This window comes from Peromyscus leucopus, chromosome 2, assembly GCF_004664715.2.
Source record: "Peromyscus leucopus breed LL Stock chromosome 2, UCI_PerLeu_2.1, whole genome shotgun sequence".
Lineage (NCBI taxonomy): Eukaryota > Metazoa > Chordata > Mammalia > Rodentia > Cricetidae > Peromyscus > Peromyscus leucopus.
Genome location: NC_051064.1, coordinates 136559052 through 136626214, shown reverse-complemented (window position 1 = coordinate 136626214; position 67163 = coordinate 136559052). Strand labels below are relative to the sequence as shown.

The following is a 67163-nucleotide window of genomic DNA, read 5'->3' as shown; positions in this document are numbered from 1 at the left end:
AACAATGTTTCCATCCAAGGTAAGATGTGGTGATTAATCTTGATTGTTCACTTGATTGGATTCAGACTCACTATAATGGCTGGATAAGAATGGCCCCCATAGGCTCATCTATTTGAATGCTTAGTCACCAGGGAGTGGAACTCTTTGATAGGATTAGAAGGTTTAGGAGGTATGGTCTTGTTGGAGGAAGTGTGTCACTGGAGTGGGCTTTGAGCTTTCAAAAACCCATGCCAGGCCCAGACTCTGACTCTGTCTCTGTCTCTCTGTGTCTCTGTCTCTCTGTGTCTCTGTCTCTCTCTCTGCTTGTGGATCAGGATGTAGCTCTCAGCTACTTTTCCAGTGCCATGCTCGCTATCATGATGATAATGAACTAACCCTCTGAAACTGTAAACCAGCCCCCAATTAAATGCTTTCTTTGATAAAAGCTGCCTTGGTCTTGGTGTCTCTTCACAATAGCGATAGACAGTGATTGGTCTATAGCTCACCGTGGAAACAAGACTCTGGACACATTTGTGAGGGAGTGTCTAGATTAATTGAGTTGGGAAGATCCGCTCTAAGTTTGGGCAGTACCATTTTGCAGTTTGGGGGTCCCACTGAGTGAAAAAAACGGAAAGTGAGCTGTTCCAGACTGTGGATACAATGTAACCAGTCACCCACACTCTTACCACCATGCCTTCCCTGCCATGATGGACTACACCCTCAAACCGAGAGCCACAGTAAGTACTTCCTTCCTTAGGTGGCTTTTGTTGGGTCTGTGGTTTGAGCCATGAGTAAAGTAACGGATACACAAAACAAACACAGACTTTGCAATATCAATGGTGGAAACATCATGTCCTGGTAAAGATTCGCTGAGCACTCTGAAATGAGAAACAGCACAGATAACCCACAGACAGCACCAGCCTGGTAAAACTCATCCCACCATCAACAGAGATGAAGCCTTGAAGGGTATGAAAACATGAATGGAACCATCTCTGGGTGGCAGTGGATTTAGAAGCCATTTTATTTTCTTCCTGTGGCATAACGGCATTTTCTAAGATTATTATTGGAGTGCATTAGTTATTTTCCTGTTGCTGTGATAAACACCATGACCAGAAGCAACTTACAAAAGAAAGAGTTTATTTTTGTTCACAGTTTATGGTGGTTTGGAAAAAAAATGGCCCCCAAAGGGAGTTGCTCTAATAGGAGGTGCAGCCTTGTTAGAGTGAAGAAGTCATCCCCTCTTACAACAGGACTGACCCTAACAGTGCTAGTTGGTTTTTTTCCCCCCCAGGGACCAGTCTGCTAAGATCTCTGCCCCATATTACCCCACCATCCTGTATTGTCTCATGTCTGGCTTCAACCAGACCCTCAGGAAGTACGTCCAGTCTGGTAGCCAATCAGGTCCCACCTGGCCACAAGCAGGAACTGTTCTTGCTATTTTCAGTCAAAACCCTGACAGAGCAGACAGACCCCAGACACTACGACCTCTTGCTGACCAGATGTCATGAGCCAATCACAAAATGATATTCCTGGACCAGTAAGGGTCTCTACACAATCACTTCAAAGTACACTTGACCACAGCTGGAATTCCCCTAGCTGTGCTTAAAAGGAGCCCGAGAGCTTCTCCCGGGGTCACCATCTTGTTACATCGCTGACCCCTGCACACTGGAATTTTTGCTTTCAAGAAATAAATGCTCTTGCTGATTGCAGATGTGAATGGTGGTCTTTTGTGGGATGACTCTCGGACCCTAACAGGAGTAGGCATGGTCTTGTTGGAGGGAGTGTGTCACTGTGGAGGCAGGCTTTGAGGTCTTGTATATCCATCCTCAAGCTACACCCAGTGAAACAGGTTACTTCCTGTTACCTGTGAGTCAAGTCTTGATCCACAAGGAAAGAGAGAGAGAGAGTCTGGGCCTGGCATGGGTTTTTGAAAGCCCAAAGCCTGCCTCTCAGCTCCTTCTCCAACACCATGTCTACCTGCACGTCACCATGTTGCATCATGATTATAATAACTAAACCTCTGAAACTGTAAGCCACCCCAATTAAATGTTCTCTTTTATAAGAGTTGCTGTGGTCATGGTGTCTCTTCACAGCAATAAAACCCTAGCTATGACACAGTTCCAGAGGTATAAGAGTCCATCACAGTGGGGAGGCACAGCACAAGCAGCAGGAACAGGAGCAGGAAGCTGAGGACTCACATCTTGACTGTGAACATGAAACAGAGAGAGCAAACTGGAAGTATGATTAGGCTATGAACTCTTTTTTGGGGGGGCGGGGGTAAGGGTTGAGACAGGGTTTCTCTGTGTAGCCCTTGCTGTCCTGGAACTCACTCTGTAGACCAGGCTGGTCTCGAACTCACAAGATCTACCTGAGGTTAAGAACTTTTAGAGCCCACCCCCAGTGATGTACTTCTTCCAGTAAGGCCACACCGCTTAAACCCCGCCCCCCACCTAATAGTGCCGCCAATTGGGGAACAAGTGTTCAAATGAGCCTGTGGGGGGCATTTCTCACTCAGATCACTACAAGGGGCCATATTAACTTCTGCAAGGAAAAGACAAGGCTGCTAGACAAACAAATAGTGAAGATGGGCTTTTGCCGTGCTGAGCCCTTCCTGGAATGCTATTTCCTCTTCCTTGGCCAAATTCTCACTTCTTCAAAGCCACCTGGGATTGTTTCTCCTCCCAAAATGTGCATGTGATTGGCAATTCCAGCTCATAACAATCTCCAAAAAACCCGTTCAGAGAGATTGCTCAGTGGTTAAAAGCTTTGTTGCCTTTACAGAAGACCTGGACCCACATGATGGCTCATGGAACCATGACCACAGCACCTCTTATAAAGGAGAACATTTAATTGGGGTAGCTTACAGTTTCAGAAGTTTAGCTATTATAATCATGGTGCAACATGGTGGCGTGCAGGTAGACATGGTGTTGGAGAAGGAACTGAGAGGCAGGCTTTGGGCTTTCAAAAACCCATGCCAGGCTCAGTCTCTCTCTCTCTCACTGAAGTTACAGAGGAATCTGATGCCCTCTTCTGGTCTCTGCTGGAACTGCAGGCACATGGTGCACATACATACATAGCAGGTAAAACACCCACACACATAAAATAAATCTTTGAAAAATCCTCCCAGAACTGTAGTCTACCCATACTTGGCATAGTCCAGTGTAACTCGCCAATGTGGTATAGTCATGATTGAAGAAAGATGCCTGGGTTGGGGTGGCGGAAAGATACAAGAACCATTTATAAACATTTGGAGCCTGCTGCCTGCAGGAGAACCTGGACCCTTTCTGCATGACGAGTTTTAGAGAGGAAGTGAAGGTGTTGAGGGGAGACGTGCTCTCTCACTGATGGAGCTAGCTCTCCCTACCAAACCAGTGTAGGTTGTGCTGGCGAGTGTGGTAAACATCTCTCCCTGTAGAGTGTAAAGTGAGGTTTGGCCTGATATGAGGTCCCTGGATTTCTGGGTGTCTAGAAGCAGGTAGCTCTGTAATTCCTGGTGAGGAAGTGTTCTGAGAGCAATGAACACCCTTTGGCTGAATTCTAGGGGGGCAGTTGTCTAGCTAACATCAGCTAGCAGGGCTGTGTAGCATCAGTTTCTCCTCGCTGATTCCAGCTCAGGCCATGAGGAGAAGGTCTTGTTTTGTGTCTGATGTCTCCGTCACTCCTTCCTTTAGCTTACCTCTGGGCTTTGGCCTAGAACATCCTTCCCATCCCTTTTCCCTTGTTCGTTGTTCAAATTTTCCTCCCGGAAAGCTACACTGTGTGAACTTCCTGTCTGCTGTAAATTAAGTGCCGTAGCCTGAGCCCAGTGAGCATGCCACTGTTTTCTGTTCCCTTAGTGCTGACTTGGAGTCAAGACCTGAAACGTGCTGTCCTGCACACCTTTGCATGTGCTTTGCTGACACACAGAGCAGATACTGGGTTATATCTGTTGGTTGACTGAATGTGCCAGGGGAGCTGGCCCATGGCTGGTCCCCTTTGAAACGGGACCCCTAAGCTATAGAAGAAGCTGATTATAGAGATGGCAGGTCCTTATCATCCCAGTACTTGGGAGGCTGAGGTAACAGGAGAGCTTGAATTTGAAGCCAGTTTGGACTATCTAGTAAGTTCCAAGACAGACGGGCCTATATAATAAAACCGTGTTTCAAAAACAAAACAAGAAAGAGAAAACATTTAAAAATATGTCATAAAAGTAGAAATACTCAGAAATATGAATTGTTTCTATCCCTTCTCTTAGCTCCCAGAGACATCAGAACTTCCTCTTCTGAAACAAGACATGAGAAGGAGTAGGATGTTTGTGGTGGTCTCTGTGGGTAGCATTACTGAGCCCGGGGCACTCCAAGAGAGGAGGAATAGGCACAAAGCTTGGTGCTCTGCTGTGGGATGGTCTGTATGTCAAACTACTTTGATTGGTCAATAAATAAAATACTGATTGGCCAGTGGCTAGGCAGAAAGTATAGACAGGACTAACAGAGAGGAGAAAAGAAAGAACAGGAAGGCGGAGGGAGTCACTGCCAGCCACCGCCATGACAAGCAGCATGTGAAGATGCCGGTAAGCCACGAGCCACGTGGCAAGGTATAGATTTATGGAAATGGATTAATTTAAGATATAAGAACAGTTAGCAAGAAGCCTGCCACGGCCATACAGTTTGTAAGCAATATAAGTCTCTGTGTTTACTTGGTTGGGTCTGAGCGGCTGTGGAACTGGCGGGTGACAGAGATTTGTCCTGACTGTGGGCAGGGCAGGAAAACTCTAGCTACAGTGCTCTTCCTGGGGGCATCCAGAAGCCATCGATTCGGACTTATGCTTATCTGAGCACAAGTCTGGGCTGCACGCATCACGAGCATCCAAATAAACATCCCATCTTAGAAGCCTGGGGCTGGTTCCTGCACCTCCCTCTAGGTGACCAGTGCAGGCCTCAGTGTCTCCATTTGTGGGGAAGGCTTGGTCCAGAAGCCTTAGGGGCTTGAATAGCAACGTTTCAATGGTGCTTTGGGGTCAGGAACCACTTGAGGACCTGGAATTCTTTTCTTGACTGCTGTCACTCATTCTGTCTGTCTGTCTCTCTGTCTGTCTCTCTTTGTCTCTGTCTCTCTGTCTCTGTCTCTCTCTCTCTCACTCACACACAGGATTTTTTAAAAAGTTAAAACATAAAAACATTAGCCCGCCCATGTCTCATGCTGTGATTGGAGGGAACAGCGCTATGGATGGGTAATGTGCACATGGATGCAGTTGCCCATGGCGACAGACCCGGTTCCAGCCCTGGCTCTCCCTCTTCTCTCTGTGTGTAGGTTACTACTCCCTTCCACTCACATGTCTCAGTACAACCCGTTAAGGAGGCTCCCCACTCCTCAGCGGTTATGCTGTTGCCTTGGGGCAGTTTCTGAGAAGGCAGGCTCATGTAGCGCATTCCTTCTTGCCCTGGCTAGTTTTATGTCAACTTGACACAAACTAGAGTCACCTGAAAGGAGGGAACCTCAATTGAGAAAATGCATAAAATCCAGCTGTAAGACATTTTTTTAATTAGTGATTGATGGGGCAGGGCCCAGCCCATTGTGAGTGGTGTCTTCTCTGGGCTGGTGGTCCTGGATTCTATAAGAAAACAGACTGAGGAAGCCATGGGGACCAAGCCAGCAAGCAGCTCTCCTCCATGGCCTCTGCATCAGCTCCTGCCTCCGGGTTCCTGCCCTGTTTGGGTTCCTGTCCTGACTTCCCTCAGTGATGGACTGTGACCTGGAAGTGTAAGTCAAATAAACCCTTCCCTCCCAAGTTGCTTTGGTCATGGTGTTTCATCACAGCAACAGTAATCCTAACCAGGTTACCCCATTACAAAATGAGGAACCAAGAGCATGGTGATATACGTTCACTCAGGAGGTCAAGTTGGTAGGTTTCTGAGGCCAAGTTCAGGGCAACATTCATACCAAGTGCTGCTGATCAGGCCTCCAGTGGGCTCATTACTTAGGACCCAGCTTCTTCAATTTTTCCCACTTATGACCCTTTTCCTCCTGAGAAATCTTTACATAACCCTGAGTATAGACATACATAAAATAACAAATTAAATGTTTACTGATAGAAAATCACAGACATTTTTAAAGCAGTTCTTTGTATGCAGACCTTTTGTTAGTATACAAAGGCAAATTTGCATACTAATGAGGTGAATGTGTTTGCTTATTTTTATAGAAATAATTAAACCTTGGCCGAGTGTTTGCTACTGCAGGGCCCAGGGCACCTTCAAGGTTTGTCAGGGTTGATTATAATTTTATAGTCATCAATGCTGAGAACGTAGCCTTTCATAAACACATACGACAAAATGGCGACCATTTTTTAGGGTCATCTGAGGAAGTTTTGGAAATTGTGTCCTAATCCCAAGACAAAAGCTCTTTAACCTTTTTTTTTTTTTTATGATTTTTTTTTAAACGAAGCTCAAGCCAGCAATTCAAACACTAATCTTAAAAACGCTGCAGTCTGGGGCTGGAGAGATAGTTCAGTGCTGAAGAGCGCTTGCTGCTCTTGCAGAGGACCTGAGTTCAGGTCCCAACACTCATGCTGGGCAGCTCACAACTGCCTAGAACTCTGACTCCCGGGGATCCAACGTACTTTTCTGCCTCTGTGGGCACCTGCACTTACATGCACATCTCCACCCCTACAGATTACATATAAGAAAAATCAAATCAAATAAATCTCAATATCAAGTATTCCAACACACTATAACCCAGAGATGTGCTGATTTCATACCCGCTGAGGAATGATGATAGAAAAATATTGAAAGTCTTTGTTTCTCATAATTAAGCCAGGGCTGGAGAGATGGCTCAGTGGTTAAGAGCACTGGCTGCTCTTACAGAAGACCCGGGTTCAGTTCCCAGCAACCATGTGAAGGCTCACAACCATCTTTAACTCCAGTCACAGGTAGTCAGATGCCTTCCTGGCCTCTGTGGGCTCTGCATGCATGTGGTACGAAGACATACGTCAGGCACTTCTACACATAAAATAAAAATATATGATGTCACAATTAAGCCATTATCTTTCTATAAGAGGAGAAACTAGTGCCCAGTAAGAACCCTGCTCTATGGGGCCAGCGAGAAGGTTCAGGCAGGAGAAGGCACTCACCATCAAGCTTGACAGCCTAAGTTCCAGTCCTGGACCCATGTGGTGGAAGGAGAGAGCCGACTCCCTCAAATTGTCCTTTGACCCCCACACTTCTGTCACAGCTGCACAAATAAATATAACTAAAAAATAAACCCCACACTCTGTAACTTATATCTGACCTGATGTGGTTCAGGTAGTGACCCTGGCATCGTGCGGCATGACAGCATGCGTGGTGCCAGGTGCCGAGGCAGCGACACACGCAGCACAGGTGAACATTGCTGGAAACACCCCACAGTTTAAGATGCTGAAATATAGAAGAGGGGGGACTTGGCCTAAGGTTCAGAGGTGGGAATGTGGGACCCCAGAGCCCTGTGGGAATTTGGCTTCCCAGAGAAACTGAGGCTGGAATATTATCAGATGATACTCAGGGAGGCCACCCCCATCTGCTGACGATTTTATGCCCCAGGACAGGGCTGACCCATGCTTCCCTCCTCTAGAGTTCACGTAAAGCGGTGAGGGGAAAACAGATAGACACTCCTGACTCTGCACTTTATGCAAACTGCTCTTCACACTTGGAGTGCCTGTCAAGTCATGTTCAGGAGCCTGCTTCCTGGGCTGGACCGGGTCCCAAAGTGTCCTTGTGCAGTGACTCACAGGGCTGACTCACTTAGATATAGACAGAACTGTGGCTCTGTGTTCTTTAAAGCCGATGAGATCACTTTGTACACTCGAGAATGAACCCAGGGAAGATGGCAGTGGAGTCATCGATGGGGCCACAGGTCAGACAGGCAATGCAATGTTACAGGTCACTGTCTGGGAACCGAGGTCCTGACTTGTCTGGTGCCACCCCCACCTCTGCTGTGATCACTGAGCAGTACTGACAGCCCCCACCCCAACCCCGCTGCCCAGAGCAGCTGTGTGTGACAAAGGTCGCTCACCTATATGAAGCAGGACTTGGGGATCTCTGTCTGTCTCACATGTTGGTCAGCCCCAGATAAATGGCTTCCCACTCAGTCACCTATTCACTTACTTTGGCATGCGTGTGTGGTGTGTGTGTCTGTATGCCCATTTACATGCGTTCACTTGTATGTGCGTACGAGTGAAGGCCTGAAGTTGACATCAGATGCCATCCTCCATCTCTTTATTGAATCAGTGTCTCTCATTCAGCACGGAGTTCACTGACTCAGTGTCGCTGGCCAGCTTACCCAGGGAAACCTCCATCTCCACCTCCTGAGTGCAGAGGGGCCTCCAGGTCTGCCTGGCTTCTAATGTGGGTGCTGGGACCCACACTCTGGTCCTCATGCTACTGTGGCAAGTGCCTTATCCACTGAGCCCTCTCCCCACCCCCCTCAGTTTGCAAGAATCCTTTGCATGTATGTTCACTAGTCTGGAAGTCAGTCTGGAGTCGCGTTTCTTTCTTGTCAACAAAATGAATGAGCAAGTTAACAACCTGAAAGAAAAAGTCAGCAAGAAAATTGAGATCTGGGGTGAAAATAGAAATGAGTCAAATAATAATAAACCAGTGGGAAGCGTCACCAATAAACTGGGTGAAGCAGAAGGGAAATGTCAGGGTTGGTGGTGTTGACTTTCCTGGGAGCTGGATGGGCTACGTCTGTGTACAGTATCCTCTTCCGTCGTTTTTAGCCAGGAAACACTTGAATCACTCACCTGACACTCGACCTAGTTCAGTAGATCATCTGCTGTGGAGCGAGGAGCTCCTGGGGGAGCCCAGCTGTCTTGCATTTCCTCAGGCTTGTGTTTCTGCATTGGGAGTTTGCGTCAGATGCTTTGGATAGCCCGGTTTGGGGGAGGATCTCATCGAGTCTCTCTTCTCCGAGGCTCAATCCCCAGCATCTCTTGGCAAGGAGAAAACTGTCGAAGATCAGCAGCATTGCCAAGCCGTGAGAACCACAGAAACAGGCTTAAAGCTGGCGACAGCCCACCAGTGACATCACCAGTGCCTGTGGGAAACTGCAGAGTCAAAGGTCAGCGGGGGTTAGCACAGGTGAGGTCAATGTGGAGGCAGGGGATGGAGAGAAAGAGGAGACAAAGGGTTAAATGAACCCGAGGAGAGAGGAGAAGGCATTTGCAGGAAAGGGCAGAGGGGGCGAGGTTGGAAACAGTAGGAGAAAAGGGAGGAGACAAGAAGATCGTTCAGTAAGTGAGGATGTTCAAAATAAAAATTAGGTAAGTACAAGAAGGGGCATAAAAATAATAGCTAAAACATTAAAAGGAGCAACAAGGGCTGGAGAGACGGCTCCGTGGTTCAGAATGCTTACTGCTCTTGTGGAGGGCCTGAGTTCGGTTCCCAGCACCCACCCCGTGGCTCATATCTTCCTGTGACTCTAGTTCTAGGGGGTCTGACCCCTTTTCTGATCTCCCTGGGCCAGTACACACACACGGTGCACAAATACACATTCAGATACATACACATAAAATAAATATATTTATTTGTTTGTTTGTTTTGAGGAAGGGTTTTTCTGTGTAACAGCCCTGGCTGTCCTGGTTCTCGCTCTGTAGACCAGGCTGGCCTCAAACTCACAGAGATCTACTTGGCTCTGCCTCCCAAGTGCTGGGATTACAGGTGTGCACCACCACATCTGGCTTTTTAATTATTTAAATTTTAAAAAGATTAAGAAGGTAAAATTAAAAAAAAAACATGGGGGGAGAGGAATTAAGGGAAAAATATTGTTGCCAATAAGAAAAAGTGCATAAACAAAATTAGATGCACACAAGAAGGGGAATAATAATAAACACATAACATTTCATTTTTATATATGCTAAAGTCAAAGTCCTACTAAACTTCAAGGGGCAAAAAAGAATTACAAGGGGGGAAATCAAGAATTGAAAAGATGATGTGCTGGATCAATGTCTTAGTCTGGGTTCCTATTGCTGTGATGAAACACCAGGAGCAAAAGCAACTTGGGGAGGAAAGGGTTTATGTGGCTTACTTAAGTGGAGCCATAGTCTATTAAGGGAAACCAAGACAGGAACTCAAACCCTGTGGGAACCTGGAGGCAGGAGCTGATGCAGAGGCCATAGAGGGGGTGCTTCTTATTGGCTTGCTCCCCATGGCTTGCCCAGTCTGCTTTCTTACAGAACCCAGGACTGCCAGTCCAGGGGTGGCTGCACCTATAATGGGCTGCGCTCTCCCCCATCGATCACTAATTAAAAAAATGCCCTACACCTGACCTTATGACCACATTTTCTCAGTTGAGATTTCCTTCTTTCAGATGACTCTAACTTGTGTTAAGATGACATAAAACTAGCCAGCACAGTCAGTTTCTCTCTGGGCTTTCAAAGATCAGAAGTGCCAGGGAGGGTCAACTGAATTTTTGGGCTCTTTCTCTTTTTGTTGTTATTTGAAATGTGTGGGAGGCCAGCTCCCACCTTTTAAAAGGGTTCCTATGAGGAGGAGAGAGGGATAAGAAACTTTTAGATAGAAAGATAATGAAGAGGAGAAAGACAGAAACTCAGGGTAGCTTCGGGAGGGCCTGGATCACTACCCAATGGCCCCTTCTGTTTATTCAAAAGGGATTTTTATAACAATGTCAAGGGATGGGGCAAAAGACTCGCCCCTTGTAAGATCAAAGCACACTGCACAGTCAAGTGTAGACCCTTCCAAACACCTGGTAACCATGCCCATGGTCAGCTCATCCCCTTATGCAGCCCTGCTGGGTAAAGCAAGCTGGGATTCTGGAACCCTGAGTAAGTTCTCACTAGGAAACCTCTGTGGATCTCTACAGAAATGTCTGTCTGTCTTTTTTTTTTTTTTTCCCAGAGCTGAGGACCGAACCCAGGGCCTTGTGCTTGCTAGGCAAGCGCTCTACCACTGAGCTAAATCCCCAACCCCTTATCTTTTTTTTTTTTTTAAAACATAGAATAACTTTTATTTATTCTTTGGCAATTTCACACATGTAAACAATGTGTCTTGATCATCTGCATCCCCTCCACACTCACCTTGTTCCCCAGGTCCTCCCAACTGTTCCTCTATCCCCTTCATGCCATCTTCTTTTTCTTCTTCTTTTTTTAAAAAAGTAACTAATTTAATTTAATTTTATGTGCACTGGTGTAAGGGTGTCAGAGCCCCTGGAACTGGAGTTACAGACAGGTGTGAGCTGCCATGTGGGTGCTGGGAACTGAACCAGAGTCTTCTGGAAGGGCAGCCAGTGCTCTTATCCACTGAGCCATCTCTCCATCCTGTCATCTCCTAATTTTTTCTGCTAATAACTCAGTTATAGCTCGCTGCCTGCTGGGGTGGTGACTGGTCTTACCGCCTTCATTGTGTGCAGGTAACCACGGCTGCAGAGAGTTTGTGAGCACAATGACCATGTCAGGTCCTAAAGACAGCATCGTGCAACGCTCTTCCCCACCCTCCGGCTCCTAACATTCTTTCTGCCTCTCTTTGTAGACGTTCCCTGAGCCGGGGTGGGAGGTGGGGGCTGGGGGGGGGGTTGGGTTTTGACACAGTGTCTCATTTAGGACTTAGTGCTCAAGAGACATGCGGACTCAGCATGTTGACGACTCAGCATGTTGACCAGTTCAGTGGACTCTTACTTTTCCTGTGGTTTATATTGTTGCCGGGTCTGATCTGGACTGAGGTCCACTGGCGCTGTCCTTATATCTGTGCATCCATGGGTCCGTGTTTTTGCTGTCTCCCAAGTGTGTTGGGAGTGTGAAAAGCTGAGGTTGGCCTGGGCAAAGGGCCTGTCTTTGTGTTTTCAAAGCTTCCTTTAAACCCACCACTGTGGAGGAATGCTGCCATGGATATCATGTACACCCCCGGAACTTCAGAGTTCTTGGGCTAGAAGAAAGAGAGACAGATTAACATGCCCAGGGGCCAGAATCTGATGCGTCCACTGGTCTCAATATCAGAGCTATCAAACTCAGGGTAATTCTCAGTTGATATGATTTGTTCCCAGGGGCAGGGTGAGGTTCTCTCTGTGGGTTTCCTAGCCTGAGCCCCATCAGCATCCGGTCCTCCTGCCTTGCATAGTTCTCTCTCCCCCAGGAGCCATGGCAGGTCAGGCTGATGCTCCTGGACCTGTGGGTTATCTTAAATAATAAGGATTCTTTTCAGAGTCGGCAGAGAGAAGAGCTGAGATGCATTTCAAGTGGAATGCCTTTTAGTAATGCCTCAGGTAATCTGAGATAGGAGATTCAACAGCAACTCACAGAGCACAGACTTGAGATGGGCAGGGTCTCTGAGTTTAGCAGTTTGAAGGTACCAGATAGGATATAAGGTAGAAACTCAGGAGTTATCCAATCATTCTAGCCCACCTTGGGGATGCTTCAGATTAGGAGTTGAGCAGCTTAGGGAAGGTACCAGTCAGGACATAGGCTGTCCCTCTCCCGGGGTGGGGATGCTCTGTTCTCTATCATGTTCTCTATAATCCCTGATCTCAGGTGCCTGGAGTAGGTCTGTTTTTGTTTTGCTGTTTGTTTTAACAATAGATTCTCTCTGAGGATGGTGTGGCCAATGGGATTTCTTTCTACCGCTGATTCATAGGCCATACCAATCACTGTCTCATTGGACACTGCTAAGCCGGTAGCTAGATTTGAGGCTGGTGAGGGTTGTGGGCATGCCCAGCTCTCAGGTCGCTTGCTTTAGAAGTGGCTTCTTCCCCCTCTCCCGGCCAGAGACGGCGTGGCTGAGGCTGTGTTCAGTTCACTTCTCCCTGTCACCCTGCTGTTTTGCCAGCTCTTTCCCAGATCACTTCCGGTGACTTTCAGAAGCTCTTCCTCTATTTCTGTTTGGGATAATTTCTTTTTCCCTCTAGTCAGCCATCTTACCTAGGGTCTTATTATTTCTTTCATTTATTCATTCAGTGTCAAGTGTCCACCCTGGGCCTTGATGTAGTGTCCATTTCATCCTTTCTTTGTGACGACAGGGTTGAAAGGGGGTGTGATTGAGAATCCTCGGGCAGTCCTGCCATCCCACCACTGTCCAGAAGTTGGCAGCACACAGGCCCAGGTGCACAGAATGGAATCTAGCCGTTAGGGATTGAAGAAGTGGTTGAGGGTCAACAGATGATCTGCCCTGCTTTCTGGAATGATCTCATTGCACAGCAGTCGAGCGGGCCACAGATGCCCGCGTCTGCCCACAAGCTGCGCTGTTCACTGCCTGCGCCTGTGAATTGGAAAGCCATTGGTTAAAAGTGACAGCTGGCACTGGCCTAAAACTGGGACGAAAAGAGGGTGGCTCAGAGGTTAAGAGCACCAGCTGCTCTTCCAGAGGACCCAGGTTCAAGCTCCCACATGGCAGCTCCAGTTCCAGGGGATGTGATGCCCTCTGCTGGCCTCTGTGGCTTCTCACGCCAATGACCCCATTCTTGCTGTGGACTGAGCATCCCCCCCACTCAGAGCAGGAATCATATACTCTAGGGAGCACATACTCATTATAGAGGAGGGAGGGGGTCATAGCACCTGCTCCTGGCCTCGCTGGTCAGCTCTGCCCGTGTCTGGGGTCTGATCGGCAGCAGCCTACGGTGACACCTGCAGGTGCAATGCCACATATTCACTGTGTGTCCCCAGGAGTGTCACTGGAGGCTGGGCACCCTCCCTAGCGGAGAGCTGCTGCAGTGAGGTTAAGGTTGCGAGGCTGGCCCCACTGGGACGGTTCCATGTCTTTCTGTGAACCGCTGTCTCCACTGGGTGAGCTCCCAGGGCAGTGAGCAAACTCCAGCACCACTGTAGCGCAGGTGGCCCTGAGGACCCAGCGCCACGGCTGGCACTCACCCTGCTCACGCCAAGTATGTGGATCCCAACGTGCCTGAGAGGCTGCGCCTGGCGGTACGGGCTTGTCACTCCAACTACTTGGGAAGCTGAGGCAGGAAGATACAAGAACAAGACCAGCCTAGGCGGCAGGGTGAACTCAAGACCAGCACAGCCAACTGAGAGAGACCCTGTCTCAAAAACAAGAAGGGGTCAGAGGCACTGGCTATGCAAACCTGCAGACCTGAGTTCAATCCCTGAGGCCCACATGGTGGAGTCCGCCATACCCCACAGCTGGGGACACAGCTCTGTGGTAGGATACCTACCTAGAACCTGTCAGACCTGTGGGGCAGCTACCCACCAACCCCACAGTTCCCCAGAGTTTTCTTGAGTGAGAGCAGCAGGAAATATTAGGTAGAAGGATTTAGATTGTGGAGATAAACAGGAAATACAGGATAGCCTCGAGAGGGCCTGGAACCTACTCCAACGGGCCCTGACTGTCTTTGTGCTAGGGTATTTATAGAAACGCCAAGGGATAAAGCAAAAGATTCCCCCAGCACAGCCAAGTGCAGACCATCTCAGACACCTGCACTCAGGCCCGTGGTCCAATCATCCTCTCTATGCAGACCTGCTGGGTAAAGCCACTAGGAACCTGAAAATGGGCTCCCACAAAGACCCTAGGTTCAAAACCAAACACAACCTCCACGTAGCATGAATGTTGCTCAGTGGCTGAGTCCTTCAGCTCCTGTCCTTGGCAGAGGATCACATCTGGTGGGCCAGGAACTGACATCAGACGCTCCCCAGGGGCGTGGAGGCCTCATCGCCAGCTTCAGGGACCTGTTTAATTTCGTACCTCGACTGGCTGCTCTTCATCCCATCTCAGTTTCCCACTTCCTTATGGTGTCATCTGGAATCTGTATCCCCCAGACCTTTCTCTGGGTCTCCTTTCGAGGACTCTCCCTGTATCCCAAACAGCTGAGTGTACATTAGTTTCCACCAATTATAGCTTTTTCTCTAAAAATAGATCTCTTTATTTAAGGTTCTGGGAATTATACCAACAGATATATTAAAGTATTATTTAAATAGGATATAAAACACAGTGCAAAATTCGATAAAAATACAAATATGTAAGAAAGGTGTGCAGCCTTGGCATGCCGAAACCACACAGCAAGGCAGTCACTTTGACCTCGATGTCCTTGCGGTCCCCAGATGCCGTGTGCAGGGCTATCACGCAAGTTAAGTGCTGAGCACACATTATGAACGTTTGTGTTGATCCCCATGCCCTTTCTGGGGCTTTCCAAAGGCTTTTTGTCAATGACCTAAGAGCTGAAAGGAGCTGGAATTTAGAATGACTAAAAGGCTCAGGCTAGACCAGAAAGTAAGCTTTGGGAAGTGTTCTTTTAAACAATGAAGTGGAAGCAGAGTTGGTTGGGCTCTGGTTTCAGAGAGCCCCCGACTAGAAGATGTGACGGTGACCAGGAAGGAATGGGGTGACCTAGAGGGGAGACAGGTTGGAAGGTAGATATTCGTGTCACTCTTGACTTAGGGGGTCTCTGGTGAGAGATGGCTGGGGTCTCCCCGGAGTCTGAACAGACGGAGGGCTCTAGTGCATAGACAGTGCAAGTGACGGGTGACCCCATGCCACATACACCTGAAACCCCCGAATCCTCACCATACCCGTGGGACAGCTGCACCAGAGGGAACTGAGGCACAGAGATTGAGAGTGGCTTGCTCGGATGACTACTGGTAAATGGCAGAGCCGGGATTTAAACTGAGATTTGGTTCATGCAATGCTATACATGACCTATGGACGAGGGTGCGTCTATCCTTGGGATCCACAGACACCTGGCCTCGCCTCTTTCATTTTGTCCCAGGATGATTTTTCCATAAGGTCTGTCATCCCTGGGACAATGGGCAGACTGGAACTCAACCAGTCTCTGACCACAGCTCCATCCCTCTCGGGTCATGGGAAATGGCGACATCTTACAGCTCAATCCAAATGACAAAGAGCCTGTGAGTAATCCGCAAATAGTGGCTAGGACCTTGATTACCTCAGGAAGGGACAAGTGTCTCTTGAGACCTAGAGGTGTCTCTGGTCCCTGGAAAGTGCAGTAGAGGTAGCAATACCAGACTGGATGGGCCACCAGGGCCAGCTCACCTGGCCATATAACCTCCCAGCATCCCATCCCTGACCTCTGTCCTCTGCAGGCTTGAAGTGTCCCAGCAGCTGGCGATGCTGCCCTTGGGTTCTGATTCCCACTCTTCCTCCTCTTCTTCCTCCTCCTCTTCTTCCCCCTCCTCTTCCTCAGGGGGGCTGTCCCAGGAGAAAGTCAGTGTCTGAAGAGAAACTGGGGGTTCCCCAGGAACCAGATCTCTCTTTGGGGATAAGGAATCCCAAATTCTCCACCTGGAGAGGTCATCTTTCAGCACCTCTTCCAAGGTGCTCACGTCCTCAGAAAATCCCAGGCATGGAAATGCCTCCTGGTGCCCATCCCCATCAGGCTCTTGGTCTGGCTCCTTCTTGTCCAAACAGCTGGAAGATCCAGTTTCATCCTTAAGTGAGGAATCCCCTGTGCTGGGCCAGCTCCTGTCTGAAGAGTCCCAGGTGGATAAGTTTTCACTGCCCCCTGAATCTACCCCAGACTCATCTGTCTCCGAGCGCCCCGTAATCTGGAGCTTCTCCTTCATGAAGAGGGGCGGTTCCAGGTAGGGCTGGATGCTGTCGCTGTCATCTGTGTCCTCTTCTTCATCCTCACTGCTGTCCTTTTCTGGTCCTGCCTGCAGTGTGCCTGGGTCTCTGACCCGAGGGACTGGTCTGATCCTTATGGTCAGTTCTTTCTGGGGACAGAGGATCAGGTTATCTGGGAACTCAGGTCCACTGGGCTGAAAGGTTGCCATCGGAGATCTGTATTCAGAGAAGTCCTGATGTAAGGAGGGAAGGGGAGAGAAAGTGATTCGGGGTTTCTTGAAACGGGACTGGCTGGATCTGGGGCCCCTGGCAATAGTCCAGATGGGTTCAGGTGGAAGTTGCTTCTTTGGGAGGCGTTTCCAGAAAACACCAGGACCAGGCACACAGTTGGGGAAGGAGTGTTACTGTGAGGGAGGGCAGTTCTCTAGCAAAAACCTTAATTGTTCTGAGGAGCCCTTGCGCAGACGCACCTCAGAGCTACCCCACCGATGGAGGAGGCACCTGGCCTATTAAGGGAGATACAAATGGTGTGGGCAATGCCATTAAGTGTGAGAAATCCTGCTGGTGTGGGAGATCCGCTGACTGCCATGAATAGGCAGCCTCAGGGCTGGGCCAATGCACTGCTCACTACTCTCTGCTATGACATACGGACACAGGGCATTCTGTCTTCAAAGCCTGTCACTCCCTGAGTATTTAGAGAGTCCCATCTGGTTCAGCTCTCCTCTGACCTCTCTAGGCCTCTCCTTCCCCCCAGCTAGCTCCTGGAGTCTGACAGAGTATCTTGCACCCCAATATTGGCCTGGTGATGCTCAGCCTTAGTCAAGTTGTAAACTAAGCATTTAGAGTCTTAAACGATGCCCCCATCTGTACTACCTCCCACCCCACACACGTCTGACCCTCTCTCCTGGGTCTCAGGGCTGGGTGCTTCTCTTTGCACCCGATAAATCCTTAGCAGAGGTGGAGTGGTTCCACAGAAAGGGGCTTAGGCATCTCTTCTTGGTGGACAGATTTGCTGTTGGATTTGGGGTTAAAGGAACACACTGCCAGAGGTGGGAATTTAGACACTGAGATAAGATGGCCAACGTTACAGTCTGGGCCAGTTCGATATTCTGCGTGAAGCATTCGAAACTCAGCCCCATCTTCTGTTTCTCAACGCCCCACCTCTACATACCCCTCCATGTCCTCTATACACCCCAGATGTGCCATACCATGGCTTGAGGCCTCTTCACCCACTGAAACCAGGGGTCCCCTTCCAGTTTCTTCCAGATCACAGCTGCTGCAGCGGCGGCCAGCAGCAGAGGCAAGAGTAAGGGCAGTGCCAGGACAGGCCAGCTGATCCCTAGGGAGGAGAGAACACAGAAACTGCAGACGGATCAATGGTCCAGTCCCTCCGTGTGCCAGGTGCTTCCAGTGACCATCCTCCTCACGCCTCAGGAGGATAAGCCCATTCTGGTGGAAGCCAAGGCTCAGAGAGGCCATGTAAACTACCCAAAGACATACAGTCAGTGTGGCAGAGCTGGGATTTCCGTAAGTGAACACATCTCTCAGTTTCTACTTTCAACAATCCTATCACGAGACTTCAGAAGTTCCTACTCTAGTGCCATGTTGCACTCACCTGGGGCCCCTAGGGAGATGCAGCTGGGCTCAGAGAATCGGCTATACTTGTGGGCAGTGAGGGTATAGATGGTTCTGGCACTGAGGCAGTGACGTCCGCTAGCACCTTGCTGGAGAGGGATCTGCATGGGTTGGCCACGTGGAGTGGCAGGAAACAGGGTCTGTTTGGAGAAGCAAGCAGCAATGAGCATGTGCCCAGCTGATGGGTACATGCAGTGGGGTGGCCGGGTGAGATAGGGCGGGACCCAGGAGCTTTCATTTCCCTTCTTAAAGTGCAAGCATGGGGCTGGAGAGATGGCTCAGCAGTTAAGAGCATTGGCTGCTCTTCCAGAGGTTCTGAGTTCAGTTCCCAGCACCCACGTGGGGGCTCACTACTGCCTATAACTGTAGTCTCATGAGATCAGGTACCCTCTTCTGGTGTGCAAATGAATATTCGGACAGAACACCACACACATAAATAAAAAAAAAAAGAAAGTGCAAGCACCAAGGGTAATTTCTATTTCCTGGTTTCCTCTCAGCTGAATTTCCTTGTATAGACCATTGGGGTTCAAAATCAGCCTGCTACCCGGGGTCACTCCTATGTAGCTCACCAAGGTCTGCAGGGACCCACATTTCCACTGGGGATAAGGGCTATTCAATCACTGTCGGTTCAGAACTGCCCCAGTTGCCCAGTGCAAGTTCAAGGCAGGGGTGGGTGGCTTGTGAGAAGGGAGATATGCCCTGAATACAAAATGCCCATCAGTTTCCAAAGACAGAGGAGAAAAAGAAGGCAAAACAGCAATATTAATTCTGTGTTGACATGGCAATATGATATGGGATAAAAGGCAGGCGGATCTATTGGAGAATATTAGTTAAAGATGAGTTACATTTGTTTATGTTGAGGAACGTTTGTTTAATGATGCAAAGATGCATTGCATTCTTTTATGTTGCATTTGTTTAACTCTGTGAAGCTGTGTTACTTTGCCTGTCTAAAACACCTGATTGGTCAAATAAAGAGCTGAACAGCCAATAGCTAGGCAGGAGAAAGAATAGGCGGGGCTGACAGGCAGAGAGAATAAATAGGAGGAGAAATCTGGGAGAAAAAAAAGATTGAGGTACAAAAGAAAGGAGGACTCCTGGGGCCAGCCACTCAGCTAGACAACAAGCCACAGAGTAAGAAGAAAGGTATATAGGAATACAAAAAGGTAAAAGCCCAGAGGGATAAGGTAGATGGGATAGTTTAAGCTAAGAAAAGCTGACTAGAAACAAGTCAATCTAAGGCCAGGCATTCATAAAAAAAGAATTAAGTCTCCACATATTTATTTGGAGCTGGGTGGCAGGCCCCCCAAAAGAAAAGAGTTAAAAGAATGAACTACATGGATCTTTGTGAGTTTGAGGCCAGCCTGATCTACATAGGTGAGTTCCAGGACAGCCAAGGGTTATATAGAGACCCTGTCTCAAAACCAAATAGTCAAGCCAGGCATGGTTATGCATGCCTGTAATATCAACAATTAGGAGGTAGAGGCAGGAGGGTCAGGGATTCAAGGTCATCCTTGGCTATATAGCAAGTTTAAGGCCAGCCTGGACTATAGGAAATTCTATCTCAACCACCTCCTGGCCAGTTAGCCCAGCTTAATCAGGAGTGCCTGGTTCACTGAGAGACCCGGTCTCAAAAAATAAGGTGGGGCATTAATGCTAGCATTCAGATCTTTGTGAGTCTGGATTATATAACAAGTGCCAGGCCAGCCAGGGCTACATGGGGAGACCCTGTCTGGGAAAAAAGAGTGGGAAGTGACTGATGGAGATACCTTGGGGCTGCCATATGACACACACTCGTGGATGTGCACTAGCGCACTCAAGTGTACACACTCTTGGGCTTGTGCCCCACCCCGCTCGGAGGCAAGGCCCACAACTTCCAAGATGAGGTTGAAAACTTTGGTGCAGTTCAGGCCTGTCCCATGAAGGGCCAAGTGCCCTGTGCTTTATCTCCTGGGCAGAACGTTCCTGTCACACAGGCCATGGCTGTTGCACACCTTCAAGGGCTGGCTGGAGTCAGGGCGCCTGGGGAGGCTTCCTGGAGGAAAGTGTAGGAAGCAGTGTGAGAAGTGAGGTGGGAGACCCCACTCGGGACAGCATAGGCTCCCCTACCTTGCGTCCCACGCCCTCCTTCCAGAATTCCACCTCGTACTTCAGGTCCAGCGGAGGCATGCAAGGTGGCAGCTGGTAGGTGGCGTTGACCCTTAGGATCTTCTCCATCTGGGTGAGTACAAGGGTAGGTGGCGCTGGCTCCACTGTCAGAAACAGAATAGAACCCGTCAAAAACCTCTGGGGGCCCAGTCTCCATTCTCCTGTCTGCCCTGCCCAGATAGCAGTCACATTAGCATTTTTTTAAAAATATCTACTGTGCTGCAAGCTCCTCACAGCCCTTTTATTTACCTCTCACTGGCCCTGGGAGGGGAGCGTCACAGCCCCACTGTGGGTGTGTTTATGCATGTGTGTGCATGTGTTTGTGTGGGTGAGCATATTTGTGAGTGCATGTGCAGAGGCCAGAGGTCCTTGGGTGGCTTCCTCTGTTGAACTCCACTTATCCTTTGAGTCAGGGTCTCTCCCTGAACCGGGGGCTCTCTGAAGCATCTGACCACTGAGCTCTCTCCCCAGTCTTCACCAACTCAATTTTTAAAAATAAAGCAGGACCCTAGAAGCTATAACTTGCTAGAATATACTACTAGTAGTGGGTGGGTACCGGATGGGTGTCGGGATCCTTCTGACTTTAGATAAGTCTGGGTGAGGAAGGGAGATCACAGAGGTGGGGTGGGGACGGGGCTGTGAAGACCAAACAGTAACCTCACAAAACTTAGCTCTGTCCCTTGCTGTCCCAGAAAGACGAAAGGTGGGGGTGGGAAGGCGGATTAGTTAAAGATGTCCAGGGAAATGTGTGCAAGCCAGCACAATGTTCCTAGACATAACATTAGATGTCCCATGGGGCTGCTCTTCAAGCAGCCACAGGAAATCTGTAATTCCTGACACTCTTCTATCCACAGAAACATTGCCATCTGGTCTTTAATGTATGAAACCAAAGAAAGCCATTGACTTCATGTCTGCTCACAAGATGGAGTCTTGCAAACCCCTTGGCTGTGGGTACTTGGGGCCCACGGTGGAGAAGGAAGCCTGTCTTGGAAGCGGAAGCTGGAGCTCAAAGGTCTTCTCTGGGAGTCAGGGAGAATTGCCCCAGACTGTCAACCTGAATGGCATTTGTTTACCTGGCTGGATTTTATAGCTGCTTTGGACCAATGCCCCCATTTCCCTGTCTCCTCCATTTTTTATTAGTGTTACCTTCCTCTCCCACATTTTATATAGGGAACAGAGATTTTATACCTTGGCCTTGCCAACTCAGAGGTGGAGAGGAACCATATTCATAAGTCATACTGAGTGGATTGCATCCAAGCCATTATCTGATGCTCTGGTTCAGACACTACCCGGGAAATCTTGGAATTTTAGTTAATGTTGTAATAAGAGGCAACTTTGGGGACCTTGATATGGCGTGAATGAATTCTGCATTTGCAAATGATGTGAATTTGGGGGCCAAGAGGAAAGCCCATGGCAGGCAGATCCACCCTGATCCCCGGATGCGGCCAGTCTGCGGTGCCATTGTTGGGCGGCAAAAGGTTCAGAGCCTTGAAATGGTGAGTTTATCCTTGGGCCGTGCAGATAGGCCCAGGGCCTTCAAGAGTAGAGGACTTCCTGCTGTTGGCAACAGGAAAGCCAGAGAAGAGGGGGAGGTGCCGAGATGGCAGATGTGACCAGGACACAGCTGTGCCACCCCCGGTTAGAAGAGGGGGTGGTGGGAGGGGGAGGAGAAAAGCAGGCATTCAGGAGCTTGCTCCTAGCTGGTGAGCGGTGAGGGACCGGGACCTCAGCCTGGCAACCGGAATGAGCTCAGAAGCTCTGCCCTGGGCGTCCATGGTGAGACCCGGGCAGAGGGGTGGTGGGGCTCCCTGGACCTCGGACCCAGAGAAGCCAGTCTGGCCTACATGGCAAGTTCCGGGTCAGTCACTATCTGGAAAACAAAGGTAGGACTGTGCCTGAGGAATTGTGACATTAGAGGTCGCCCTATGATGCCTACATGCGTTCACAGGTGAACACATATTCAAACATATTAATACATACACAAACACATACAAGAGGTTGTGCTGGACAGTGTTCTTAGAAGGGATGGCTGCTCACTCAGTATTTTCATTAAAAGGACCTACCTTCAATACTTATCTTATTTGTATGTATGTATGTATGTATGTATGTATGTATGTATGTATGTGCACGCCTGTGTGTGTGTGTGTGTGCATGCCTGTGTGTGTGTGTGTGTGTGTGTGTGTGTGTGGCGAAGGAGGCCAAAAGATGGCGTCAAGTCCCCTAGAATTGGAGTTACAGTCTGTTGTGAGCCACCTGTGGGTACTGGGAACCAAACTCTGGTCCTCTGCAAGAACAGCAAATGCATCTTCAACCTTGGGACTCACTGTCAAAAAGGTACTCCAGGTACCCGGACTCCGCCTGTGGGGACCTGCCGCGGGCAGAAGCCGCCTGCACTCGCGCTCTGAACTTGATGTACAGATCCTGTCTCTTGAGGCACATCAGGGGGCACACCAGAGCCTCGATGCCCGCACACTGCTCCACTCTTCGCCAACGTTGGACTCTGGGGTAGCTGAGGGGAGACAGAAGAGGGTGGGCCATGGACTCACCAAACATACATCCCACCCTTCAGCCAGATGCGCTGTTACATCTGCCTGTCCATCTGCTCAGCCGGGCAGCCACTGGCAGACAAGTGTGGGTGGGAATCCTCTCTGCCATGGATAGCTCTGGGTCCTTCCACAGGGCACTGGCCCTCCGTCCTAGTCTACAGATCTGCAGTGATTCCTCACAAGGCTATGGTGGAGCTCTATCAGTAATGTGAGTGGGCACTTTCTGTGTGGTGATTTGCTCAGGCATCTGTAGACCACCAGCTACAGGTCAGGGGCCATGCTGGGCTGAGTGAGTGTCGGAGGCAAACACATAAGGCTTCGTATAACTGCAACACCCTCAGAACACAGGGGTCAAAAAAGTGACTCATGCCCAGGCTTTATTCCAGGTACCAGTGACTCAATAAAGCCTGGCAGGTGAGGCCCCGCTTCCCCTACGTTCACAGCTGATGGGGGGCGGGGGGGAGGAACAGCAGACATTCACCACACCCGCAAGGCAAATCCAGGTACAGTGATAACATGTTAAAAACACAGCAACTGACTTCAAAGGGCAGCTCAGAAGCGACCAGGGAGACGGTGCTCCCCAGCGAGGAGGAAGAGGAGACCAGGTGATGGGGAGAGAGCAAGAGACAGAACAAAGGCTTGAGACGGTGTGCTGGGTAGTTCTTGTCAACTCAGTACAAGGCAGGATCATCCAGGAAGAGGGAACTTAACTGAGAAAATGCCTCCATCGGATTGGCCTGTAGGCAAGTCTGTGGGGCATTTTTTTGACCAATGATTGATGTAGGAGGGCAAAGCCCACTGTGGGAGGTACCACTCCTGAGCAGGTGGTCCTGGGCTGTATAAGAAAGCAGACCGAGGGGGCTGGAGAGATGGCTCAGAGGTTAAGGGCACTGACTGCTCTTCCAGAGGTCCTGAGTTCAATTCCCAGCCTGGGCCACAGAGTGAGATCCAGGAAAGGCGCAAAGCTACACAGAGAAACCCTGTCTCAAAAAACAAAAAACAAAACAAACAAACACCCCCCCCCCATAAAAAAAAAAGAAGAAAAAGAAAGAAAGCAGACGGAGCAAACCATGAAGGGCAAGCCAGTAAGCAGCACTCCTCCATGGTCTTGGCTTCAGTTCCTGCCTCCTGCTTTGAGTTCCTGTCCTGACTTTCCTCCATGATCAACTGTGACCTGGACAGGCAAGCCAAATCAACCCTTTCCTTCTGAAGCGGCTTTCGGTCATGGTGTTTACAGCAGCAATGGAAAGTGAACTAGAACGCATGGGTGGAGTTTGATACAACCAGAGAGATGCAAGGCTAGAGCGTCAGAGTCCAGTGGGTAAGGGATGGTGAGGCCCAGGTGGATGGGGGAGGAGGAGGACAGGGAGGTGGCAGGTCGGGGGCAGTCTGGGTCTGGGTTAGGAGTGTGAATGTATCCTAAGCATGATGGGATCTGCTATGGTTTGAAGGCCCATGTTCTTCCAAATGAATGTTGGAGTTTAAACCCCAAAGTGATGCCTTCTGGGTATTAAATCATGAGGTCGATATGGCTAGTAAGGATGGCCTTCTAAACATGGCTTCGGAGAGCTGCTGGACACTCTGCCTCTTTCCCACCTGAGGACACAGGGTTGGCATCTCTGTCATGTAAGGATGCAGTGAGCAGGCCTGATCTTAGGAGTGTCCTCTCCAGATACCAGGTCTGCTAGTAACTTGCCCTTGGGCTCCTTAGCTTCCAGAAATATGGAGCTAGATAGTTACTGTCTCTGACTCACACAGACCAAGGTACTTTGTTAGGACACCGTGAACAGGCTGAGGCACACTGAAGTGATCTAACAGATGTTTAAAAGGTCACCCTGGGAGCTGGCAGGACAGTCCCACAGGTAAAGGTGCTTGCCAGGTAACACTGGCCACCTGAGTTTGATCCCCACAACTCATGTAAAGATGGAAGGAAGTAGAGGCTGGGTATGGTGGTTCATGCCTTTGATCCCAGCACGCACACAGACCGATCTCTGTGAGTTCGAGGCCAACCTGGTCTACATAGAGAGTGTCAAGCCAGCCAGGGTTAAATAGCGAAGCCTTGTCTCAAAAATAAATAAATTAATGAATAAATTAAACAAAACAATGTGCGCGCACATACACACAATGGAAAGAAAACTGACTCTACAAAGTTGTCCTCTGACCCCCACACACGCACTGTGACATGCACACGCATGGGCACGCACATAATAACAATACATTAAAATGCCTTTTCAAAGGTGACCTTGAAAGCAGAATCAGATGCTGTGGGATGGTCTGTGTGTCAAATTGTTCTGATTGGTCAATAAATAAAACACTGATTGGCCAGTGGCCAGGCATGAAGTAGGTGGGACAAGGAGAGAGGAGAATTCTGGGAAGCAGAAGGCTGAGGCAGAGAGACACTGCCAGCCGCCGCTATGACCAGCAGCATGTGAAGACGCCGGTAAGCCACCAGCCACATGGCAAGGTATAGATTTATGGAAATGGATTAATTTAAGCTATAAGAACAGTTAGCAAGAAGCCTGCCACGGCCATACAGTTTGTAAGCAATATAAGTCTCTGTGTTTACATGGTTGGGTCTGAGCGGCTGTGGGACTGGCGGGTGACAGAGATTTGTCCTGACTGTGGGCAAGGCAGGAAAACTCCAGCTACAATCAGAGGCGGCAGCAGTGCTAGAGAGAGCAGGGGTGGAGAAAGAGGGGGGAGGAGAAAAAGAGCAGGGGTGGAGAAAGAGAGCAGGGGTGGAGAGAGAGAGCAGGGGTGGAGAAGTGAGAGCAGGGGTGGAGAAGTGAGAGCAGGGGTGGAGAGAGAGAGCAGGTAGATCCAGGATACACTCTGGAGGTGAAGCCGGTCAGTTGCGCTCAGAGCCTGGGTGTGGAGTGTGAGGACAGGAAGTCAGGATGTGCCTGGGTTTGATGAATGAGCCGTGAGAAAATGGAGACGCCGAGTGAGGATGCTCTGGAGAACAGCGTCACCAACTGGGAACAGATGTTCAACACCTGGGCCTACGGAGATTCTCTCTCAAACTGCCACAGAGGGTGATTCCGGTGAGGTCCCAGACAGAAGGGACACCCGCTATGTTACTGTCACCAAGGGGAAGGCAGTCTTTGTTATAATATACATATTATAATATTTATATAGTAGCTAGGCATTTGGCTGAATTGTGTTCTAGTGTTTTGTTGACAATAAACATTAAGAGACGTGAACTTGACTATTTAGCTGAAGAAATTCTTAAGCAAAGTGTTGAGAGTGAGGCCCAATTTTTAGCTTACTGTTAAAATGTGAGTAGCTGTTAAAGAAAGAAGGAACCAGAGCCTGAAGACTTGGAAAAGTCTCAAGTCTCAGCATACCCATACAGCAAAATAAATAATAAAGAGTTGGATGTGGCGGTGAATGCCTGTAATCCTTGCACTTGGGAAGTATAGGAAAGAGGATCAGGAGTTCAAGGTCAGTCTCCACTACTTCATGAGTTCAAGGCTAGTCTGGGCTACATGAAATCCTGTTTCAATAAAAGTATTCTGGAAAGAACATCAACATTGTGGTTGGAAGGTCCTTTGATAAAGATTCATGGGGCTGGAGAGACGTCTCAGTGAGTATGAGCACTTGTTACTCTTGCAGAGGACCATGTTGGTTCCCAGCACCGTCATGGCGGTTCGTAACCATCTGCAACCCCAGTTCCAGGGGCTCCAAAGCCGTTTGCTGACCTCTGAGGACACTGCACTGGAGCACTAACATATATGTAGTCAAAACTCCTACACACATGGAAATAAAGAAAGCTTTAAAAAAAAAATTCCTGGGTGTAATTAATGGACACAATCAGCTCCCTCAGCAGAAGCCAGAAGTGGGTATGGAATTGCTCCAGCTAGGCCACTGCCAGCCTTGACTGAAGGGGACAGAGTAAGTTGACCAGAGGAGACAAAAGAGTTATTTAATAGTTAGCATTATCTTTTGGGACAAGGGATGATGGAGCCTGAAGAGGATTGAGAGATCAGCAGGGGTGAAGGCAAGGCTGTCTTCCCAACTGCTGGGACACAGTTCTCTCGGGGATAGGGCTGCCTTACAGGGAAAAGTGGGTAGAGTTCTCCAGCCTGTTGATTCAAACTTCTCAACTGCCAGCCCAGTGGGCCCAAGGCCAGAACACTGAGCTAAAAAGGATCATTTCTGGGGCCTTCAATGGAGCCAGGCATGGTGGAATGCATCTATAGTCCCAGCACTTGGGAGGCAGAGACAGGAGGATCATGAGTACTAGGCCAGCCTGGGCTACATCGTGAATTCTAAGTCAGTTTAGGCTACATAGGGAGATCCTGTCTAAAAAATATCAACAAAGCTGGGCAGGGTGGCAGATGCCTGTGATTCCAGTATTTGAGAGGTAGAAGAATATGGTGATATTTTATTTGTACCGAAATGTGATTTTATTTGTATGTTAATAAAGTTGCCTGGGGGTCAGAGCTAATAGTAAGCCATAGCGGAGCTGGGTGTTCGTGGTGCATGCCTTTAATCCCAGCACTTGGTAGGCAGAACTAGGTAGATCTCTGTGTGGTCCAGGATACAGCCAGCATTGGAGACACACACCTTTAATCTCAATACCAACCATAGAAGACCTGGAGGTCTGTACAGACAGGCAGTGATGAGGGGGTCATGTGGTTGGGTTTACAACCAATGAGAAGGCAGAACAGAAAGTCTATATAAAGACAAACACACAGGAAGTAGGTCTCTCTTGGCTGAAGAGGATCGCTGAAGCAGGAAGGGTAAGGCTCTTAGCTCTGACTTCTTGGGCTTTTATCTTTACATTGGCTCTGTGTTTCTTATTTAATAAGACAGTTACTTCTATATTTGGTGCCCAACGTGGGGCTCGAACCCACAACCCTGAGATTAAGAGTCTCATGATCTACCGACTGAGCTAGACTGATTGGCCAGTGGCCAGGCAGGAAGTACAGGCGGGACTAACAGAGAGGAGAATTGAGAGAACAGGAAGGTGGGAGGAGACACTGCCAGCCGCCGTCATGACAAGCAGCATGTGAAGACGTCGGTAAGCCACGAGCCATGTGGCAAGGTATAGATTTATAGAAATGGATTAATTTAAGCTATAAGAACAGTTAGCAAGAAGCCTGCCACGGCCATACAGTTTGTAAGCAATATAAGTCTCTGTGTTTACATGGTTGGGTCTGAGAGGCTGTGGGACTGGCGGGTGACAGAGATTTGTCCTGACTGTGGGTAAGGCAGGAAAACTCTAGCTACAGAAGAAGCTTGAGGCCACCTGGCACTACCTTGTGAAATCTTGTCTCAAGACTCAAATGAAGGAGCTGGAGAGATGGCTCAGCAGGTATGAGCACATGCAGAGGACCTGAGTTTAGTTACCAGCACCCACATGAGACAACTCACAGTAACTTCATCTCCAGGGTATTCAGTGCCCTCTTCTGGCTTCTGTGAATACCTGCACCCACATGTACACACACACACACACACACACACACACACACACACACACACACACACACTACAATTTTTTTTTGAGATAGGGTCTCAATCTGTAGTCCTGGTTGTCCTGGGGCTAACTGTGTAGACCAGGCTGGCTTCAAACTCACAGTGATTCACCTGCCTCTGCCTCCTTGAGTGCAGGATTAAAGGCATATGTCACCATGCCCAGCAATAAATCTTTTTAAAACAATCAAACAAAGAGAAAAACCTCACTGAAGGTTGCCTCGCCAGGTGTGACTGGCATCCGTCACCCTTCTGATTTTCCCTCTGAGAATGGACATGCCTATCTCATACCTGTTCCACCATTACAATTTAGAAGCATGTGACTTCCTCTGGTTTCTGAGGTCTACTGATGAAGGTAGTTCTGCCTCAGCGTGAGTCATGGTCTAAGTCACGCCCACACATGATTTAGATAATATTTAGAGGGAACTTTGGACTGACAGTGCATGCTGGAGTGAGGTAAGACCTTTGGGGCTGTTGAGACACGTGTGAATGCACCTTGCAGATGAGGAGAACATGAGTATTGGGGAGCATTGACAAGAGCATGCAACAGCCATAGCAAACTGATACACACCCCAAACTGGGAGCAACCCAAAAACCCATTGAGGGGAAAATGGAGAAACAAGTACAGGTATAGTTGAGACTGGAATACTACTCAGTAGTGAAAAAGAAATGGAGGGCGCATGTAACCATGTGGGCAAATTCCAGAAAGGTGTTAAGTAAAGCCAGGCAGGCACAAAAGGGGGCACACTACACAAACTCATTTTCTGTTTGGGGAACAGGATGTTATACTGTAGTTCAGCCTGGGCTGGAATTCACCTCACACTCAGAGCAATTCTCCTGCTTCAGCCTCCTTAGTTCTGGGATGACAGGCATGGAACACCACACCTGGCCACGAATCCATTGATATGAACTTTGGGAACATACGAGGTTAATCCATGGTGTCAGAGGCAGATGGGCAGCTTTGATATGAACTTTGGGAACATACAACGTTAATCCATGGTGTCAGAGGCAGATGGGCAGCTGCTTTACAGACCCGGGGGTGGAGACCGAAATGCTAAGTGGTCTTTGAGAACTTCAGCTGCTGGTGGAGATGTTTCACACCTTCATCGTGGGAGTGGTTACATGTATACATCCATGGGAAGGATTTTGTTCTATTAGTATGCAAATTTTAACTAAAAAGTGCTGATTTAAGCCGGGCGGTGGTGGCGCACGCCTTTAATCCCAGCACTCGGGAGGCAGAGGCAGGCGGATCTCTGTGAGTTCCAGGAAAAGGCGCAAAGCTACACAGAGAAACCCTGTCTCGAAAAACCAAAAAAAAAAAAAAAAAAAGTGCTGATTTAAACAGAAAACTTGAACTCAACCAGAGAACAATAAAACTGACACCAACAGTTACAATGTCAGATAGACCTTAAGGAAAACTAGGTACTTCCAAGATGGCGTAGCCATAAGGTGCTTGCTGTACACGCCTGGTGACTCAAGTTCAAACCTAAAACCCACGTGGAAGGAGAGAATCAACCCCACAGAATTGTTCTCTGACCTCCATGCACACCTGTGAGACCAAAATGAGCCATCTTAGAAATAAGACCAAAATGCTTTCACCCCAAAACTAAAGGCCTAAGACTGCTTCTTTTAGCTACAGGCCATAAGTTACTGGAACAGGCCAGAAGTTACTGAGACCAGTCAGTTCAGATTCCAGAAACCAGGAAGTGTAAAAGTACAGAGCCACAAGATAGTCACAAGGTAATGCCTGCCAGACTATGGAATGTCCTCTCCCTGGTTTCCAGGGTAACTGATCACAGAAATGCCTCCACCTGAGGGCAGCCAATGAGAAATGGTGGCGGGCAACCACTCCCTTAGAAGTAATTTCTAGAAGTCCCTAGAAGCGAGCCAATCAGAATTGTACCTGTACTAGCACCCCTAAATGATGTAACCTTGTGACTTTTCCCTTTAAAAACTGAGCTTGCAGACAGGTGGGCGCTTCCTCCAGCCTCCACTGCGTTGGATGTATTGGACGAAGTCCCTGCCTAGGCTTGTATTGCTTTTGGATATCCAGAATTAAACCTTGCTTTTGCATTCCGGCATGCTCGTCTTTGGTGGTCTCTCTGGGGGTCACGATCTGGGCACAACACACCCACACACACATCATGTACACCCTCAATACACACATACGCACTAATAAATAAACATTTAAAATGGTGAATAACCTAGAACACAAACACACATGGACTCCAAAACAATCAATAATGGAACCTATATCCTTTGGAGAACAGCATAAACAAACAAAACACAAATGCATAAATAAAAACATAGAATGTTCTAGAAAAAGACACCTAAGGGAGCAAAAGGCCATCAAACATGGAAATGAAAGGAGTCCCTGAAGAAGAAAAATCAAAGCAAGAGAACAGAATATGAACGATTAAGAAAAATTTCCTGAAATTAAAAAAAAAAAAACAAAACCAACAACTTGGAACCAGATATTACTAGAAGCTTTGATTACCTAAAGATATCAGCCAAGAACCAGTGATAGACATCAGTACAATTCTACAAAATTATCTGATTCTAGAGCAGTGGTTCTCAACCTGTGGGTCCAGTTGGGTCTAGACTCCCTTGGGTCTAAGATCATCGGAAAACACAGAGATTTACATTACTATTCATTAACAGTAGCAAAATCACAGTTATGAAGTAGCAACAAAAATAATTTTATGGTTGGGGGTCACCACAACATGAAGAACTATATTAAAGGGTCACAGCATTTGAAGGGTTGAGAATCACTGTTCTAGAACAAAGAAAACATGTATAGGAGGCTTTCCTACAGACTTTGGGATAAAGAAAATTGAGTAATGAGTGATTATAAGTTCTTTGAAGGCTATCCTCTCTCATGGCCATGACAACTAAGGCTGTAGTATAAAAGAGAGAAACACGGTCAACATGAGAAGTTAAGCAGAAATCCCAAAGAACCAAATTTAGGTGGAAAGTGTCAGAATGAATGAATGCATCAGTCATTCTCTCTGAACAATTGCACACAGGTGTGTTGTGATCAATACCACTGTTCACTGCAAAGACCTAAAGCAATAGCTTGGTGGAGCCCAGTGCAGTTACAATACAGAATCTGGTCTTTAAAACCTTCCTCTGGGTTGGGTGTGTCACTCAGTGGTCACGTGTTTGCCCAACATGCATGAGACTCCTGGGTTTGATGCTCAACACTGAAAGAAGGAAGGGAGGGAGGGAAGAGGGAGGAAAGAAGACGGATTTCAGTTGGTTGTGGTGGTTCATGACTGGAAGATGGCACACCAGCTTGCCTTTTCAGATTCCTCCAGACTAACAGTGACAGCCTGGGCTTCCAAGATGATAAGGACCCTGTCACCCTGCCCACCTCAATGACCAGGCTCTACAGAGAGCAGGACCAGACTCTTGGCCACTTGTTTGGCTACAACAACCTTTTAGTGGCTTGAATGAAAAATGTCCTTCATAGGCCCAGGCACTTGAGCACTTGGCCCCCCGTCAGTGGCACTGTTTGGGGATATGGTGCAGCCTTGCTGGCGTAAGTACATCACTGGGGGAGGGCTTTGAAAGCATATAGCCTCTCTCCACTTCTGTTTACTCTCTTGGCTTTGTTCTTGCAGTTGAAGATTGTCAGTGGCCAGGTCAGAGGAGCAGCAGGTGGCAATTGAAGTCAGCCCACCAGGAGGCAAATCCCTGATGGGTAAATCTCCCATAGGCGAGGCCTGTAGACCACAGACTCCAGAATGTCTTTTGCTTCTGCTGTGCCTTTACATGTTTGCTTCTGTGGTCTTCCTCTAGTATCTGGCATGGTGTGAATGGGTGTGGGGAGATCCTCACTGCCTGTAATGTAGTGTGTTTATCTCATGGATACATCCCTTTCTACTGGGCATTTTTACCCGTAGATTGTTATGAAGATGATTTCTTCCTAAACTGTACTGTCTAATTGATAATAATAATGTTAGTTTAAATAGAGTTTTGATGATTGAAAATAAATATAAGGAAATGTCATACAGCTAGGACCTATGAGTTTCACCTAAAGAGCTGCATAGATTGAAGTTCAGGTTAAGGATTAAGGAAAACAATTAAGTCCCAGGAGCCAGGCTGGCTGGAATTCTTTTAATCTTGATGTTAAAAGATGCAGTCACAGGTTTTTGTGTGCATCATAGCCAAAACAAAGCTTTGGAATGACCTCAGGTTAGGTTAAGATATTTTGATAACAGCTTTGAGGTTGGGAACAAAAAACAAAGCAGCCCAATTATTTCTAGCTGACGTCCTTTCCTTGTGAGGACTGGTTGGTGATGAAAGATGATGATTAATTCCTTGTACCTATTTCTGCCCTCAATCTCCTGATATAAAAATCTACTGATGAGTGTATGCAACCTGAAAATTTAAAGTAGAAATGACTGATTGTTTTTCATGTATAAAAGTTTAGGTTTATGATTCTTTATAAGATTACCTTTCAAGATGACTAATAAAACGATTGGTCCTTTCTTTTGTAACTGCAAAATGCAGCCTGCCAGTAGAAGAATTGGCTGGGAAAAATAGCTTGCTTGCTCACACTCTGTTAATCTATAACAAGATGCTTGGGTATGGATGTATGTGGGTTCTTGGGGATAATTTGTTTTTCAATTGTAATACGTAAAATGTTAAATCATGTAAGGGATATGGAAAACATGTTTCTTACTTGTATTCATTGTAATCATTCACTTGAAAAATAGAATGTAACCACATTATAATTTCTATATTGCCTGAAAGATTTTGTTGTGGGTATATAAGCTGTAGAGAAAAAATAAAGAATCAGATATAGAAAAAGAACAAAGGAGGAGCCTATCAAGAGAGAGCGTGAGTGTCTTTTCCCTTACCCCCTCAGATAAAAACGTCATCTAGTACTCCAACTCTGTGGATTCCCTTTGAGCCCTGAGCTGCTGGAGGCTGCTCCCCCAGGCAGCAAAAGAAGATGGAATCTTTCAGCTTCCTGCTCTTGCTGCTCTGCCTCCTCCACCATCACGGACTTGTCCTCTGGAACCCTGAGCTGCAATAAACCCTGTCTTCCATATGTTGCCTTGGTTGTGGTGTTTTATCACAGGAACAGAAAAGTAACCAACACAAACCCCAAGTACCTCTGTCCCCTGGTGTCTTGGCCCTCACAGCTCCACTCCAGACCTACTCCAGCTTTACAGAAAGCCCCACCCCATCTCCAGCAAGCCTGTCATCTGCCGTCCTCCACTGACTACCTCTCCTACCACCTCTAACCTCTAGCAAGAGCCCCTCTCCAAGAACCTGCCACAGGCCGTCTCCCAGAGACCCAGAGAACTTCTGGGTGCTGACATATGGAATGCAGAGAGCCCAGGGCATCTCCCTCCATCCCTCACACACCTCTCTACCTCCCCACCCACCAGCATGGAGGCGCCCCTATACCCTTGGTAGGTCACGAAATAGGTCACGTTCGGGGGGCTACCAAGCCCTGGAAGCCATGTCAGGTACACGGTGAAGTTCTGGGAGAACAGTGTCACGTTTCTGGGTGGGGCTAGACGGGACCTTCCTGTGGAAGAGAAAGAGGTCATGAAGCCTGGAGCTCTTGGCTAAGCTTGGCACAGGTTCCCAAAGCTGAAGAAGGAGATGTGTGATAGGTGTTCAGTGAGGACCAGCAACTGCCAGCTGCTGTATTGCAGTCCTTGACCTCTCCTTAGTGTCCCCTCTGTGGCGAGAGAGAGCTGGCTCTGTGTACTCTGGCACCCGAGGGTGGGTTCCACCTGGTTGCCACGGGGCAAGGGTCAATGAATGGCCTCAGACCCCTCCTAAACTCCACATGATTCGTGGGGCAAGCATTGTTTTTGTTGTTATCTTTGTTTGTTTGCTTGTTTTTGTTTTTTCAAGACAGGGTTTCTCTGTGTAGTTTTGGTGCCTGTCCTGGATCTCGCTCTGTAGACCAGGCTGGCCTCGAACTCACAGAGATCCTCCTGGCTCTGCCTCCTGAGTGCTGGGATTAAAGGTGAGTGCTACCACCACCCGGCCGTTGTTATCTTTTTAAACTGTTAATTTATTACTAGTATATGTGTGTGCGTGCGCATGTATGTGTGTGTGTGTGTGTGTGTGTGTGTGTGTGTGTGTGTGTGTATGTGTGTGTGCATGTGTGACATGTATGTGTGAATATGGGTATGTGCATGCCATGGCACACATGTAGAGGTCAGAGGACAAATCTGGGGAGTTGACTCTCTCCTCCCATCATGGGTCTTGAGGACTAAACTCAGGTCATCAGGCTTGGACACTATTACCAGCCAAGTCGTCTCTATTACATTGACCCTGTGACCCCAGTGCCTGTCTGGAATGGCTCCTGAGACACAGTGCACATAGGATACATGTATGTTGAGTGAATAGATACTACTAGAATCTTAGAAGGCCCCTCGTGGGCCTCCCTGCTGATGGAGCAGGACGGATACAGTGAAGCTTGCTGCCTAGGTGGCAGGAACAGAGCTGTCATCCCAAGGGACCCAGCCAGAGTTGACCCTATTCAAACCTTTCCACCTACCGGTACACTCCCCATGGCTTGCTTATTTCAATGGACCATTCGGGCATTTGCCCATGAGCGCAGGGTGGTCCCCCGACCATTCCCCTACACAGACCGTAAGTCGCTTCCCCCTTTCTGCTCGATCTGCTGTATTCCTGCTTCTCCTGACCCAGAGAGAGGGGACAACCCTCCTGCCTTATCAAACCCTCCTGTTCAGGATCCTTGGTCTTATTCCCACCTGCAGCTACGTACTGAATTCACACTTTTCACTGAAGAATTAATTAGTCTGGGCTCTTCCTAGGGCACCACAGAGAACACAGGGCCAGGGCTCAGTGCCAAGGCGATGGCCAGGTGGGTCTAAAGTGGGCACCAGTCAGATGAGAGCCACAAGAGGTTTGCCAGGATAAATGGATTTCTTCTATGAGGGGCACCTGGCTGTTGCCTGGACAACTGGGTCCTAGGCACCCTGCCAGGTACAAGAAGTGTCCTGTGTGTTCTGGTTTCAACTTGAAATGCCTCCCACAGGCTCACAGTTAGAACGTTTGGTCCCCAGCTCTTAGTGCCATTTTGAAAGACGTGGAGCCTGTAGGTAGGTGGAGCCTGGCTGGTAGAACAGGTGACCCGGGATGGGGGCGGGGGTTGGGGGAGGGGGGCCATTGACCACTATGCCCAGCCCTGGTTCCAGTTCATTCTCTGAATGACCTCACCACAGGCTCTGGCTGCCCCAGATTAGAGCCACTCTGCCATGCCTTCCTCGCCACGATGGCCGTAGACCCTCTGAAGCCCCGAACCCCGACACATCCTTCCCCCTTTAAGTGGCTTCTCCCAGGTCCTTGTCCCAACAGTGTGAAGGGGACAAATTCCCTGAGAAAGCCACAATAAAAACGCCATAGCCAGCTCCCTTGCCGCGTCTGTGAGGATGGGGGTGGGAATATTCCCTCCTACTGGAACCCCGGTATCTGTGGGTTCTCAGAACATCTGTGTCCTCTTCAGCCCGCCCTCTGCACAAACGCAAGGGTTAAAATGAAAGGCACACCGTGTCTGCCTCCTGCTTAACCCTCTCAAGGTTTCCATCTACCCGACTCCAAGGAAACTCCAAAGCCTTTACTGGAACCTCTAAGGGGCCCCCCAGTATGACCCGTACCCCTCCTTGTTCCCCCGCTTTCCAGTCCTGCTGGCTGGTGACTTCCAGGAGCACGCTGGCCCGCTCCCTACGCTGAGCCTTTGCACATGGTGTTCCCAACATCTAGACACCCACTGGCATCTGTCACATTCCTTTGATGACACGGTCTCTCTGTGACATGTTCCCTGGCCACCTTTTATTGGCCTCTACCTACCTCCTCTTTCACAGATAACTAGGTATACTAATTACCCTCAGATGATTGCTCCATGCCTGGACTTCCTGTCCTTCCCCTGCCTAGAATAAAGTCCACACTCCTCATCCAAGTGTCCAAGGACTTGTCTGGGCGGCCTGGCGATCTGGTTGAAGTCTCTGGCAGCTCCCCACAGCCTCACAAAGCTGCAGGTCCCATCGTTTAGATGTCTTTGAACTTTGGTGTCTTGGGTTGCCTGGAGTTCACCATCTAATCTCTGGAAAATTCTATTCAAATGTCACTTCCTCCAGGTAGCCTGCTTTGCCCTCTCTAAGAAGAGACGGCGATGGTGACCACAGAGGAAGAACAGCCTCTTTTGTCCTGAGGTGTCACTTCCAGTTAGCTGAGCTGAGCGCTTTGGGGGTGATCCAGGAGCGTTATAGGCCAGGTGGGGGAACCAAGGCCCTCTCGGATACTTAAATCTAGATCAAGCCAACTCTCCGGTCTGTGCTCTGGGCTTACCTCCTCTTCCAGTATATCCTGGGTTTAGTCTTATTCTTTTTAGATTTATTGTGTGCATATGTGTGCGTGTGTGTGTGTGTGTGTGCGTGTGTGTGTGTGTGTGTGTGTGTGTGTGTGTGTGTGTGTGTGTGCACATGTCTCACTCTGTAGCCTAGTCTAGATCAACTCTGTGGTGATCTTCTTGACTCAGCACCTAAAGTGTTAGGATTACAGGAATGAGCAACCACACCTGTTTACCACATTTAACCCACATTTCCCACGTTCCTTGGGTGCCAGGAAACAGAAGGAAATTGCTCTATCTCCTGCCCCGGGGGGAGCTCGTGGTCCCAGGGAGAATTCTGTCATGCGCATCACTATGGAGACCCAGACATTTTTAGGCACCAGGCAAGAGAATCCCGGCTCCACATGATGTCTCTCAGCTCAGCCCCATGCCTGGGCCGCCTCCTCACCTCAGGTATTTCAGACCCAGAAGTGGGAGTCTGTTTCTATCCTGTCCAATGCCCTGAGGCTGCATCACTGAGCCTCTGCCACTGTTGTTAAACCTAGCTCCTGGCCTGTCAGGCAGGCACCTAGCAAGAGGCCAGTCTGTGCATAAGCCCCTTAGTTTTAAGCCATTCATGAGCAGGCCAGCTCTGAAGTTTGAGCTTGGCCACCCAGGAGAAGTCACAGCTTTCAAACCACCACTCAGGGCAAGTGCGCCACTCACACCCTTCATGGAAGAGGCACTGGGCGCAGAGACAAAGTTTGTGTTGGGCATAGAACATACCTCACCCCCAAAACCCTCATTAACCCCGCTGCAGAGCTGTGAGGGTGCTCTGGGATAGCTTCCTCTGTCCTGTGTCCCCCTCTAGGGTACTTCTAAGGCAACCTCTCCAGTGCTCTGAGACTCAGTTTCCCCCACCTGAAAATGATGCCTATCTGCCTCACAGGACAACTGGGCTGCAAACCTTAGTAAGAACAGTGCAAAGCACAAAGAAGCAACTAAAAATAATGCGGGCTTTTATGATTGTTTACTTAGTTAAGAACATTTCCAGCCCTTTCTATTTTGAGTCTAAGACTCCGAGGTACGCCTATTGCTATCATGAGAAGTTCTCCTCCCTCCGGCAGGTATCACTGGAAAGTTGGGGTTCTGTGCCTGGGTCCTGGCCTCGGGTATTTTGTGCCCTGGTGTCTTATTTACCAGCTGAGAGACCGAGAGAGAAAACGCCCTGTTAAGAGTCTCATAGGAGGGACCAGATCATCCAGAACTGGGTCCCCGGGGGCCCGGGTGGGGCGTCTGATCCGCAGCCAGAGGACGAGGAGGGCAGAAGAGGTCTGTCCCCTATTTATAAGGGTCAATCAGGTACGCACTCCAGGATTCGGTAAACATACAGTAAACGCTCAGATGTCCTCCGCCTCGGTCTCCGGAAACCCAGCTCCTTTCCTCCCGGAAAGGACGTCCAAACTCAGGATTGCTTCATCCTGGGACCAAGCAAACCCGCGGCAGGAACATAGGGTCCCTGAGATCCCCCGGTGACCCAGCACCCACATCCCGTCTCGGGATCTCGGGTGAGTGGCCCACCCACGCCGCCCCCGAGGCCCGCGCTTACCTGGGACACTCTGCAGCAGGCACAGGAGCAGGGGCGCCCACCAGCCAGCCCGCCACATCTCGGTCCCGGGGGTCCCCGCCGCCCGCCGCCCGCCGCCCGCGGCCAGCCGCCCGGCGCCAGACCCATGGGCGGCAGGTGACCAAGGCGGCGGCCCAGGGAGGCGGAGCCTCGGGCGGTGCCAATGGTGGGGATTCACCTAGGGCCGTCCCGCCTGCTGTCCCCGCGGTGGGTGGGGACCGGGATATCAGTAACATTTTCTATAAATCAGGCAAGAAATCCAGTTCTGGGGTTCCGATGAGGACTAAGTAATCAGCACCCAGAACAGAGTTTGCCGTCACCTGCACGTCTCCTGTTCTGCAGGCGGAGCCGGGGGAGGCACCTAGCGCGTCCTGCGATTCCTACCGGAGTTTCTGCAGGAATTCGAGGCCTGTTTGTTATTGCCCGCCTACGCTCTAGGGACTTTGAGGAGGCTGTCCTTCCAAATCGGGACACAAGCAGGCCATTCAGTCACTAACCAGAAAGGAAGTCGCTAGAAGCTTTGTTTTCTGTCCTAGAATAGGGGACAGGCCATTCCACGACACAAAATGTTCTAACTGGCCAAGCGGAGGCTGGTTTTGCAAACAGAGAATGGCTGAAAACCGTGGAGGCACGGGAGGGAAAGTCTGTAGCTCTTTCAAAGTTACTCTCCCTGTAGGCGGAGCGGGACAGGGATAGGACAACATCCGGGGTCCTTTTGTATGTGAGGATTAAGGGTGTGCAGACTTCATTTTCTACCTTTTGCTTGGGTCGGTAGGGGTGGGTGGGATGGGGAGTCGGGGGTTGGATACCACCAAGATCCACTGATACTTGTCCGGAGTTGTTGGAGAATAAATACAAGATAGAAAAACAACCAAAGCCAGGCCTTGGGGAGAGCAAGCTGTTAGCTCACGTTTCTCTTGATCTCCCGGGAGGTCAACAGACAGCTTAGTTTCTTTCTGGGGGCCAGGATTTAACATGGGTGGATCTACCTTGATTTTTTTTTTTTTTTTTTTTTTTTTGAATATGCTCTGTTCAGGCCCAGTCAACAAGGGGCTCCTGGTGGGACTCAACCTTGGCTCTAAGGAATCAACCAGTATGGTCCATTTTCAGCATGAGGTGTATTTAGAGCTCAGCGGAGAGAAGCAGGGCACTAGGCCCCTGGCTCCTTTGCCTGGCAGCTGATCCAGGCATCCTTACTGGGGTCTAGGGTTGGAAAGCTGCAGGTAGTCGGCTCACATGACTGAGCTCATATACCAGAAAAGGAGGGGGTGTGTCCTGAACCATTAGGGTGAGGAATTGGGGGAGGGGGCGATACTAGCCAATAGGTATGCTGTGGACTATTCTTTTAAAGTATGTTGTATTTTTTCCTACTGCTTTTGTTAACGATGCAAAGACGTGTTACATTTGTTTGATTAAATAACATTAACCTGCGTGCAGGAGGCTGAGTCAGCAAGTAGCTGACAGGAAGTGGTAGGGAGGAGCCACCTGTAGCCAGGGTTCTTAAGTGGGGGCTGAGCAGAAGGATGGTTGGTTTTTTTTGGAAGACACCAGCAAAGGGAGAAGATTAGCTACTTGCTATTCAGCTTCTCTGAGCAGAATTCCACCTCATTCCCTTACTAGCTTTGAGAGAGCCAGTGCCTGAGGAACAGAATTCCCTCAGGCTGCGGCTCCTGCAGCTGGACTGCTGCTGGTAATGGAGGACTGGTCTCCATTTGCAGTCTCTGGTCAGGACAGCGTTGCTTAAGGGGCAGCCGCTGTAAATAACAAAAAACAGTTAACAACACAAGTGGATTGTAACTCCCCGAAGAATTCAGCCAATGAGAACTAAAGGAGGCAGAAAAATACGCTGAGGGGCATAAAATCCAGTTTTGTGCCAAATTTGATGCAACCAACCATTTTTGTCTTTTCTCTGGGCTAACATCGACTCTACACGTTTATGAAACAAACTGATTCGCTGCTGAGTCTCCAGGGCTCTTATTGTGAAGTGAAGACCACTGCTTCTCTCAGCTCACATTGAGTTGAGGCTAGCCTGGTCTACTGTTTGAATCAAAACAAAACAACCAAAAGCTAGATAAAGCTATGTCTTCGTAGACACCATAGGGAGGAATAACTGGACATCTACCACTATGGCAATGGCTATTCTTTTTGGGATTCTTTCTTTAAATTTTTCAAAGCTAATTGATTTGTGTGTGTATGTTCTGCCTGCATACCATGTGCATGCAGTGCCTACAGAATCCAGAAGAGGGCATCAGATCCCCTGGAACTGGAGTTACAGAAGGTTGTGAGCTGCCATGTAGGTGCTGGGAATTGAACCTGGGTCCTCTGGAAAAGCAGCTGTTGTGCTCAGGTCAAAAGACCCCAAAGCAATACCACCATAGAGCTGATATCTGATGCAAGCACATAGGGGTTTATTAACAACAAAGCAAGCCCAGGCTTTGTCCGTGTCCAGCACAGCGAGTGGAGGAGGATGGCCCCGAGCACTCACTTCAAGGGGTTTATATAGGAAAGGGATCTTGGGATTGGACGAGGGGGCTGGGGTGAGGTAGTTCTTTGAAGTTACTGGCTGAACTATAAGCATGCGGTTACTGACGGCTAACAGGATTCAGGGTATCTACAGAGACATATTTTTTTTTTTACTCCCTATGTCCTGTTTTTGCTGAGCCCAGGATATATACATTCAGATTTATTGTTCCAGTCTTATTTTCCCATAAGTTCAATTTCTAGTCAGTTGAGTCCATTACTCCCCGTATCCTGTTTTACCAAGTCCAGGATACATAGATTTATTGATTCAGCCTTATCTTCTCATGAGTTCAACTTCTGGTCAGTTCTAAAACTGCTGGTCAGCAAATACCTTTAGAGGGGGAGGGGGACAGAGCATCTCTCAAGATGGCTACTGATTTTTCCCTTTCACAGCCAGTGATCTTAACCCCTGAGCCATCTCTCCAGCCCCAAGAGGATTTGTTTTTCTTCTTTGTTTGGCAGTGCTGAGGACTGAATCCAAGGCCCAGGCATGTTAGGCAAGCACTCGGTGACCCTGCTGGCTGCATCCAGACCTCTTTTTACCTTTTGAGTCTATGTCTCACTAAGGAGCCCAGGTTGACCTTGAACTCACCAGCTCTGTCCTTGAGCTCACCTTGCCTCACCCTCCCAAGTAGCTTCAATCACTGGTCTGTGTCCCCACCTGCTGAGTGTTTTCTTTTAACAGCCTCTTCTCCCTGATCATGCTTTTAAATTTTTAATTAAAAAAAATCAAATCAGTATAGAAAGTGACAGCTCCTACTTTCCAACAAGATAAGTCACTTTTATTCTAAAATTAATCATAGCTGTGTTAATCCAACACCCCTGAGGTGGAGGGATTTCTGAAATAAAGGGGTTTGCTTACTGAGTCCAACTGGGCGTTGACTAGAAAATGCACAAGCTGCTTCATCGGAACCCACGAAGCTACAGACGAGAGGGGTAAGAAGCTTCGGGATGGACAGTCCACAGAGGAGGGCTGCTGTTGTGTCTGTGGGGTTAAGTCGAGAAAATCCCCGAGGAAACACGTCTTAGTTCTCTTCAGAGGTGGAACAGGACATCTTTGTTAAGTTCTGCCTGAAGATGTTCGCATTCGCTCCATCCCATGACCCTTGTCATAATGGAGGATTCAGAATTTTCTCTTCCTTTTCCTACCGAATCCCCGTCCCCTCTTCTTCCCTTCCTTTCCCTCCCTTACTCATCCCTTCACATTTCTTCCCTTTGTGGTGATATTGTGTTCCCCAAAATATTGTGCACCCTAATAAACTTATCTGGAGTCAGAGAACAGAACAGCCACTAAACAGACATAGAGGCCAGAAAATCACTCACACCTTTAATCCTAGCATTCCAGAGGCAGAGATCCCTCTGTGAGTTCAAGGCCACTGGAAACAGCCAGGTGTGGTAACAAGAGCCTTTAATCCCAGGAAGTGATGGCAGGAAGCAGAAAGGTATTGAAGGCGTGAGGACGAGGAACTTGCCTGGTTAAGCTTTTAGGCTTTTGAGCAACAGTTCGGCTGAGATTCACTCTGGATGAGGACTCAGAGGCTTCCAGTCTGAGGAAACAGGATCAGCTGAGGAACTGGCAAGGTGAGGTGGCTGTGGCTTATTCTGCTTCTCTGATCTTCCAGCATTCACCCCAATACCTGGCTCCAGGTTTGTTTTTATTAATAAGACCTGTTAAGATTCGTATTACATCCCTTCCTTTCATTTTTCTCTCCCCTCTACAGGTAAGGAAACTGCCATCTACATGCTCAGTGAGCTGACTCGGTGGTCACACTGTCCCTGTGGCACTACTCTGTTCCCTGCCGGGGTATTGGTGACAGCTGGTCAGGTGAGACGGGACCTAGGAAAGAGGAGGAGGCGAAGCAGAGGAACTCCTGAACCTCAGTCCTAACACAGAACTGGCTCTCTCTCGGTCTGGGTCCCACCTGGCTCTCAGCTCAGGTCTCACCAGCTTCTGGGAAGGATGCATCTTCACAGAATTTCCTAGACCCACAGAATTTCCTTGCCCTGAGTTTGGCAGGGGCAGCAGACACTTGGAAGGTCCAAACTGTTGTGGAATTTATGCCTTCAGCTCCAGGAGTCCTTCGCAGAGCCTTGTAGACAGATGAGGCCTTGGTGGGGAGAGGTCGTTGGTTTACCCCTCAGGAGATTTGACATCACTTCTGTTGGTTTTAAATGCAGCGCTGTCACTCTGTGAGGAAAGGTCACTCGAGGCACAACAAAACCCAGTATCGGAGCTTTATTGGGGGGGCGGCACAGAAGAGAGTGACCAGGCCTGTGAAGGACATGCAGGGAGAGAGAGAGTGGGGGGAGAGCAGAAGAGAGGGGAGGAGCCTGTGACCTGCTTTTTAAGGATTCCCCTGCACATGCGCACGTGGGCTTACAGAGCTATGCCACGCATGCGCAGATTGCGTGACCACGCTGTGAGCATTTGAGTAATCACGCAGCGCACTGATGGCATAAGACGAAAGACCCCTTGCTTAACTGCTGAACTGCGCATGTGCAGACTTGCTGCTCAGGAGTGGCAGAAGCCTGACACCCTCCACCCTGAAGCGGCAGCCCTTCCAGACCCGGAAGCCCACTGAGCAGGGACACTGGGGCAGTGCGGACCGGAGCATCTTCACTCACTACTTTGAGTGCCCCGCCTCTGCTTCTGGCTCTTTCCCCCGCAAATCTGCCTTGTGTGTTCTCCCATGGACCCTGCCCTCAAACTCATCATTTCAATGAGGAAACGGTGTCCAGCTATCTTCGTCTTTGAAAGGACATTTTGTGACCACACTTTGGATAAGTTAGAGTTCTCAAAAATTGTTTAGCTGAGGGTGACCTTGAACTTCCAGTCCTCCTGGAATGGACTGGAATATGGAATGCTGGGATTACAAGCATGTGCCACCATACCATACTTATGCACTCTACCAAGTGAGCCACATTCCCAGCCCCTCCACTGATATCACTTTATTGATAAGCATTGGTGACCCTTTTTTATTGGCCCCTGTTGCCCCGAGGCACCGCAGAATGCCGCAGGACGGAGGTTCTACCTTTTGCTCCTGTAAACCCACACAGAGAGCACTGCTAATATTTTCCTTTAGCCAGTGAAACTCATGGCTTGTACATAACACGGCTAATTATAGTGGAGCTGAATTCAGACCCTGTCTGTCCTCAAAGCTTGTGGTTTTTAGACTTCTGCTATTCATTCTCTAGATGGTTAAGGGCGAGAGAGAAGGAAACCCCCCGGTCCCAACCTCTTCCTGATTTGCAAAGATTACAGCCCCTGTAACCAGTGGTCCCATGGGTACCAACCAATACCAGCCCTCTGATAGGGTCGGGCTATTAAGAGGAAGCAACTGTGTGAAGCCACAGTGTCTGGGGCAGGGGACTGGCAGGCTGTGTGACTGGGGCAGCCAGTCTCGGGGCATGAACGGCCACAGTGGCTTCCTTGCTGCACTAGATCAGTGGGCACAAGCTGCTTCTGGGCTGTGTGAGCTGCCCACACACATCACTGGGTCACAGGAGCTGTGGCACCATCGGGAGCTTGTCCACTGACAGCAGACCGTATCCCGAGCCTCGAGGCCTATGAGGCTTATGTGGAAAGTCTCCAGTCCACCAAAATTCAAGGTCACTTCCCAGTAGCCAAAGGCTTCAGTCTACCTGACAAGTTCCCCTCTGGGTCTCTGTGTTCTAGCCGTAGTCACAAAGGCCCTTCTCTGTGGCTTCTTTGGGCTTGTCTATTACTAGTCTGTGTGCCCAGCATCCCCTCCCTGGCTTTCCTACCCCTCACAGCCAATGCCTACCCTTCCTTCAGGTCTCAGATTCTGCGGCACATCCTCGAGGAACCTTCCCTGACCTTGGCTTTGGTTTGCTCTCTGTTGTCCTCCGCTCTGTTCAGTGAGAGCAGAATCCCACAATCCAGGTATGTTTCTTTTCTAACCCCCAGGACAAAATACTTTGTAAAAGCCACTTAAGGAGGTGCCAGTGGTCCTGTCAGAGGACAGCAGGTGCCAACTGAAGTTTGTGAGGTTGGTCCACCAGGAAGCAAAGCATTGATGGGTGAATCCAGGATAGGCAAGGCCTGAGGACTTCAGTTCCAGAACGTCTCTTGCTACTGCTGTGTCTTTACATGTTTGCCGCTGCCTTTTTCCCTCTGGTCTCTGGCATGGTGTGAATGGGTGTGGGGGGATCCCCACTGCCTTTAATGTAGTGTGATTATTTCATGGAAATATCTCATTCTGCTGGGCATTTTTACCTGTGGATTATTATGAAGATGATTTCCTCTTAAGCTGTACTGTTTAACTGAAGCAATGATTTTATACAATAGTAGTGTTAATTTAAATATAGTGTTAATTTAAATATAAAGTTAAATTAAATATTTAAAATCAATGTTAAATAATTTAAATTTTGATGATTAAAGGTGTTTAACAAATGTGTAGCCGGGCGGTGGTGGCGCACGCCTTTAATCCCAGCACTCGGGAGGCAGAGCCAGGTGGATCTCTGTGAGTTCGAGGCCAGCCTGGGCTACCAAGTGAGCTCCAGGAAAGGCGCAAAGCTACGCAGAGAAACCCTGTCTCGAAAAACAAAAAAAAAAAAAAAAAAAAAAAAAAAAAAAAATGTGTAAAGGATTATGATAGAGGTTAGTTTAGTGGGAAAATTAATGTAGATAAAGGTAGGATACAGCATTGCCCTGCCTCTGATAAAGCAAATAAGAACAAGAATGTGTCATGCAGCTAGGACTTATGAGTTTTTCTTGAGGAGCTTGGGTTAATGAGTAAGGAAAACAACTGAGTCCCAGAAGCTAGACTAGCTCAAATTCTTTTCCTCTTAATCTTGAGAGACGTGTTCATGGGTTTTGGTGTGCATCATGGCTAAAACAAAGCTATAACTAATGACAAGGTTCGGTTAAGATTTTTTTCTATTTTAATTAATTAATTTATTTTTTATTTTATTTTATTTTACAATACCATTCAGTTCTACATATCAGCCATGGGTTCCCCTATTCTCCCCCCTCCCATCCCCTCCCCTTACCTCCAGCCCACCTCCTCCAGGACAAATCCTCCCCCGAGGACTGCGATCAACCTGGTAGACTCTGTCCAGGCAGGTCCAGTCCCTTCCTCCCAGACTGAGCCAAGTGTCCCTGCATAAGCTCCAGGTTTCAAACAGCCAACTCATGCAATGAGCACAGGATTTGGTCACACTGCCTAGTTGCCTCCCAAACTGATCAAGCCAATCAACTGTCTCACCTATTCAGAGGGCCTGATCCAGCTGGGGGCCCCTCAGCCTTTGGTTCATAGTTCATGTGTTTCCATTCATTTGACTATTTTTTTTTCAATAATTGATAATTATAATAAACCAAACTTTATTATAAGCCACAGTCGTTCTAGGGACCTCCATGCTATATATATACCCTCCATGGTTCTATGGGTTGTGGTCTGATTGTTCTTTATTTTATATCTAGAATCCACTTATGAGTGAGTACATACCATGACTGTCTTTCTGGGTTTGGGTTACCTCACTCAGGATGATTTTTTCTAGTTCCATCCATTTGCCTGCAAATTTCATGCTTTCATTGTTTTTCTCTGCTGAGTAGTACTCCATTGTGTATATGTACCACATTTTTTTCATCCATTCTTCCGTTGACGGGCATCTAGGTTGTTTCCAGGTTCTGGCTATTACAAATAGTGCTGCTATGAACATAGCTGAGCATGTATCTTTATGGTATGAATCAGCATTCCTTGGGTATATGCCCAAGAGTGGGATGGCTGGGTCTTGAGGTAGTTCGATTCCTAATTTTCTGAGAAACCGCCATACTGATTTCCACAGTGGTTGTACAAGTTTACATTCCCACCAACAGTGGAGGAGTGTTCCCTTTGCTCCACATCCTCTCCAACATTGGCTGTCATTGGTGTTTTTTTTTTTTGGTTTTTCGAGACAGGGTTTCTCTGTGTAGCTTTTCGCCTTTCCTGGGACTCACTTGGTAGTCCAGGCTGGCCTCGAACTCACAGAGATCCGCCTGCCTCTGCCTCCCGAGTGCTGGGATTAAAGGCGTGTGCCACCACCGCCCGGCAATAAATGTGTAGCCCAGGCTGGCCTCGAACTCGTGATCCTCCTGCCTCCGCCTCCTTCAGCAAATCCTACCGGCGTGCGCCACCACCACCGGCTCATTGGTGTTTTTGATCGTAGCCATTCTGACAGGTGTAAGGTGGTATCTCAGAGTCATTTTAATTTGCATTTCTCTGATGATTAAGGATATTGAGCATTTCTTTAAATGTCTTTCAGCCATTTGTGATTCTTGTTTTGTGAATTCTCTGTTTAGCTCTTTAGCCCATTTTTTAATTGGACTGTTCAGTATTTTGATGTCTAGTTTCTTGAGTTCTTTATATACTGTGGAGATCAATCCTCTGTCAGATGTGGGGTTGGTGAAGACCTTTTCCCATTCTGTTGGCTGTCTTTTTGTCTTATTGACTGTGTCTTTTGCCCTGCAGAAGCTTCTCAATTTTGAGAGGTCCCATTTATTAATTGTTGTGCTCAGGGTCTGTGCTGTTGGTATTTTATTTAGGAAATGGTCTCCGGTGCCAATGCATTCAAGAATGCTTCCTACTTTCTTTTCTATTAAGTTTAATGTAACTGGATTTATGTTCAGGTCTTTGATCCACTTGGACTTGAGTTTTGTGCATGGTGACAGATATGGATCTATTTGTAATCTTTTACATATTGACATCCAGTTATGCCAGCACCATTTGTTGAAGATACTTTCTTTTTTCCATTGTATAGTTTTGGCTCCTTTGTCAAAAACCAGGTGTTCATATGTGCATGGATTAATGTCAGGGTCTTCAATTCCATTCCATTGGTCCATATGTCGGTTTTTATACCAGTACCAAGCTGTTTTTATTACTATAGCTCTATAGTAGAGTTTGAGGTCAGGGATGGTGATGCCTCCAAAGGTTGCTTTATCGTATAGGATTCTTTTAGCTATCCTGGGTCTTTTGTTTTTCCATATGAAATTGAGTATTTTTCTTTCCAAGTCTGTGAAGAATTGTGTTGGGATTTTGATGGGGATTGCATTGAATCTGTAGATTGCTTTTGGTAAGATTGCCATTTTTACTATGTTAATCCTACCTATCCATGAGCATGGGAGATCCTTCCATTTTCTGATATCTTCTTCAATTTCTTTCTTTAGAGATTTAAAGTTCTTATCAAAAAGGTCCTTCACTTGTTTAGTTAGTGTTATCCCAAGGTATTTTATACTATTTGTGGCTATTATAAAGGGTGATGTTTCTCTGACTTCTTTAAGATGTTTTTTATTAATGACTTTGAGATAGAACAATTTAAAGTTTAAACTTTGGAGAACAATTGAAAGTTTAGAAAGACACATTTTTATTTTTTATTTTTATATGCTTTTCGAATAGGGTTTCTCTGTGTAGTTTTTATGCCTGTCCTGGATTTTGCTCTGTAGACCAGGCTGGCCTCAAACTCACAGAGATCCGTCTGGCTCTGCCTCCTGAGTGCTGGGATTAAAGGTGTGCGCCACCACCACCCGGCTAGAAAGACACATTCTTCCTAGTTGAGCGAGGGACTCATTGAGGTCAGGGAACACAAACGATGCAGCCTGGCACACCTTTCTTGCTTGGATGGGTTGGTGATCAAGGGTGATGGTGAATTCCTTGTACCCATTTCTGCCCTCAGCTTTCTCATATGACTTAATAAAAATACTGTTGATGAGTGTGTATGAACCCTGAGGATTTAAAGTAGAAATGACTGTTTTTCATATGTAAAAGTTTAGATTTGTGATTCTTTTAAGATTTCTTTATAAGATTTCCTTTTGAGACAAATAATAAAATGATTGGTCCTTTCTTTGTAACCACAAAAATGCAGCCTGCCACTAAAGAACTGGCTAAGAAAAATACCTTGCTTGCTTACACTTTGTTAATCTATAACGAGTTGCTTGGACATGAATGCATGTGGGTTTTGGGGGATAATTTGTCTTTCACCTGTAATATGTAAAATGTTTAATCACATGAGGGAAATGGGAAAGGTGTTGTTTTTCACTTGTACTAGTTGTGATCATTCACTTAAAAAATAGAATGTAACCACATTGTAACTTTTGTTTTTGAAAGAATTTACTTGGGTATATAAGCAGTAAGAGAAGAAAATAAAGTTGTTAGAAGGAAGACACCAGGAAAAATGTAGAAAGAAGACATGAGGAAAGAAGGAGACATGCTGTGGGATGGTCTGTATGTCAAATCTGTTGCTCTGATTGGTCAATAAATAAAACACTGATTGGCCAGTGGCCAGGCAGGAGGAAGTATAGGTGGGACAAGGAGGAGAAGAATTCTGGGAAGTGGAAGGCTGAGTCAGAGAAACTGCCAGTCACCACCATGACAAGCCGCATGTGAAGATACCAGTAAGCCACAAGCCGCATGGCAAGGTATAGATTTATGGAAATGGATTAATTTAAGCTATAAGAACAGTTAGCAAGAAGCCTGCCACGGCCATACAGTTTGTAAGCAATATAAGTCTCTGTGTTTACTTGGTTGGGTCTGAGCGGCCGTGGGACTGGCGGGTGACAGAGATTTGTCCTAACTGTGGGCAAGGCAGGAAAACTCTAGCTACAGAGACACCAGGGTAGAAGGAAGGAACCAAAAAGAACAGAGAAGATAAAAAGGCAGAAAGAATAATAAAATGAAGAACTAAGCTTTTATCCCTCAGAAAAGAAGTCTGTGTTTTTCTCAACGATTCTGTATCTTGTTTCCTGTCTCTCTGACCCGCAGAAGGCTGGACCCTCTGGGATAGGGAAGGGTTTGTCTGGGCTCCGGGTTTCTGGGGTACCTCAGTCCAGCTTAGGGGGAGGTGTGGCAGAAGCTCCACCTGGGTTATCAGGAGTGTGCCGAGGTCTGTACACGGCAGTAAGAGCATGTGCTGGGGACAAGGGGCTGTTCACACGGTGGCATCCCAGGAAGTGGAGAATGGGTCAGAACCAGGGGTGGGCATCACTTTCAAAGGCCCATCTCCAGTGAGCTATTTCTTCTAGCCAGGCCTCACCTCCCGAAGGCTCCACAGCCTCCAGAACAGCATCGCAAACTGGGGGCTGAGCATTCAAAACGTGAACCTGGAGCCTGGGACTGGGGCTCAGGTAGTAGAGCTCATGCCTAGCATGCATGAAATGCTGGGTTCGATTCTCCAGCACCCCACGAGACAAGCACAGGGACTCATGCCTATAACCCCAGACTCCAGAGGTGAAGACAGAAGGATCAGGAGTTTGAGGTTATCTGTAGCTACATAGTGAGTTAGAGGCCAGCCTGGGCTTCAAGAAACCATGTCTCAAAAACAACTACTACCACCCAGACTTACCCACACCAAACTAAAAAGAGCATGAAGCTGAGGGCTCAGGGACATTTCAGATCCAAACTGTAATACTTGGTAACTCTAAGTAACAGAGATTTGTCCCTCAGTTCTGAAGACTGGGAAGTCCAAGGTCCGTATGCCAGCGACTTGCGTTAAGGCACACTCTGTTCTCACACGGAGGAAGAGCAGGGACAAGTCTTCTTCATGAAAGCCGTTTTTATGATGATATGAAACCCATTCGTGAGGGCTGAGCCCACACAACCCAAAAACACCACCTCCCATTTATCCCCCAAAGCTGTTGCATTCAGAGTTATGTGGATTTGGGGGATACATTTTAAGAGTCTCTTTGATGGCGCTTAGTCGTAATTTGTAGAAATTGCTTTTGTGTGTGCTGCCTTGATGCAGTTTCAACCAAAGGCCCCGCACATAGCAGCAGTCCAACCGGCACCGAATAAGCAAACTTTCGATGTCCGGGGCTCGGTCCAGAACATTCCACACACCGCAAATGACTCAGCCCTCCTCCTGGCTCCTAGCTGGCTCACTCAAAGCCACCCAATATTTACTGAGCTGAATTTGGCGTGTGACTCACTCTTAATAGACCTCCGTATCTGAAAGCATGACTTCATGGTCCTGCTGCCTTCCATAGCTGGGATTTTACAGGCTCTCATCTGAGATCAGGTGGATAAGGAGCTGAACAGGAGAGACCCAGGAAACTGCAGCTGGGTCAGAGGTTGGGTAAATATCTGTGAGGTTGCGGATTGCTTGCCTCGGCTATAGCAGAAACTACGGCAAGGGGCGTTGCCCAGCTGCCACACATGCGCAGGAATGCTGAGTCAGTGTCTCCGGTTCTTTCCGTTTCGGTGATACAGGCCACCCCCCGGACAAAAAGTGGCTTACAGGAGAACGGGTTTGCTTTGGCTCACAGTCTCAGATGAGTCCCTGTGGCGGGCAAGGCAGCTGGAGCTTACAGCCGCGCGGCACATGCGTCCGCAGTCAGGAAGCAGAGGGACAGAAGCGCCCATGCTAGAACTCTGTTCTTTCTCCACTGTGTACAGTCCAGGATTCCCAGCCCACACACAATAAAGGTGGGCCTTCCCACGTCAGTTACTGTAGTTGAAATAATCCACTCTAGGAATGCCCAGAGCCACTAGAATCTCCCAGGTGATTTTAGATTCAGTCAAGTAGACAATTTGTCCCAGCCATCACAGTCCGTGTCCCCAAAAGACCTTGTCTTCAGGGTACTAGACCTTCCATTGGTGTCTGTCCCCTCCTACCTGTGCACTTTTCTAGGGGATCCTGGGGAGACACACCCTAACAGGAAGATCTGGCCCACTATGATTTGGGAGGGAAAAGGGGCCACTTTACCCTGTGAAACACCTCCCACCTCATAATCAGTCATAAAAACTTCTTCAACTGTCTCTTCTCTTGGCCAGTCTGGTCAATCAGTGAGCTCCAGGATCAGCAAGGGACTCTGTCTCAAAAATAAAGTGGAGAACTGTTGAGGACGACGTTGGACCTCCACATGTGGCTTCCATATGTACTCACTGTCACCAGCACATACGCCAGTACACACGTGAACACGTATAACACACACACACACACACACACACACACACACACACACCACATACAGATGGTTTTGGGTTTTGGAGAACAAGTTTAGGGGTCAGTTTGTGAGGTACGTGAAGAAGGATGGACCCCAAACTAGCCTAGGCAAAACATAAATTTTATGGTTCACCACACTGGGAATTTCCAAGTTGGATGTGGCTGAGGTGAGGGTGAGTTTGTTCTAGCAGAGAAAATTGCTGATGGCTGACTTTGATCACGTGCCTCTGACCTAGTCTTGTGGACAGAAGGATGGGCTGCCCTCACTGATCAGTCTGGGTAGTAGCCATAGCAGGAAGGAGGGTGCTGTGTGGACAGACAGCTGCTATCTTAGAGGAGACCTCAAAGACCGTCCACACCAACCTCCCCCAAAATCTCCTCTGGTGACCTGATGCCACTACATTTGGGGATCGCCAAAGTCTCTCAGGAATTTTCCTTAGGAACTGTCCTTGGCAACTTGAGGCTAGACCAATTCACACTTTGAGAACACTTAGTATTTGATTCTGAATACTGCATTCCTGTTCTCATGTACCGTGAGTGATGGTGCTGTGGTGTGTGTGTGTGTGTGTGTGTGTGTGTGTCCAGGTGGCAGGAATTTTGTTCCAAAAGTAACAACCATCTAGAGAAATTCAAGTTCAGGCAAATAAAGGAAAAACATAAAGCGTAGGCGTCTGTTTAGGCTGTGAAGGAGCGGACAGGGTGAGGTTGGTGTCTTACAGACCAGTGAACCTAACACCCGCCTCTGCTTTCCGGGTGGCTCCTGAGTAATCACCGTTTTCCCGACATCCTCTGTTCACTGTGCCCAGCCAGGCTGAAGGTAAATCTGCACACTGAGGCTTTGCCCAGGGGCAGTTGGGGCTCAGAGGGATGTGAGACATGTCTGCTCCTCTGAAAACTGAAGAGAATCACCACCTAACCTGGCCATTGGGTTCTTTGTTGTGATCTGTTCCAGAGATTTGAGAGCATGTGTGTGAATATTCATAGCCTCATTATCCACATAGCTGGCAAGGGGAGACAACCCAACTCCCACTCACTAATGAGCAGGTAAGCAGGTTGTGGAATAGCCAGTCAATGGAATCCTATTCGGCAATCGACAGAAGGAAGTCCTGACATAAGCCACAGCGTGGGCGAGCTGCGAGAACACTGTGCCAAGGGGAAAAAGCCAGTAGAGAAGGCTGTGCGGTGCATGCTTCTGGTTCCATGTATGACTTGTGGTGAATGGGCAGGTCTACGGGGATACTAAGAATGTCATCATCAGTTGCTAGGGGCTAGGGCAGGGCAGGGAACCTGTCTCTGGCTGTTCCTGGATACACAGTTTCCTTCCTGACTGAGGAAAGTTGAATTGTTGAATTCACTACCTATTGAATTAGATGGTAGTGATGGGTTGATATATACAACAATGTGAATGTATTGAAACTGTACATGTTAAAAGGGTAACATTGCTGGGCGATGGTGGTGCACGCCTTTAATCCAAGCACTCAGGAGGCAGAGCCAGGTAGATCTCTGTGAGTTCAAGGCCAGCCTGGTCTACAGAGTGAGATCCAGGACAGGCACCAAAACTACACAGAGAAACCCTGTCTCGATAAACCAAAAAAAAAAAAAAAGTAACTTATTGGGTAGAGATGGCTGAGTGGTTAAGAGCACTGGCTGTTCTTGCAGAAGACCAAGGTCCATCACTCACATGACAGCTCACAACCACCTGTAACTCCAGTTCCAGGGGACCTGACACCCTCTTCTGGCTCCTTGGGCACCAGGCACATATATGATACATATAGACACATGCAGGCAAAACACTCATACACATACAAATAAATAAAATTTTAAGGGTGACTTAATTGGCGTATGAATTCCCTCAGTTAGCTGGGTCCTGTGGGCAGACAGTTTGAGCATGAGGGAACAGGGACCCGAAACTTCAGGCACGTGGCTGCTTGAGAAAGAGCCTGGGATTTCTTACCTTGTCTTGGATCTGACCTTGTGCCAATATCTGGCCTCAGTCTGCTGTTCAGTGGGGTGGGATGGGACATCCTAGGCCCTGGGGTATGGAGGACTCTGTGGTACTGGCACGGAGATGGTGGGAGAGGAGGGGGCGGCCATCCTCATTGGGAACCCCCTACCCTCTTTCCTGTAAGAACAGCCAGGCTCTTCCAAACCTTATCTGTCCCTTTCCGGATCTTGACAGAGCTCCCAAATGCACAGGTCCCAGAATGGGCATGCAGGGGCAGATACCCGCATGCCAAGACCCAGCTCAAGGCTCAAAGGCCTGCCAGAACCTTCTGGAGAAGCAGAGTCTGTTCCAGAACCTGTTTCCCACAGGCTGATTTTTGGACCTATTATGCACCTTAGCCCCCCTGAGGACCTCCACTCTGCTCCCCTTTAATTTTTTTATTCCTCTACCTCTTAGTCCTACCTTCTCAAAATGAAGTTTAAATTACACAGTCCTTGTACCAATACAATTTCTTGGAGACTCATTAGAATATCTCTGATTCACCATTTTCCTCCCCTCACGGCAAGAGGGCTCTATTCTGCCCAATGGCTTCCCTGGTTCCCATAACTGAACCATCCCCATGGATGAATAGTTGAATACGTCTAGTTTTTTCACCCTGGCCACCACCCCAGTGATCTTTCTGCCCAGCCCTTGTGTACCTGGGCACATGTTTCTCCAGGGCAGATAATGCCCAGATATTGATCTGCTAGGTCACGGGGTGTGGACATTTAAAATTCCAACTAACACAGCCAGCTGCTCTCCACCGGGGCGTAAGCAGCTTAATTCTCACCAGCAGAGCACACGAGACCCTTTCCCCAAGTTCCAGGCCGAGTTTGGAACTCATCAGATTAAAAACGTCTGTCAATAGGTTTTGTTAATTATGTTTCCATTGCTGTTCTGTGGAGGCTCTGGGTTGTTGGTGTCAGAGGAGAACTCAGAAATTGAGGTTTAATGACTGGGACACTAAACCCAACTGTATTATTATCTGCTGTGTGACCTGGGGAGCATCCTGTGACCTCTCTGGTCCTGGGCATGTTCTTGTATATAATCTCTCAGTGTCCGACGTATATTAGTCTAAGAAACTTGGTCATGAACATTCTTTTGGCTTCGGTTTAGTTCCCTTGTCTGTTTCTCCTGCCCCTCCTTATGACTTCAGAATGCCTGGGTAAAGTGGGGCTCTCAGAAGCTCCCCTCTTGTAACACACACACACACACACACACACACACACACACACACACACACACACTTGTATTGTACTGCAAGTGGACACATTCACAACTGAACACCCTCTGGAGGGGACACTCTGGCTCACAGCATTGCAACAGATACCATGTAGGCCGGGCACCAGATGGAGGGACTCTTTCTTTTGAGACACGGACTCACCATGTAGCCCAGGTTGGCCTGGTACTTGATAAATAGCTAGGCTTTCTTTGAATGAGTGACAATCTGCCTCAGACTCCCCGGTGCTAGGATTATAGGTGTATGTCACCGTGGCTGGCTGGGGACGGGCTTTGTGATTGCCTTTTTGCCTGTACAGAGCTTTACCTTCGAAAGAGGAAAATGGGGCCAGAGAGACGGCTCAGCCGTTAAGAAGGCGTGCTTTCTTCCAGGACATCTGAGTTCCGTTCTCTGTCTGTGTTAGCAGGTCATGGCTGCCTGAACTCCAGCTTGATGGGCATCTACACACACACACACACACACACACACACACACACACACACACACACACACACACTCCCTGCCCTCATCGCACACACAAAGATAAAACAACAAAAATGTACTGGGTCATGTTGGCACAGCCTGCCACGCTAGTCCTTGCAAGACTGAGCAAATGTAATAAACTTAATCTTCGGAGATGTCTTGCTACCATTTGTAGGTATATTTTTAAAAGATATGTAACATGGATAGCACATACATTTCATATGAAATTTTCACTGAGCACATAGCATCAGGATACCACTCAAACCTTTAAATAATACACTTCACAATTCTAAAGATTGCTTTCGAAGTCAGCCTCAGTTTGGGTTCCCAGTAGAAGGGGTAAGGGTCTGTACGCTGGGCAGCCTGCCCCTCACATGCCGAGGTGCATGCTTTCTTCACTGAGGGATGGACGAGTCCAGCCAGGCGGCTGCTTGGGTTCCCAGTCTCTAAATCCCACTCCTTGCCCATTTTAGATAATCACATGTACTTCCTGATAGGACCACCAGGAGGCACCATACACCAAAGGAAAGTGACCCATGTTGCAAGCCTATTGGATCATGAGGTAAGGTTTTGGGGATCGAAATAAGACCAATGGAGTGTCTTCCTGATTCCTTGACATCCTTCCTACCTGACCTCAAATTTGTGGATGTGCCTATCGGAAGGCTCTGGGAGCCAGAGGGACACACCAGGGTGGGTGAGGACTGAAGTAAGAGTTGGCCCGGCAGCTTCCTTCACTGTATGTATGTATGTATGTATGTATGTATGTATGTATGTGTGTATGTATGTGTGTATGTATGTGTGTATGTATGTGTGTATGTATGTGTGTATGTATGTGTGTATGTATGTATGTATGTATGTATGTATGTATGTATATATTCTTTGTGCCAACAAGACTGTTATTCTGGGCTTCAATTCTTATCCATCAGATAGGAGTGACAATTCCCTTATCTCCCTTCCTTTATTTGTGTCCCCCCCCTCCCCATGTTCATTTTATGCAAAAGTACCCTGACACCACCAGGAGGCCTCATTATACTTTAAGGATCAGGCCATACATAGCACAGTTGGGGAGGCAGAACTGGCTGTAACAGGCTCCAGATGATAGTAACGATGGAGGTGGGATGAAGCGGTTGTGTCCAGATAAGTGGAGCCAGTGAGAGCAACTAAGAGTTCAGGTTTGGCGGTGGTGGCGCACGCCTTTAATCCCAGCACTCAGGAGGCAGAGCCAGGCGGATCTCTGTGAGTTCGAGGCCAACTGGTCTACAGAGTGAGATCCAGGACAGCCAGGGCTGTTACACAGATGTGGAACCTAGAAGAGAACATGGGGACGATACCAAGGCCTTTGTCTTCGGTGGACAGAGACCTTCTGTTGAATGGGGAAGATGGGTTTGGGGGTGCAGTCAAGAGTTCATATTTAAAGGTGATAAATTTGAGGTGCTTTGGAGGTTGTTCATCAGATGAAGAAAGAGAAGAGGTAAGGGGACTGAGCCTGGTCCCTTTCTCAGGGTCTCATAAGGTAACAAGGATCAGCAGGTCGGACCAGGGGAAATGTTAAGGCAAACCTGACATTTGCGGTGGAATCCATTCCAGCACTTCTGGAAGACATGGCCAAATACATCACCGCACTCTGGATCATCCTCAACTCAGAGCCCTAGGCAGCTGCTACAAGATTTGAGGCTGGAATAAAACTTTCTGTTGGAAGTCTGAGAACATGCTTTAAAATGTGCTTTTGAGTCAGAGAGATGTTGGCTGGAGGCTAATATTGCTACTAAATAACTTGAGAACTCAGAAAGAATTGTCTGTGCTTTCTCCACCTGACTTTCTTCTGAACTCATGGTCCATCTTATAGGCCATTATGAAGACTAAACGTGATCATTCAAGAAAACTGCTAAGCACAGTGCCGAGGTCACTGCGAGCACCTAATCAACAGAGAGGCTGCAGCAACAATAGTCATTGAACTGTTCTGCCAGTCAGAACGTTCTAGAATCTGTCCCATTGCTTGCTGTTTCTGACCTTCCCAACATAGTTAGTGTAACTCCTGGAGTGTCCAGAAGGAGGCAATCTTGACATTTACTCCTTTGCCCACAGAGCTCCAGGAAGTGGGTGGTGATTTTCCCTGGAGAAGGGCCTTCAGTTGATGGTTCTGGCTAAGGCTTCAATCCTTCTGGGTTCAATGAGAAGATCTTCTGGCTCCCCTCAAAATGGGCCTGGTCCTCTCTTCCTAGACACTATTCTTGGCCTCTCTTTGCTCATAGGTTCAGGCCAAGCCGTCCGGTTATCCCAAGGTGTCCATCCCACCCGGCCCTCCTGTCCAGCCTCCCAACCTCGGTGGTATGACATGGCACTTATGGGCCGCCTTCCTGGACAGGCTGGATTCTCCTCCCCACTGACTCCCCACCTTTCCTGGGTCCTCCTGTGTGTGTCCAAGCTTGGGATACAGGCAAGCTGGGCGGAATCCAGCAGTTGGGGCCCTGAGCACTCCGACTTCCGTCACCTATAGACACTGACTGACATTCACCATTCACGCTCTGCTTGTGGGTGTCTGGACCAGTGCTGAACTAGGTGCTCACAGAGGGAGGCAGGGTGCTGTGCCTTGGAACTCTTTGATCTAGCCTGACACAGAGCACACCCAGCCGCCTGCCTTGTGGGGACCCATGAGACCACAGCCTCAACAAAACACAAGCCTATTATTTATTTACTTATTTTTGAAACAGGGTTTGGCTATGGAGCCCATGCTAGCCTTGAACTCTCCAACCTTCTGGTTTAGCCTCCCAAGTGCTGGAACCACAGGTATCCACCACCACGCTAAGAGCACATGTGATTATTTGTGTGTGTGTGTGTGTGTGTGTGTGTGTGTGTGTCTGCTTGGGTTGGGCCTCTGTGCATATGGAGGCCAGAGGAAAACATCAGGTACCCTGCTTCCTCTCCACCGCGTTCCTTTGAGACAATGTCTCTTACTGAGGCATTGCTAGCCAGTGAGTGCCCGTCAGTCCCCTGTCTCCACCTCCCATAGTGCTGGGGAGCTAATGGCACATGTGTGGCCACGGCAGGCTTTTTGATGTGAGCACTGGGATCTAGACTCAGGTTCTCATGTTTGCACACCAAGTGCTGTTCCCACGGAGCCATCTCGCCAGCCCCAGCCACGAGTTTCTAAAGGGACTAGCTCGGACCTGTCCTTCTCCACCAATCACCGTTCTCTATGGGCTCCCCCACTGTTCGCAGATCTTCAGCATTACTTTCTTAGCCAACTATTGTCTTTCCTGCCTCCAGCATCAGCCTGGTGCGTGTACACACACACACACACACACACACACACACACACACACACACCCCTGATGTTTGGGATGTAACCTCATGGGAAAGCCCTGGCAGAGAGCCAGTCACCTGGGGACATAGCTCTGATTCCTCCTTCGGTCCCCATCCCCCCCAGCACCCCACCCTCTAGACCCCCTCTTGGCCTTGACTGAGGTTCTGCCCTCCCCGCCTGGGCTGCACAGAATTCCAGAAGGCTTGGCGTCCTTGTGGCCTCCTATGGGTAGGAGCTGCACTCTTTGGCACATGCTCCTGACAGAGTCATGCCACCAGGAGGTCATCTGCTACCAGTGCGAACAGAGAAGAAGAAACAGAAAAGCAGTCCCAAACCGCAGAGACACACCTGATGGCTTGAGAGAAGCAGCCTGGCGTCAGCCCACGCGATGGCCTGAGGATGTCACATGAGTCAGCCAAGGTGGGGAGCGGCTCCTATTGAATGTTGATACCAATGTCTCTTTTCCCTGAGAGCAACACAGTTAGGCACAGGGTGATCGGAGGAAGAAGCCAAGGTGGGTGGGTCTCTGTCACCCACCACCTGGACACCATCATTGGGGACACCTTGTGGGGGCACATGGACCAGCGGTATAGGCCTTTGAAAAGATGTGCATATACAAAATGAGCTTTACTATGAGCATTATTTTCATGACCTGTCACACCCTTTTTTGTAGTGTTGAGGCTCAAACCTCGGCCCTCCAGCATGCTAGGTAAATAAATACTCAGCCACCGAGCCACATGCCAGCCCCTGCAGCCTGCCTCTGAATTTTTAAATTACCTCAAAGTATCACTATATAGTTCAGGATAGACTCAAATTTAGGGATCCTCCTGCCTCAAACTCCCATCTGTTGAGATTACAAGTGTGAGCCATGACATTTAGCAACCAACTTTTCTCCTCCTCCCTTCTCTGCCCCTCTGCCTCAGGGTCTCATGTAGGCTGTGCTGGCCTCAAACTCACTAGGTAGCCAAGGATGACCTTGAACTCCCGATCCTCTGTCTGCATCTCCCAAATGCTGGGATTATACTCTCGAATCACCACAGCTGGATTCTATGGTGCTGTGAACAGAACCCAGGGCTTGGTGCAGGTTGGGCAAGCACTTTACCAGCTGACTGAACTGTGCCCCATTTCAAAGGAAACAAAACAAAACAAACCCAAACCAAAATAAAAATTCAACAGCAAGAACAGAAGTCCAAGAAAACCCCCACGTTCTTACAACATGAGGTGCTTTCCAATCCTGTTTTCTCCAGGTGATTAAAAAAACATTCTGGCCAGGCGGTGGTGGCACACACCTTTAATCCCAGCACTTGGGAGGCAAAGGCAGGCGGATCTCTATGAGTTTGAGGCCAGTGTGGTCTACAGAGCGAGTTCCAAGACAACCAAAGCTACACAGAGAAACTCCATCTTGAAAAACAAAACAAAACTAAACTAAAACAAAACAAAAACATTCTGGGGGCTGGAGAGATGCCTCAGTGGTTAAGAGCACCAGCTGCTTTTGCAAAGGACCTGAGTTCAGTTCTCAGCATCTGCATGACATCTCACAACTGCCTGTAACTCTATTTTCAGGGGTGCTGATGCCATCTTCTGGTCTATGTGGGCACCAGGCATACTCATGTGCAGACACATACATCCAGGCACCCATGCATCCACATGAAATAAAACACATCTTTAAAATAAAAGAAAACAATTCCGGCAGGGGGATGGCTCAGTTGGAAAGCCATTGCCCAGCAAGTGTAAGGATGGATTCCTAGGACCCACATAGAAATCCAAGCATGGTATGTGTGGGTGGGCACGAGGAAATGGCTCAGCACGTCACAGCATTACTGTGCAAATCTGACAGCAGAGTTGGAGCCTCGGAGCCTGTGTAAGGGTGGAAGGAGAGACCTGGCTCCCAAAGTTGTCCTGTGATGCCTGCTCCACATGTGTGCACGCATGCACATTGCAGCAACAATAACAAGCCAAGTGTTTGCAATCCTGGTGATGGTGAATGGTAAAAGAAGAGGTGGAGGCGGATGGATTCATAGAGAGCTACCTCACCCGGCTTATGTGGTGAAATTCCAGGTCAATGTGAGGCACAGTCTAAAGGCGAAAAGCCCCTGAAGACAGATGCTCCAGGTTGTCCAGTGACCTCTGTGCTCACTGTTGGCATGCACCCCACCCTCTGCCAATAGACATAAATAGAAGATTATTCTGGCTGCGGCTACCGCTTTGTTTTTAGGACTCTGACATGATGGGGATGCTCGTCTAGCATGCCTAAGGCCCTGGGTTGCATTCCTAGGACTGGCCGTGGTTGGATGGGGTGTGAAAGGCTCATGATGGTTTGTGACCAGAAGTTTGAAAACCAACCCAGAACAAAAATCAGTGTCCATGCCCCACTTGGCCCCAGCGATCTCCCATCCGTTTGTCTGTGCTGGAAACGGAACCCAGGCAGGCGTGAGTGCGAAATATGGGTTGATCGCAGAGCTTTGCCACAACCCTGAGTCGGGACCTTTGTAATGGGCCCAAGGTCTGTTTTATCTGATCCCAGCCCTGGAGCTGGGAACCCAGGGGAGGGAATGGAGGTTGGGTTAGCCAAGCATGCAGAGACTGGGATGTGAAGCAGGCTCAGGGTCCCTGTACAGGGACTTCACAGGGAGGCTGCTGCCACTTTGGAGAATGCGGCGACCGTGCGCCTGCTCCCTGTCAGGTGCCCCATCCCTTCAGCCAAGGCTTAGTCAATTTATCGTCAAAGAGCCAGGTGGCAGAGAGGTAGAAGTGGTCTCTGTCGCAGCGGAGACCACTGAGGTTCACAGCGGTGGCGGGACTTGGTCTTCGGGGCGTCAAATCTAGTTTTGGTCTCTGCTGTGATTCTCGAACCAAGCTGAGACTCTGAAAGAGAGAAACGTCCTCAGTAAGCATTCCCTGGCTGTCCCCACGGCCTTCTCTTTCTCTGTCTCCACGGGGGTCGGGGGTGGGGTGGGGATGGGAGGGGCGGGATATTGGGATTTTGGTCCGTTTTCCAGAGACTGAGTCCTGGGTGGGGCAGGCTCCCGGGCTGCTGAAAGCTGTCTGGCGTCCCCGCCTGGGCGAGGGTCCCTGGTGAGCACGCTGCTTAGTTTCGGTCCCAGGTCCCTGCATGCTCTTCGCCCTGCCCTGTCAGCTGAGAGGAAGAGAAGGAGGCACCCTGCCGCTCCCAGCTCTGGGCTGGGCGCTGGAGCTGGCCGGCACCTGCTCGGGCCTCGCCCACCTCTGCCAGCACCTACTTCGCCTCTTACTCCTCTGACTGGCCGAGGGGTACTCTAGAGGAACCCGAGAAAGCCTGAGTCAGGTTCCTGCCCTGGGGGTCCCCTCCTCTTCCTTGTGTTCCAGGTCCTCTGTCTTTTTCTTAGCGGAGCGGCTGCAGGGGAGAGTCCTTGGTAACTGCTCCACTGGGCTGCCTGTGCGCTCTCCCCGAGGAGGAGAGAAGGTCGCTGCAGCCCTGAAGATGACCCTGGTCCTGAAGCAAGACAGGGCCTGACCCTTCCCCAGGGGGAAGGCAGAGCTGACTCAGGAGAGGTCTGGAGACCTGGAAGCCAGGGTGGAGTGCCAACAGCTGGCCAAGTGTCCTAAGGGTGTGGCATTTTCGACTCCACCCTCTTGCCTGCCACAGGGTGCCCTTCCTCTTTAGGCAGCTCCACACTCCCTCCAGGAAGCCCTCCCAGCTTGATCCCATCACCCTGCTCACCCCATCCTCTGTGAAGTAAGAGGGAAAGAGGACCCTGAGAGAAGAGAAGCAAGATGGAAATTTACTTCCAGGTACCAAAACAGTGCAGAAGCATTCTCAGATCCTTTCTCACAGCATTGGGCTCCTCTTTGTGGGTAACACATGCATGTGGGTAACACACGCACACACACACACACACACACACACCCCTCTATTACTACTTCTTTTGATTTGAGCAGATGTTTCCAAAGTAAGTTTTGGAGACTCCCCATCAACATTTACCCAGCTGCATAACCATAACCACCCCACCAGAGCCAAGAGAGTCCTGTGGTCACCTAGATTTGGCAGCACAGGGTCTCGGGCTCAGTGGATGGAAATCCTCTTCCTACGCTGCAGGCCTTCTCAGAACCTTGAATATTAAATATCCACTTCTCTCTCCTGACACCTATTGTTTCCCGAATGTACTTGACCTTAGAATTATTTATTTATTGAGCCAATCTTGTTATGTAGTGATGATCTTGTTATTTAGCCCAGGCTAGCCTCAAACTCAGGATCCTCCAGCCCTCACTTACCAAGTGCTGGCATTACAGACATTCACCACAACATCTGGCAGAATTATTTTGGTTTTAATAGTGGGCCTAGGGTGTAACTGAGCAAGCTTTGAGAAATGCTGGGATACAGAATATTCTAGGAAGGGCAGAGCCACCTTACTCTCATGACAGATCTCAGTGTCTCAGAACAATGAGTGAGATGAGTATTCTGGAAGGTAGGGGGAGAGGTTGGGTCACTGGGTGAGTAGATCTGCTACCACAATCCACCAAGCTGTGGTTCCCACCAAGCTGTGGGTCCCACGAACCTATAGATCCCATCAAGATATGTATCTCACTAAGCTGTGGATCCTGCAGTTATGGGGCTGGGGTGGGGGTGGATCCTCTGGCTTCTTGTGTTCTTAAAGATTCAGTCAACGGACACAGAGCACTTAAGACATTTATCTGGCAAAGCAAGGTGAGTATTCCAGGGTTGAGTTAGACTGTCCCTAAAGGCCAGGACAGCTGGTGGGTTCTGCCTTTTGGATTTTAAACAAGTTTTTATGAATATTTATGAGCTAGGTGGCATATTCTTGGCCTAAGGTGGTTTATATATTCCAAAGTCATGGAGGTCTAGACTTCATCCTACCCCCAGTCCTCTAGAAAAGCCTGCAAAGGGGTAAGGAGGGTATCAAACCACAGTGCAGATGGCGTTATAAAGAGCCCAGTGTCGTTAATGTACCTGGGGTCCTAGTTTCTGATAAAGTGAACCAACCCAAATGGTTTAACCACAAAGGAAAGTTCTGGCCATCGGGGCACAGCTGCCCAGATCCAGCTGCAGCGTTCCTTGGTCACCCCATATATAACTCCTGCTTAGCGATACTCCAATTCTTATTGACCACCATGGCATAGGCCATGGGCTGGTGCTCAGGGTCCCAGGACTCCTGCTGGGCTGGTCATGGGCTCTTTACTCAGACTGAGCAAAGGCTGGGAGACTTCACAACTGGGGTTGGGACACCAGAATGTGAAGGGCTGGCATGTGATCCTCAGAAGGTTTTGCTGGGTTCTTAAATGCAGAGTGCCAACCAGATTTGACTATAGATGGCCTCCATTCTGCCTACAGAAAGAAGTAGGGTGTGGCTACAGCCCAGAGGATGTCATGAGTTTCCAAGTAACGATCAGAACACAGACTTAGGAATCAGGCAGATGTGAGTCGGAGCTCAACTGAGGCTGTCTTGCAGCCAAGGCAAGCCTGTGGGGGTGGGGAGTAGGGGGATGGGGGAGACTAGACTGATCTGCACTGCTGGGCTCCAGCCAGCCAGCCTGCAAACCACGGCTGGCGTTTATCAGGACAAGATCCTAGGTTATTTCAGGCTCTCTTTGAGGACGCCACAGCCTTGTCACCTGCCAAGGCCATTTTTTTCCAGATATTGTCTGACACGACTGAAACAATGAAACTAGATCATATCGTGAGAACAGAACCAGGAGTACTTCAATACGCTGTCATATCAGTTTCTGCCCCAGGCCCCTGAGCTGGCAGGACACCTGCACACAAGTGTAGTCAGCCAATCAGAACTTAGCAGTGGACTTTTCCCAGCTGGTCATCCAGGGAAAGTTCAGCAGTGCCCTGATCTGCTCCTCAACCAATCAAAACTGGCAGTTTCCTAATCCCTTGGCTGTTACTCAGACCCCTAACTGCTGTCCAGAGGTGACTCAGCAGTCCTCTGAGTGGGCAAGCCGTTCCAAACGAATTGGGATCTGTCTTGCACTGGCCAATCACAGGTCACTTGTAGAGTGACCTTGTTATCATGCGTTAGAAGCTGTGTGAGTGTGTGTACACGCACGAGTGTGTTCGTGCACGTGGCAACTTGAAGACAACTTCAGGTGTCATTTCCAGAAATGCTGCCCCCTTCCTTTGAGAGGGAATCTCTCATTGGCTGGGATCTTGCTAATTGGGCTAAACTGGTTGGTCCCAAGCCCCAGGGGTCTTCCACTGGGGGTACAGCATGCACTGTCAGACCTGCCACGTTTCATGGCTTCTGGGGACTGAACTCAGGCCTGTGGAGCAGTCTTCCCAGGGCTAAGAGAGAGTGTGACAACAGGGACCACACAGGCCATCTGAGCATCATTGCCAAATTCAGTGGGATGTGGTAGCACCTGCTTATAAGCCCTGCTCTTGAGAGGCCGAGGCAGGAGGATTATGAGTTCAAAGCTAACTTAGGATACATAGAATGAATAGTAAAAATATTTGTCGTGTTTATTCTAAATACTATTCATTTTACTAATTCATTAGCAAAAATCCCATTTTATTTTTATGATAACTTCCCTTAGAAATTTTTATTGCATGTTACTTATTTGTGTGTATGTATGTGAGTGCCAAGGCACAGGTGTGGCGGTGAGGACAACCTGCAGGAGCTCATTCTTTTCTGCTACCACGCAGGTCTTCAGGCGTGGCATCAGACGCCTTTGCCCACTGAGCCATGGTGCTGGTCCTCAGGCCTGCTTTCCAATGGGTTGACATTATGTAAAATCGATCATTTCCGAACAGGAGACATGTTGTGGGGAAACAGTTTTGTTTTGTTTAGGAGAGGAAAGTAGGCCAGGGCTGCTGCCTTAGCTCTTAGGGAAAAGGACTCTCTGAGGGTGACGCTTGAGCTGAGACACAAATGGTGGGCAGGGGCAGCCATGGAATGCTCTGGAGGGAGGGCATTCCTGAGAAAGGACAGGCCTCAGCGGGGAGGCCCGGGGACCTAGCACACAGTGGGCGGGGCTGATGGGATGGTGCAGGGGGGTGGGGGGCAGAGCAGACAGAGCTGAGGGTATGGCGAGGAAGACGACTTTACCAGGAAGCCAGCAGAAACTGCTGAGCAGGCAGGGCAGTCCTGAGATCAGATCTGGCATTCTTAGAATGCCACTCTGCTGCGTGCAGAAGGGCCGCATGGGGACAAGGGTGGCCGGGACGGCAGGGTAGAAGTGACCGGTGACAGGGACGGGTGGGTAGAAGGGGAAGGTGCTTAAATCCAGAGAGTGTGACAGTGGCCCACAGAGGCTGCTGGTGGGCAGGAAGGGGGCCTGAGGGGAAGCAAGGGCCTCGGGATCACAGGTGGGCTCGGTGCCACATTGGTGAGACATCTAAGCCGCTGGAGGGTGGACAGGTGGGCAGGGAATGCCAGTCTGGGGCAGGTGGATCCCGGCAGGCGTACAGTATGGAGTCACCAGGGTGGGAATGAGGCCCGGGCTCTTCCTGCCCTTCACGCACTAGGGTTTCTGGAATGGCCTTCCAGGAACAGGTAGCTGAGGTGGAAGGGGAGGGTGGAGGGTGGGGGGAGGGGGACGGGGACTCCCAGGCGGTGATGCTAAGCCCTGTCTCTGTCTCCCCGCCTGCCTGGCTCTGCTTTGGCAGCCAGCTGACAGGTTGTCAGGGGGTGGGATGAGCATGGCAGCCCTGGCTCAGGAAAGTGTTTGATCGGGTTCAGCAAAGCAAACAGTGAGAAGACCAACACCCCATAAAGTCGTGCCCCCCAACCAAAGCATTTTCTCTATCTTTCCCAGATGTTCACAGACGGCCTCACGCCAAGAAGGTGTCCTCTGTGTTCTTCTTTGGTGCCCCCCTGGTGCCCACCTTGGAGTCTGAGATTTCCGTGCATGGACCCTCCCAGAGTGAGAACAGAGCCAGTCTGGGAAACCTGTGAGGGGCTGTGAGGTCAGCTGGCTGGGTGGCCCAGCCTCCCACAATGCACTGGGCTTCCCACCACTAGCTCAGTATAGGCTTTGGAACAGCATTGCTAAGATCCGAGTCCCAGTGACCAATTGCTTGGTGTGTGACCTCAGACCTGCTCTGTACATTAAAATGGGGTGAAACGGCCCTAGCTGGCAGGTTTGCTGTGGACAGTAAATAAAAGCTGAGGACCCTGCGAAGCAAGCAGTAAGCACTCAGTAAAGGACTGTAATTCTGTGACTTCCCTGGACTTGGTCAACACAAAGAACACAGGCCCCAGGGAGCTATTTTGTGAGTTCGAGTACCAGTCACACCTCTCAGTGCTCAACTCCCGAGGGTCTCTGGTTTCTCATCTACAGCAGAACCCACCCTTAGCAGGTTTGTGGGGCTGCTCGGGGCTGTGAAGGTCACAATGCTGTCTATTGTCATTTATTCACCAAGGTAAAGTTGCCATCAGCCAACGACCATGCTTTGGCATCACGCCCCTTCCCAGGGCTCTGGGCTCAGACTCCCACCCCCAGACTCCCGTTGCTTGCTGAGAGGTGTCTAAGATCCTCATTCCGGAAGAGAT

The 67163-nt window shown here is 48.9% G+C and overlaps 1 protein-coding gene across 1 annotated transcript; it reads right to left on the bottom strand.

Annotated features, from left to right (window-relative positions):
- Positions 1 to 14784: 14784 nt before the first annotated feature.
- On the bottom strand, positions 14785 to 38640 carry Ifnlr1 (interferon lambda receptor 1). Its single transcript, XM_028875448.2, has 7 exons — positions 38206 to 38640; positions 33692 to 33815; positions 22571 to 22755; positions 20208 to 20350; positions 18082 to 18241; positions 17675 to 17805; positions 14785 to 16699 (listed from the first exon to the last, which is right to left on the bottom strand). Exons 1-7 carry the CDS (start codon positions 38261 to 38263, stop codon positions 15932 to 15934), a joined length of 1569 nt encoding a protein of 522 aa, XP_028731281.1. The 5' UTR covers positions 38264 to 38640; the 3' UTR covers positions 14785 to 15931.
- Between the last annotated feature and the right edge of the window lie 28523 nt (positions 38641 to 67163).

Bases quoted from the DNA above. Each gene is read 5' to 3' on its own strand.
- Ifnlr1 (XM_028875448.2), bottom strand. From the start codon at position 38,263: ATGTGGCGGGCTGGCTGGTGGGCGCCCCTGCTCCTGTGCCTGCTGCAG. The intron at 22,756-33,691 runs GTATAGGGGCGC...GTCTCCCCTCAG, and splicing joins TATTTCGTGACCTACCAAGG to CTACCCCAGAGTCCAACGTT. The intron at 16,700-17,674 runs GTATGGCACATC...TCCTTACATCAG, and splicing joins TGAAGAGGCCTCAAGCCATG to GACTTCTCTGAATACAGATC.